Source organism: Caloenas nicobarica, chromosome 2 (assembly GCF_036013445.1).
Source record: "Caloenas nicobarica isolate bCalNic1 chromosome 2, bCalNic1.hap1, whole genome shotgun sequence".
NCBI classification, from domain to species: Eukaryota; Metazoa; Chordata; class Aves; order Columbiformes; family Columbidae; genus Caloenas; species Caloenas nicobarica.
The window spans coordinates 147372396-147444484 of record NC_088246.1 but is presented as its reverse complement, the minus strand read 5'-3'; positions in this window follow the sequence as shown (position 1 = coordinate 147444484).

The following is a 72089-nucleotide window of genomic DNA, read 5'->3' as shown; positions in this document are numbered from 1 at the left end:
ACTGACGAGGTCTGATGCTGGAGTACTCCTGTTCCTCTTTTGAGGACTGAGATTCAGTTTCACAGGGGGTATTTTTACACGTAGATGCAGCATTTCTGAAATGCATATTTTCCCATCTAATTTGAATATTGACTAAGTTGAACATAATTAATTCTGTAATATAATCTGCTTATTGCAATCAGTGGCCAAATGAGTTCAAAGTGTTGAGAAAGGTCTGAGGTCAAGACAGGATATCAAGTTTGTCAGGCAGGATCTATATTGAGGATCAGGGAGGTATACAGCCAGGCACAGGAACCCTACAGTGGAGCTCAGGCAAGTCAAAAAGCAGCTCCTGGGCAAGGGGCAGAGGAGGCCTCTGATGGATCTTGTCACAGCTCATCTCCCAGGAAAAGAGAGGCACCATATTAGAGTTGGCTTTGAGCACAGGCAGTAAAACATCTCAAATTATGAGGTAAAGAGCTTGCAAAGTCTGATGTCTGCAGAAAGTATCACAACTGTCAAAAGTCCATTAAGTCCTTATAAGAAGCAAGATAAATTTATTGAAAACCATCCTTCTCACTGGTGAGCCAAGAGTCTCATTCTCTGTCACACTAAGCCACAAGGAAGAAGGATTTGATGCTGTCTCTTCTAGCCTGTCTTGTCTCTGTGGAATGAGCATTTGCTAGCAGCAAAGTGGTCAAGCAGGAAGGCTTTTGGAAATTCTCACCATATACTTCAACTCTCATAGAAGGGTGTCTGGATGAGTATCCCACTACTGGGAAACAATTTTGAAAAAAATGCAATATGGTGGAATGTAAAAGAAATGGCTCATAGGTAGCTACCCTGGAATAACAGTTAATTACTGGATAAATAACAATGTTTTAAAATAGAACCATCACTAATAATTCTGACATGTATGTTAATAAATAAAGGACCTACAGTTTAAAAAAAAAGGTCTTTTTGTGCTAATAATATTAAAAAAAAGACTATTGTCAGTCCTCAATATGCATAGTATTTTTGAAAGAATGTCAAACAGAGATATTTCCCCAAGATGCTGTGGAAGAAGGGCATTAGTAACTTAAAAAAAAAAAAAATAGTGATTTTGCCATTATTTAAATGTGTCACAAAACAATCTAATTTGTTTTCGTAAAGTCATGAAGAATACTTCCTTTAAAGAAAAATACTCAATCCTCTTTTTTAGTTTGTTTAAAACATATTTAACAGTAACATTTTATTCATGCATTATGATTTGCAAGTTTCTGCTCAGGCACTCTATCAGTGTGGCTGCTATATTTAAATATCTAATATGAACCGATGACTCTTCTGTGACTTCATTAGCTGGTTATAATTCACATTTCTTATTGTCCTGATTCTCATTATCTCAATGTTTTCAATGATTTATTCTTAGACAAGCAAATTGCTAGTGTATATTTTGGTAGCATTGACTTCTATTTAATAAATTACTGTTATTGTCATTGCATAAAAAAGTATTCAATTGTTATATCATAAAATATAAGGAATTATAATAAGTGAAGATACAATATTTCCCTTTGTACAGCTTTGATAAGCTTTCTGCTATTATTATGGAAAATTTCCTTCTCCAGTTCCAAAATAAAGGGCACACTCCCATCCATATGTAGAGAAACATTTTTCTTTCGCCATTCGTCTTTTGCCTTTGACAGAAAGGGAAGGATGAAACAGGCTCTACCATAAGAGAAACATAGTATCCTTTTACAAGATAATTGAGGAAATAAATTGTATATGATAAGACACTATGAATTAATAGTGTTCCAAACAAAATATGTGCATATTGTGAAAGCTCAGATTCTTTTTAATATGTGGCTTCATAAAGAAATATATAAAGAAAAACATCCAGTACAAGTTGCACTTTCCCTTTCACTGTACTTTCATGAACTATATCTTTTGTCAGAATGCCATTTTTAAAAAAATTCTAGTGCACAAGAATGGAATCAAAATGCATCTGCTGAAACAGTAGGTCAATCAGCTCCCATCCAGGAGTTGGCAGTGCTATATACAAAGGTGTTTTTGCACCAAAAGTCCAGGCCAGAATTCACTGCACCTCTTACATAGATACATTTAATCTTTTCTGTGTTTTCATTGTAAACATGCGAGGAATTTTCTTCAAGAATCAGTAGCTCCCAGCCACAGAAAAGGGAATAATCTAAAATGGCAGCCAAGGGGTATATAGTACAATTTATTCATAGCTATAATTTTATAAAATATTGATCTGAACTCCTTCTAGCATTAGACTACTACAGTTCTCCTTAGTTCAAAAGCTGTGTCTCTGAAGGATACAGAGGGGAACTCAGTAAAAGTTCATCCTGCCTACACAGTTGGGAAAACAGATCAACATGAAAATTTACTGAGTATGAAGCTGCTGGGTATAGTCTGTCTACTTGGATGACTCCTGCAACTGGAGTGCTGCGTTGGATGGCTATAAACTCTTCAGAAGGGTCAGGCGAGGAAGGAGAGGAGGTGGGGTAGCCCTGTACATTTGGGAGTGTTTTGATTGTCTTGAATTTGATGAGAGTGATTAAAAGGTTGAGTGTTTATGGGTAAGAATTAAGGGGAAGGCCAGCAAGGCAGATATTCTGGTGGAAGTCTGTTACAGACCACCCAACCAGGATGAAGAGGCAGATGAAATATTCTGCAGGCATCTGGGAGAAGTCTCTTGATTGCTAGCCCTTGTTCTCACAGAGGAATTCAACTTACCAAATGTCTGCTGGAAATACAACACAGCAGAGAGGAAGCAGTCTAGGAGGCTCCTGGAGTGCATAGAAGACAACTTCCTGACACAACTGGTCAGTGAGCCTACTAGTGAAGGTGCCACACTGGACCTGTTGTTTGTGAGCAGAGAAGGACTCATGGGTAATGTGTAAAATAAATATATAACTGAAACTATCAAGGGGGAAAATGGCAGTGATCCAGACATGTCAGGACACAAGGGTAGAGAAAAACTTCAGATCGGTCTCTGTAATAGATATGGACAAAACACTCAGTGGGGGAATGAAATTGGAAATGTTATCCTCTGAGGTGTGACATTGAGGCTAAAAGCTTTGGAAGAGAAGCAGAGGTAGGAAGACAAGTTTAAAGTCTGTAGCTCTGGTTGTGCAAAAACTATTTACTAGTCTGAATTACAGACTACAAATTACATTTTACTAAAGCAGAACATTCAGTAAATACGCAATTCAATAAAGGATGAAAATTCAGAAGCAAGAAATTTTTACCATGTTTTTGGTCACAAGTAAATGATAGAATTACACTTAATTCTAAAGAAATTGTTCTAATTTCTAATAGGCGAATATATTTTGATTTTTCAGGGCTTTAGAACAGCTCTAGAACTTACAAATATATTAAATAGAAGAGGGTTTTGGAAATACTTAAGCAGTTGATACCAGTAATTTCATCCCATTGTTCTGTAGCTGAGTATGTATCGAGTAACAGGTCAGAGAAGAATGATCAACAAGTCCAATCCTATGAGGTCCTCCTGCTGCTTGAAGCACTTCCACAAGGGAATCCTAACTGAAATACATTATTCTTTTAGAAGATCTGTAGTCTTTTCCAGTTTGTTGCCAGTCTGTAAATATAAACCACACATTTATATATATATGTATTCTCTCCTATGCAGTTCCATAGATTTTGTATGATTCTGAGAGAAGCAGAAAAAATTGAGACTGAGTTCATATTGAGATCTTGTTTGAGGATCAAAGCAATTATACTGCACATTAGGGAAAGCGAATTTCAGGAATATGTATAGTTAAAACCTCACTGGAATGACAAGGCATTAATTCTCTTTTATCTTCTTAGAAGTTTGTATTCTGGTTTATACATAGCTTCATTTTAAACCTTACATGTGTATAGAAACCAGGAAACTCATCAAGACTGGCAGAAATTTTAACTTCACCTTGCCCCTCAATATAAATTCAATACTTCTTCTTCTAAGAAAATCAAATTTATATTTGTCTCTTTTTAAAATAATTATTATTTTAATTTTACCACTACTTAGTGCAATGTATTTATTAAGTTATGTGACTTATGTGAATTGCCATCCTGTCATCCTGGATTACAATGACCTTGGATACAAAAGTATTTATTACACAAATCTCTGCATAGTCAAATCTTTTGTTATTCACCTACTATTTCTTTGGTGTACCTACAAGTATCTAGTAATGCTTTTGAGAATCAGAGGTGTATCACAGAAATGATATTTCAAGAGGTGGACCATCCTTACAGAAATCTGGAATAGATGAAAAATAATTTCTCCCACTAAAGCCTGCAGTCACAATATCCATACTTTTCTTCCTCATACTCACAGATCTATCACCTATCATTACACTGCCTCATAGACAATAAATTCTTTCAAGAATGACCTAAGTTAGCTGTTGAGATATCTATTAAAAAAAGTACTATGGCGTTTTAAGTATACCATTTCTGTGAAATTTCCTGCTCAGGTGAACTTATTCTAATACTTGTCAACTGATATTTACTGCTGAAGAGCCATGCCTCATTTGTACTCTCTTATCATGTGAATTAAAACTCTATAAAAACACTATATTGGGAGTGCTGGAATGTGTTACTTATACCATAACAAAGCAATAGTGAACGGCACTACAGTAAAAGGTTTTTGATGTAGGAATGTACCTATTTCTTCACTTACATAGGTTTCTATAAGTAGTTCGCAATCAAAACAATTGCAGTGCACTATTTGTTGTTTGAAAGTTGTCATACTGACATAAGAACATAGACACTTGTTTTATTATAAAGTATCCAGTATTAGAGTAAATAGGAAAAATTGTTCTTCATAGAATGTTCAGTGAAAATAAGATTGCATCATAAGCTGCTTTGACCATTATATTTACACCTATAGAGGTAATTTTATAGACTTTTTAAAGATGACATTCATTGATGTCACATTATTGTACATAAATGTTGAAATTAAAGCAGTATTAACATGCAATTAATGTAAATATATTTGCTTCTGTTATAGAAAACAAATAACACACTCCACTTTAAAGTGTACATTTAGCGATCAGCCACGTTTATGACAAAATTCTTAACACAGTCATAAAATAACATAGTCTGTGAAACAGTAAAACAGTCCAATCTACAGTATAGTTAAATAATATTGACAGAAACAGCAGTGCATCACAGATGTCAAAAATCACTGTTGTAAGTAGATGGATTAGTGATTTAGCAGGTATGGAATATGTTCCAAATAGAAACACCAATTTATCAGATTCTGACAACACTGAGTCTGCAGAAAACGCTACGAAGGTGGGCAGCCAAGGCCCAAAATGAGAAGGAATAAGCAGGAGAGGAAAGCACTGAGAGGGAGGAAAAAACAGAGAAAAAATTGTTTATACTATAGTCCGGTTAAGTACTAGTCAGTTCAGAAAAGCATTAGGAAATAACCATTACCACAGATAAATATGAGAAATTGAAAATAATTTTTTGTCACCAAGAAGACATCTCCCTTCCATGATAATACATGTTAATAAAGCAAATTATTTTACCGTTCAAGATTTGTTTTTTTTATAAATCAATTCCATATGACTGCTAGCATAAATTTAGCACGTTTAACTGGGAATTTTATCTCTGAAAAACAACTGGATATTCAGGAGTTTATAAGAAATATGTTAAGTTTTGACAGTTGATATGCAAGGAGATCTATCTGGCAGGAATTTGACATCCCCTCTTACTAAAGGTTATATTATCATTAGTTATTATGAAGACATCCTATAAAAAGGGAATCAGTGTTACAGCACCTTGAAAGTCCTCCACTGAACTGGCTCTGTCTTAGTTTTGAATGGAATTTTATTTACTAGAATTAATTATATGTGCATATTTTTAAGGTGAACTATTGTATGGAGACTTTTTTTTCAACAAATTTGACTTTAAAAAAAAAATCAAGTTCTTTGATCAGGACTATAAGAAACCATTGTCTGACAGGTATATGCTAATATGTAAAAGATCGAGGTTAACGATATTGCATTATTTGAAGCAGAGTGTTCTGAAATGGGAAACCTTCTTGAATCAGGCAAAGTAGTTCCAGCATTCCTCTCTAGTGAATCAGGATACTTTTCAGAACTAAACAGAATTTTCACAACTTTCGACAGTAAAATCTTTAGCAATTTTCTGTATCTTTTAAAATATGCACATTTAAAAAAAAAAGTATTTATTTGTGTTTGGAAGAAATTCACGGAAAAGATTTTGCTGTCTTTTTCTTATATTTTGATTTTGAAGACAAAATAGTATAATGCCTGGGGTCAACATGGAGATGGATGGAAGCCTTTTCTGTTTGTGAATTTAAAGTATTACCCTTACCTGAGAGACATCTCTAGAATGTGAGTGGCCTCGTATTATTGTGAAGTAACAATTAAACGCTATAACCAGCATAATCTGAAGTAATAAGAACACAGCAAAGACTATCCTTGTTCCTTCAGGCCTTAGCTATGGTGACCCTGAAGAAGGGACAGCTCTTTACCACTCCAAGCCTAGAATTGAACAGATGTTATCTAAAATGGAAGAAATCTTGAAGAAAAAGCCAGAGATCACACATGTAGGCAGTAGATAGATTAAAAAACACTTCTCTGAGTATTACTGAAGAATGAGCAATCACTGCATCGGATTGAACAAACTGAAAGAGTGGTCCAAGGACTGATGAAAGATCCAATTAAACCAGGCTACAGCAAATGACTCTGCACAAGAAGTCTTTCTAGTCTTGTACTTGATGGATGAAAAAGAGAAGAAGGAAAAAAAGCTGTTATGGAAAAAAGGGTTACTAATGAGCATCTGCACATATATGATCGATGGTACTGCGGGTGTTTCTGAAAGGCAGATGCCCACTCATTTCCTGTGTTTGTGAAACACATAGCCCTAAATTATGCCGCACTCACTTCAAATCCATTAATGGTGGAATAAGGCTTCAAGTCATATCAATAATCCAAGTCAATGTTTGCATAATTTTACATCAATCGTTAGCATTCTATACTTAAAAGGCAAAATGAGAATCTAAAATTACAGTAAAATGGGTAAGGAAATAATCACAATCTAGCCAATCAAATCTATAAGGCAAGTTAGAAAAAGCAGATCTAAAGTAGTTGTCTTTCTGGCCGATGACAGGGATTTAACTGGAAGTTGAAAGCAAAGCGTTCATCATACTAAAGAACAAGGCCCAAAATAGGTTTGTTGGTTTTTTTTTTTTCCACGGTGACACTCCATTGGCCAACATGTTGTAGGTGGATTTTTGAACTCTTGTATAAAACCAACACAGGCAAATGATAGAAGAGATTTGAAGGAAGAAGCAAGACATGAGATGGTATGTCATGAAAACTGTCAGCCAGAAGCATGGGGTTGAAAAGGGAAGGGAAGAAAACAAAGCATGAGATCCTCATAGAACACAAGTGGGTACCTGCATCCCCTGCAAATCAGACTTGAAACAGTGATTGTGGCTGGTGGTTCAGTACTAAAGTGGAAGAGATTAAAAATGCAGAGGATAACTCAATTAGAATATCAGCATAGTCCGAGTGATCTTACATTTTACATTAGAAAAATCATGTATATTAAACCTTATTATAGAACATAAAAACTGAAGTCATTGCTGCTGATTCCTGCTGGTTTGCACTTTGTACAGTTTTCTACAAGTGTTCTAGTTTACTGTGTAAAGGGTATGTCTGATGCTTACATCTCTTTTTCTTTCTTTGCCCACTCCTTTCACAAGACTGAAGAGCTAAGAGCCAGCTGACCAGGCTAATGAAATCAACTTCAGTGTTAGGAGCTCTGTGTTAGGCAGCTTCTCATTTCTGAAGAATGCAATAAGGATTCTGACAGTGTGACAATCAGTTCACCAACTCTTTTTGCTACTCTGAAACTTTCCTCTGAAAGTTCTGAAGCAAAAGAACTTTTAAAAATCTTGTCTGCTCTAGTCTCTGAAATATTAGGCTAGGCTGATACTTCATGTAAGTAAATACCTGTAGGATTTTATTCCTAAATTGCATCCTTTCAGTTAAAAAGAAGTTGTTTTTTTTTTCTAATAACCACCTCTTACTTCTCATAAGAAAGGGCTATATAAATAAAAGATGATCTAGGACTGGGACACCTTCTTCATCTACCAGCACCTAGAAACTGGAAAGCCCCAAGGAACGTATTCTGCATGAAAATAGAGAATTTAACTGAAAAAGCTGCTTTCTTTCTGCCCCTCCCCCCGCCTCCAAAAAAATATTCAGCTTTCTGCATTGTCAGATAAAGTACCTTCATGAATTTCATGTGACTTTGGACACTTCATAAATAAACAGCAGATAACAAAACAAAAGAAATAACTGAAATGAAATTCCAATAGACAAAAGCATGAGAAAATCTTAAAAGAATTTGTGCATTTAGTCCAGAAGACGTGCTTTTGAGATTCGGGAGATTTTTTATTTCTTAGAGCAAAAGAGGAATTAAACTTTTGCTAGCAAAGCACACTTTACATGTTGAAAAAACCCTGCATGTGAATATCTTTCCTTCTTCCTCATCACTTGCAGAACAGTAATATATTTCAACAATTAAGAATACAGACCAACTAAAGCAAAATTAGGTGTATTTCATATCTGCAAACATGCGAAAGAATCAAAGCTTGTGGAAAAGGACTTTTTTAGAAGTTTGGCACAAGCACAGAAAATATCCATTTGTGAAGTGACAGATGATAAATTGCCTAAGGTTTTTACAGTTCAATAGATATTTTATTGTGCATCTGTTCTTTTCCTCTGATGTGCTTTGTTCTTTCTGAAGATGCAACAATGAAAAAGGAGCTTTTGTTATTAGTTATTGAGTTGAATGCCAGCAGCTCTTACAATTTAACCTCAAGGTTAGTGAGGAACTAATCTATCACTTATTTTGGCTGGCTTCTTTGTATCATCTTCTGTTAATAGGACACAAGAGATAACCAAATAGGCATAATCATATTAACAAAATGTGCTGCATACTGCAGAAACCTTGCTACAAACTGATCACCCTTATGAACATATCCAGAGGGGCTTCATAGCCTTGGCAGCATTTATCAGAGATACTCATGAAAATGTGTTACGGAGGAAGGTAACACTCCCTAAGACAGTGTGTCTCCTGCTGTCCTCATACACAAATGCTTTACAATCCAGAACTTCAATTGGTTTTGAGTTTTGTGGAAAGCTGCAGCAGTTTTAAGGGAAGGTATTAGAAAGTAAAGATCTCTCTTTGAATAGGATCACATGGCAACTAACTACTTGACTTCATTTCAATCTCTGTTTAGTTATTCTACAAAAGGTCACCTGTGACCTTACAATAAGACTTGCTCTTGGAATTCAGAAGGATAAATTCTATAAAAAGTATAAGGCAATCAAATATACTATACGAAAATTTCAGGGCATAGAGGCATGTTATGACGTTGATGGGCTCCTCTCCAGGTTCTGGTAGGTCATCTTAAGGTGCCACCAGTGAAAGTTTAAAAGCGCGTTATAGTTTGTGGTGATGAGAGATAAGATGACAAGATGAGTTTTATGAGAGGAAAAATAAAAGAATTAAAACAAAGGAACTTCAGCATATTGCAGCACTACTAACTCTTCCTCGTGGGGAAAAAAAGAATAATCTTGCTTCAGGTAAATGACCTTGAATTCTAAAGTAAAGCATCTCATTAGATTTATCTTTTGCTATGTTTCTTTTCTCCCCTTAATAGACAATAGCGAATCATCTTTGGACAGCTGGTGGAGTTACAGGCTTCAGACAAACACTTCCCAGGCTGCAACTTGGCTACAACAGAGGAACATGACATGAAAAATAAATGAATATAGGAAAACGCATAACACTACTTCTTTGAAGTCCAGCATACTTTTTTCTTCAGAGCTTCTTGTTCTTGAAAATAAAATGGGAGCTTGAAACATAGTTTTACAGAATATGATCTAAAAGTGTATTTGGTAAACTTTTTTTTTTAATTAAGAAATGGGAATATTTATGCTTTTGGTAGTGCTACTTGCATATTGATAATCAGTAGGAATTTATTGGTGTTGTACCATTATACAAACCCATGGTCTTCAGTTTTCATGAATTTAGGTTGATTGTTCACTGATCGAAGTGGATGTGTCCCATTAGAACTAAGTGAAAAACAGTGAAATTAAATATATTGCTAAATTAGTGTGAGAGTTCTTTGTTCTCTGTTCCTACTTAACTGTCAAGTATCTCTTCTCTCAATTTCTTTTGTGAGGACCTCACAGCAGAGACACTCGAGATATCACTTAGAATTACTAGTTAAGCTAGAGCTTTGAGAAAAGAAAGGATAAGTTTAAATATAAAAATAAAACATGTTATTCCTGAATCAGTATTATACATGCTGCCTCAAAGATATCTGGATGCAAAAAGGAACGGGCGGTGGTTAATACCAGAAGTACAAATCAAAGGAAGCTCAGTCACTGAAAAATTATTTTACTGTCTGTTTTATATCCCAGACTTCAGAATGAAATGAACGCAAATGTATATAACATTTATTTAATATGTAGCTATGGTTTTTTATTGCATGTTTTAAAATAGGAAGTTTATTCGGATAATGCAGCAATGAATTTAGCATGACAACTTACGCAGAACAGAACAACGTAATTTCTTAATTATCAGCTATTACATTGATTTGGTAACATTCTGAAAAATCCTTAGAGGATATTTCTTGTATGTGTGTGTACATATTTAGACAAAGACTGTGTCCCATTTATTTATGAGTAATTTATTCACTTCTGGCCACCAAAATATTGAAGCCACTCAATATTATGTAAAAAAAATATTTGAGATAACTTTTCATTCTATTTTAAACATTTAAATTAATTCAGAATCTAAGGAAATCATTTCAGTTTTAGATAAAACAAGATGTTTTGCTCTAAGCAATTTATTTTATTTTCTGTTTCACTCCAAGTTTAGAGGAAAAAAAATCCTTTTAAGTATTTCTGGAAACATTTTCTTGTTGATTTGAGACCCTCCTGTGAACTGAAAAATCCATTATTTGCTCAGCACTTCTCTTCAGCTTTGTTTTTTTTTTGACAGATATTTGTATCTGCTGCTAACTAGAGACCACAGGAGTGCAGGAAGTTAGGATTCTTTTCGGCTTGGTCTTACAGTAGTTTAAAATCAACTACCACTGCTTTAGGATCAGATTCTTGAAATGGAGTTGTGTCTGATGTGTTGGAGAATTAAAGCTGACAATCCTCCCTGCTAATTGCAGTAGTTAAGACTCTCCCACATATTTTTATACTGTTAGTCTCTAACCAGAAGTTTCTTATTCTCCCAGAAGTTAGCATTTCTTTGGAGATTTTGAGTAGTGACAGATACTATTGACAAGAAACCAAAAGCTGTATCCCATAATAACATTTAAAACAAATTGCGTGCCTCGCTGTCTTGTGGAACTTCTGACATGATAAAAAAGCAGTTGCACATGTGCAGGAATAATTGTGTATAGATGATTTTTCTCTCTGTCAGTACAGTTCATTTAAATTTTGAAGGCAGACTATACTAGCAGCCTATACAGTTTCACTAAACTTGAGTAAAATACTCTATTTGCTAGGTAATTCTATATTTTATTTCAAAGGTTTTTAAAAAAATGTAAGCAAAGTGATTCCAATGTCACTCATTTAAAAATTCTTCTGACTCTACCCAGGAAACTATAAACATGACCCACTTTTTATAGACCAGTAATAATTTTGTATTACTGATAACTCCATTAGTGACAGTGATTACTTCGTACTGAACACCTGGATTCTTGGAGATTCTGTCCAAAAGATGCAAGCATAAAAAGATGCTGCCGCATATAACAGCTGCTAATCAGAAGAAAGCCAAACATATGTAAAATAGAAATCTATATTTTAAAACCTGTGAATTATTCAAAGTCTTAAAAGAGATAGTGACTTACCAGCCAAAAATGAATTTATAGTGTGATGCAGTGGCTGAAAAGAAAGTCCATGAAACTGTAGGCTCATGTAGGACAGTACAACTGAGACAACATACCCATTTGTGGCACGAGTCTCTAAAACAGTGATGAAGCAACTGAGAAGTATGCTAAGAATAATGCACTACCTGTACAATCTGTCTCATAATATTAATAAAAGTCTAAGGAAGCTGAAGTGAAGCTTATGTTTTACTACTCTGCAGTGACAGCACTAAATAGATTACTTTCTTGTTAATTCAGCACTCCAGCACAATTTTGTCATTAGACTGAACTGCTTTTGGCAAGAAGCTTCAAATTCCACCTGGGGTATTTCACATGCGCATCACAAATTACACATCTTTTCTTTTATCATACTGCTCACTGTGTCTTTTTTTTACCATTAATCAGTATGATCAACAAAAATGAGAAGGCCAAATTGGTGATAAAAAAGTTTATATCATTGTAACCAATTTTATGTGCAAATCTTCAGCCTTGCACTCAGTAGGAAGCTAAGGAGATACCAGGAATGTGGTCAATAAGTTTGGTAAAACTATGGTTTATGCATTCCTAATACCTGAGAACTTTTTTTTTTTTAAGCAAATGTACATTTTAACCCCGAAAGTAGGTCAAACACAACCAGGTTAAAACAAGGCAACAATACACCGTCGCAGATGCTCTCTGTTACCCCTCACCTTCCCTCCACCCTATCCTTTAGATCAGAAAGATGATAAGGAAGATAATAGGGAAGGAAGAGAGACTTAGACTTCAAGTTGGAAGGTTTTAAAGGGTTTTACTAATGCTACTAATAGGGAATATATATACAAAATATACAAAACCAATCTTGACTTCTGGATATGGAGTTGGTGTCAGTCCAGCAGCTGTAGGGCAGGTACTCGGAAGTCATGGGCGGGACTTCACAGCAAACTGGACGCAGGGATTGCAGGGCCTCGCGCCTGGTACCACAGGCACGCAGAGAGGGTCCTCTTTAGATGCCAGCCATGGTCTAAGAGGACTAGACCCTTGTGATCACCCTCTTATATATGGGGTGTGATGATTATGGGATGGAATACTCAGTTGGTCAGTTTTAGTCACCTGTTCTGTCCACCTCTCCTCAAACACGCCCCTCTCAATTATGGGATGTGTGGAATTCTTGGCTGTCATAGCAATAAATCTAAACATGAGGCTTCTTCAGCATTCCGTTGGTCTTGACCTTGGTGGTATTAGCACCACGCACAGTGTCCGAGAAAAACATGCAGGCAAAAAATTCAGAAAAGTGCAGTTACCTAGAAGGCACTTAGCTGAAAGGAAAATCCACTGAAAGAGAAACTGGTCTTGTTTTTAACAAAACGAGGACACAAATAAAATACAAAACTTTAAAAAATTTCTTCTGAGGGTTATTAATCACCAGATCACATTACCCAGGACATGCTGCAGAATTTACACTGGTAAATATTTAAAACACAGATCAGATATTGTATAAAAAGTAAGGGAATGATGCTGTAATTAATTGGTGCACATCTATGACTGGCTTGTGTTATGCAATAGATATGCAGCATTTTCTTTTTTGGCCTTAAAATTTGTGAATCTATCAAAATATGATTAGGAAGACTGTTGTAGAGTAAGAATTTTCAGCTATTTGACCAGAGAATTACAAGCTCCCAGAGAAATCAATGTGCGTTGTGATTTACACAGAACAATGTAAAAACGTTATCATAGAAGAAAAGATCTGGTATAAAAGAGGGAGGCTGTGAGTATAGTACAAAGAGTATGAATGATAACAAAAACTGTAGGAAGTGAATCTGAGTGGTGATTAATCAAGGTCAGCCACCAGGGTACTTCACACATTATAATCTTGTTTTCTTCCATTTATGGAAGATAGTGAAAGCACATATCAGCTCATGCTACTCACCATGGTATTAGCTATGAAACTACGCAAGTGAACTTAAGGAAAAGAGGAACATTAAGAAAAAAAAATAATACATCTAATGCCTGTACATTTCCCTTCACTTAGTGTATGCCTATATAGCAGGCTGCCATGAAATTACTCCGATGTAGTGTTAAACAAGGCAACACGGGTTCCACAGAAAGCTACTTCTGGTTTGGTCTTGAGTTAGTTTACCCTTGTCAACAGAAAGCAGTATACGTTTCCCTTAAACATATTTCTGTTTGCCAGCTGCCTTTCGAAACTGGGGAAGGGAGGCACAGGGAAGCTATTAAAAGACCGAACTGATACACTGAACACTTGAACTTTTAATATTGAGAATACAGATAGTGAAATCATCAATCCACCTTAATAAAGCTAATTTTCTAAACCTTTCTTTGCCAGTTGGGCTCCAGGATAGATATTTATGTAGTTTTGTTTGATAGACTTAATTTTCAGAAATTCTGAGTCTGTCAAATACCACTAAAGCTAATGACAGTTTTAAAACCAGTACCTGATTAGAAATTTTTCAAGAACTTTTGTTTCCACCTGCTCCGTGGAAACTCACTCCTTTACAGGAAATATCCACTTCAAAAGACCAGCATTAAGAAATGGCTGAGAATATATTTTAAAATTCCCTAGAAACCTCAGGGTTTGCAGCCTTTGTGCACAACTTTTTCAATTTTATTGAGCAGTAGATGCATACAAACAAATATATGTTGTTTATTCCTATTCTAATCTCAAAAGTAAATCGATAGTTTCTAATGAAGTTATAGAGCCTCTTCTACATAAAAATAAAATTCCTGTCAGTGCATCATAAATTGTACTGTCTCACCTGTTGGATAACTAATCTGGTCTTTTTAGTTCCTTTTAGTCCTGTTATAAAGCATAAAATATGACATGCTAAATTGAGTTTAAAAGCCTAATTGTTAGTCCTAAACTCAGAAACACACAATGCAGAAAGATGATTCAAAGATTTTCTAACATAAAATAAGTTTCTTCAATGGAAATATAAAATTTGAAGAATTTAGACATCTTTAAATATTAGTAAACCAGGTATATTGTTATTGTAATATATCAAATATATAGAGCGATATATATTCAGACCCACAAAGATGATTAAGGGAGTGGAGCATTTCCCGTATGAGGAAAGGCTGAGGGAGCTGAGTCTCTTGAGCTTGGAGAAGAGGAGACTGAGGGGTGACCTCATTAATGTTTATAAATATATAAAGGGTGAGTGTCACGAGGATGGAGCCAGGCTCTTCTCGGTGACAACCAATGATAGGACAAGGGGAAATGGGTACAAACAGGAATACAAGAGGTTCCACTTAAATATGAGAAGAAACTTCTCAGTGAGGGTGACAGACACTGGAACAGGCTGCCCAGGGAGGTTGTGGAGTCTCCTTCTCTGGAGACATGCAAAACCCACCTGGACGCCTTCCTGTGTAACCTCATCTGGGTGTTCCTGCTCCAGCGGGGGGATTGGAGCAGATGATTTTTTGGGGTCCCTTCCAATCCCAAGCATTCTGTGATTCTGTGATATAAACCAAATATTGCTATTATTCTAGCATAATTAGAATATTATTTAATACACAACAGTGTTTGGTGGTGGTAGAAAAAGTGAGTGCATGTCTGCCCTATTTTTGTTTTATTCTGTAGAGCTCTGCTTTTCCAAAAAAACAATTCACTCTTTACCTGAGTGTTTTTCCTTATTATAGTTTTATATTTGCAGTTCCTGTGGGAGGAAAAACAAACCTTGATTACAGGAAAAATCTGCAGGTCAAAATAAAGCATAAACAACATGGTTAGCATGTGAATCTCAGCATTTCAGGAAGAGCTTTGTTAATTCTGGCAGCCAGTCATTAGAAGCAGAGCTGCACAATGCTCAAGATAACCATATGCCTTATTTCCTATAAAAGGAACATAATGTCATAGGTTTCTTCTTTCCAATTGTGTGTGGATTTTTGTTCCTCTTTTGTGGAAATAAGTGTATTTATGACATCACATTGGGCATCTTCTAGTGCCAGATCTCATTCATAAAAACATCCCAGGAGATCTGTCTCTTCCTTTGTTCTTTCTCTCCATAACCATTTTGTTAAATACCACTTTTGTGAACTTTCCATTTCTAGCAACATCTAGGCTTTCTCCAGATCCTCTGGACACTCTCCCATTTGTTTCTCTCCCAGCTGGAACTAGACTCATAAGTACTAAAGCACATGTAATTCTTACATCCAAAATATATCTCATTATGCATTTGCATCTGTTTCTTTCCTCCCTCATTTCCCTGTCCCAAAGTAAAAAAAAAAATAATTGTTAGCTACACTGAAAAATTCAAGTGCTTGTTCTTCCACTTTGCTTTTTAAAAAATATATATTCAAATAGGTAGAGATATTTAAATAATAATACATTTAATATATATATACATCTCTCGAGGAATCAACTGTGTTAAGCTGTGTAAAGCTGTAGATAGCTTGGGCTGAATATCTTATTGATTTTCACCTTACGTAGCAAATTACATCTGTATGCAGTGACTGCGAAGTGGTGAAGATGAATACTTTTCTGATTTGATGAGGTTTTAAATCTTCTTTGCTGTGGTGTAAATAAATAAATCAGATCACAGAATCATAGAATGTCCTGAGTGGGAAGGGACTCACAAGGGTCATTGAGTCCAACTCCTGTCCCTGCATATGACAACCCCACAGTTCACACCGTGTGTCTGAGGGTGTTGTCCAGTCTCTTCTTGAACACTGTCAGGCTTGGGGCAGTGACACCTCCCTGGGGAGCCTGTTCCAGTGCTCCACCACCCTCTGGGTGAAGAACCTTTTCCTAATGTCCAACCTGAACCTCCCCTGGCACATCTTCCTGCCATTCCCTTGGGTTCTGTCATTGTTCACTAAAGAGAAGAGTTCAGTGCCTGCCCCTCCTCCTCCCCTTGTGAGGAAGCTGGAGCCATGATGAGGCCTCCCCTCAGCCTCCTCTTTTCGGGGCTGAACAGACCAAGTGACTTTAGCCACTCCTCATATGGCTTCCTCTCCAAACCCTTCAAAAATGATCACAATGAAAAAGAAGACATCTGATGTGGAACCTAACATACCAGTTATCAATGGAAGAAAGTGACAGGAAAAACTGAGACATAGAAAGTGGGAGGAAGCCATATCCTGGTGTAGTATGAGAAGTTATAGCACAGCAACTGTCATGAAAATCTCTTAGAACTATTTCTGAATGAAGGCATTTTTTGATCCATCATTTTATAGTATTCTGTTCTTAAAATGTCACATTTTATTACTCTCTAAGTTGCTTATTCATTTAGACTGGTGTGGATTGCCCATGGGGCTCACCTGTGGCCTGAATAACAACAGATGTTAAGACAGAAATGTGAATATACAGTGTGTGTCAATGGGACTTCCAAAGCTCTTTGGGAAGGTGCTGTTTGGGAGGGTGTTTGCCCAAAACTCATCATGTTAAAAAAAGATGATGACTATCAATCAGATTAAACAGTAGCCAGAGAATCATAAAGAGACATTTGAAACAAATGGTTTATCTTGGAAAGAGATATAAAAGAGATATAAAAGAGGCATGAATATTTTTTAACAGTGGGTAGAGACCTTGGAGTGGAAGCAGCAGCACTTGCTTCTCCCCACCAGCATTGCAACCTGTCAATTGGTGTGAAGTGCCTGCCCCAGGGTGCTGCAGCACACAGAGACCCACACTTAAGAGTGTGTGAATCCAAACTCATGTGGTGCTTTCTCACTGGCATGGGGATCAATAAGGTGTTGGGAGATGCACAGTTTTGCCCAAAGCTGGAACACCCACAGAAGGAGTGTGCAAGTGAAGGAGAGTGCACCCAAGAGAGTGAGTGCACTTGTAATTCTGTCTGTATGAGTGTATGTGACTAAAACACTTCAGGATTAGTAATAAAAGGATGTTGAGAAATTTGTGGGTAAATGTTAACATTTTAGAAGAGCCCAGTAAGTGATTTTTCCATTGAATTGCAGCTATTGATCTTGAATCTATACTTCACTGATTGCTGATTAATTATGTATCATTATTAACTCAATAAGCCATGTAGTCTCGGTTTAGTTTAAACTATCTGAACAAAGCAATACTGAGAAAACAATAGACACTGTCAAGTCCAGATAACTTAGACTAGCAAAACATACCACAGGAAAATTCCAGCCTGTTACACACTCACAACCCTGTTATGGGTAAAAAGGGAAACATGCTGTACATGTGGAGAAAAAAAAAAATCTGCTGTTAAAGCAACTACTGCTTTTGTACCCTAATAAAGATGTAAAAAATATCTTTAGCTCAGTTATACTACTAATGCTCATTGTTTATTTTAATATAGAAATGCCTCAGTAGTACACTCAAAATTACCATAATGCAAAACTTCAGAATATCTATCCTTGTTCTGTGGTGTTATTTTCATCCTTCCAATGCCCCACTGTACCATCAGGTGAACAGCATCAGTCTGTCTCAAGAAGAACGGAGCTGATGGAGGTTGTGATGTACCGTAAGTATCCTGACATCTCCCCAAGAAGCAGTACAATGGTTGGGGTGGTGGAGATCCCTTCCTCTTCACACTTGAGCCTTTTTTTGAACCTATTTTATGTGGGTTTTTTACCCTGGCCTGTTTCCTTCACACTGGTTTCTGTTCCCTGCCTAGAAGGTGCACCACAGCGCTACCCTCTCTCTTCTCTGGAGACTTTCAAAACCCACCTGGACGCATTCCTGTGCGATCTGCTTTACGTGAACCTGCTTTAGCAGGTGGGTTGGCCTAAATGATTTCCAGAGGTCCCTTCCAACCCCAACCATTCTGTGATTCTGTGTGATTCTGTGAAAAAAAATCAAACATGGGCTTAACAGCCAGAAGAGCATGTGGAAAGTATAGTGCTGGTACTATCATGTTTGATTCTCAAAAGGGAATGTGCAAACCTACAGTAGGATATATATTCCTTTTGCATTAACAAATGGTACAGGCAACATAGACTGCATTCCTTTACTATATCTCCACAGTGTCTGACAAACTCAGTGCAGAGAGCCATTGAGTCCTGCCTTATCTAGGACTGAAAGTAGATTTTCTGTGTTTACTCCACATAAAATAATGAATCCTACTAGCTTGAGCATAATTTTTTTGGCTTTGGCTACTTTCCCTGCATAGTCCAATGTTGTGCTGTGGGACACAGAGTACACTCAGGATTAACTCAGGATACCTACTTCTGAAACCTTCACATTTGTTAAATAGGCATGAGGTCTATCTGCATTTTAGCATCCACTCAAGTTAAAAAAAAAAAAAAAGAAAAGAAAAAAGTCTGCCTGTCTGCTTGCTAAGACCTTCCAGAAAAGACTAATTAGAAGGCTAAACAGTGTGTCTGATATGATGTCTCAATCACACCAGTAAAACTGTGACTGAAAAACCTCCTTGTCAAAATCAAGATGTTTCCATGTTTCACGTACCAGCTCTACCCTCCAAAAAGCAAACCAAAAGATTTTTGTGAAAAAGTTCTTAGGCATCCTGAATATAATTCTGCATAAAAATGTTAAGCTAGTGCTGACAGCCATGGAATCCAATTATCTCCATGCACAGTAATAGTGGCTGGGACACTCTCAGTGTTAAAAAAAAGTTTGAACTGAGATCTTCCAGGAAATATCTTGGAAGTTTCATTCAAGTTAAGAGAATATGCTGAGGCAAATATATTCCACTATCTTGTGGCTTAAAATAATGGTAAAACTCGTTCTTCAGAAGAAACTATGCATAGAATATCTACTTACACTCTTTCCACATCATGAAAGAAACTTCACTTGCTTAAAATCCCAGCATGTAAAGTCTTCGCTAATTATGTTTTTTGGTAAATTTGATTATTTGCTGATAAATATCTTAGTGATTACAGATTCTTCTGTGTGTCAGCTGTATGAGTCCTACTGAGGAGGAAAAGTGGGATTAAAAAGTAATATCAAAAATATGTAAAAATACATAGGGTCTCTTCAAACTCAAGCTGCCATCTAAAGTAACCATCCGGGTAAAAATGAAAGACTCTTCGTTAATATCACAGAGCTTGCTTAGAAAGAAATCCTAGTGGCTCTGATATTTAATGGATGCCATTTTTCAAATGCATCCATCTGCAAAATTCCTCATATTCATGCTAATACAATTCTGTTATTCTGTTTTTCTACTCAACATACTGTAAGGAAGGAGTATAACACAATTCTCCATTGATAAAGTAAGAAGAATAAATGTGAGCCAGTATCCTGAATAAAAAATGTGTCTTTCAAGCTTAGAAAAGTCAAATTAGCATCTTGACAGTAATGGTAATCACATGTTTTCTACTGAACATGAGTTTATCACCTTTTCCAGAATGTATAATGCAGTCAAACACAAAGTTTGCTTATTTGAATGGTTCTTGGAAAGAAAATATGTTCCAAAATTCCATTATCAAGAAAACACTGTAGGTTCAGTGATAATTACTCATAAAGCTAGCAGAGCATTTCTTCAAGGGAATGGCACAGCTGAAACTACAATAGAGTAAAATTCCAGTCATTGCAAATCTATTTGACTAAATAGGTTTAGTTTATCTTGTAGTTAGAACAAAATTCTTGATCCATACACAGTTTTTATCTTTCCTTCCCTTTCTATGATGAAATCAGAGGAAGGGGAGTATCTAAAATAATTTTAGGTACAAGACAGTTACATTTCAAAATGATAGCTATTTGCAGGAGGGTACACAACTGTGTGCCAGGTGGAATCTGCATTTACCTGGTGGTGGTGGGCATATCTCTTTCTGAACTAGATTCTTAATAGAAAAGGAGATCTTTGGATTGAGTTTGGGGGGAAGGTGGTGGGGGCAGGTTTTCCATTTTATTTCATTTTTCCTGCTTCCAATGAAATGCAAAGATTTCCTTAATTATTTTACATTTTATCTGAAGTCTGATATAGCAAAGACCTAAAAAGTCATTAAGAAATTAACACAATATCTTTAGCTTTTTTAATTTTTCCTTGTCACAACAGATCTCAAATGTATGATAAATTATGTATAAAATTACAATCACATCAGGTACCACATATCTGCCTTAACCTAACTAAAATAACTAAAATAGTTATATTGCATAGAGTTCCTGATATTTTTAAGCACATGAAGGACAATGTTAAAATAATGTACATCTAGAAGTAAGCTGGATGACCCATTTTATTTTATACCAACGTTTTGGTCCAGAATTTGTAATTTATTTATATTTTTAATGTTGATCAATCAGTATAAAACAATAGAACAACTGGTCATGTTCAAGGTCTCACTACTTCTTTTCATGGCCCACTGAACCTGGGCTCAGAACATAAGAAGGATATCTCAAGATCAGAAGTATTTGATAAAATATTTGATACTGTATAGATGTATTTGATAGGTAAAGAGTGTATTTCATAACATCTCTTTATACACCTCACATAATTTCAGAGTAAAATTTGCTTGTGTACAGAAAAAAAAGTTGCACGAGGGACAGTCTGAGAATTTGGAAAAAGGGTTCCTGAAGGATTTGAAGACGAACAGAGGTCCCATTATCTTGTACTTCAATAAAGGTGAATAAATGGCAGTTTCAGAGAAGTACCCATTTAAGATGCTTTCTACATATCATAATGGTGAAGGACTTCTGAAAAGGAGACCTGCCGCATTAAGGGAAGGTCCAGCATGACATGGAAATGAATCTGGCCAGCGGGTGAGCAGGAAGATGTGTAGGAAGCATCACAGCACTACCCCTCTCCAACAGCCCCCACCGTTTTGAGAAACACTGGGTTTTCCTAATGGGTTGGAGAAAGGGAGAATGCAGTGCAGGGCAAATCTTCATCCTAATCCCTCTCACATTCATACATAGTGCAAACGAGGACAGAGAACTTACCTGACTGTAGATCATGTGCTGCATGCTGGTTCACTTCAGGATGACAAAGTGCACTTCCTTCAACCATCCTATAAGATAAGCATACATCTATATGTATTGTCCCAAATAGCTTACCATAATAAAAAAACTATACTGCACAGACATCTGTTTCATTTCTGAGCATGAGAAGAATTGCTAATAGCACATGCCAAATGTAATGTTTGACAGTTGCAACACTGGAAATGGGAAAAAGGAAGCACTCATAGTTATATAGTAAAGATAAATCCCAGAAATGTTGCGGAGCCTCCTTCTCTGGAAACATTCAAAATCCACCTGGATGCATTCCTGTATAACCTACTCTAGGTGAACCTGCTTTAGCAGGTGGTCTAGACAAGATGATCTCCAGAGGTTCCTTCCAACCCCAGCTTTTCTGTCATTCTGTGATTTTGTGCTCTGATCTGTACCTGTGAGGTATAAAGGAGGTGTAAAGATCGTTTAGATTGCTCCAGCATTGCTCTAACATTGGAATACACAAGCTGACAAAGCAAGTGCAGAGTTGTTTGTGTCCAGTCCAGTGTGCCTTAACAGCAGATGGGAAAGTAATTTGTAAAATCAGATTTAGATTGTTGGTTGCCTCCAAATGTCCAATTCTTCTGTCATAAATCTTTAACCATGAAGTTTGTATATTGGAATGTCCAAGCAGCAAACTTCCAATTCCATAAGGCAAAACAAAATACTCATAAGATGCAAGTACTCTTATTACTATCACCATCATAATAATGCCTGAAGAATGGGCTAATGCCCAAAAAATAGCTGAAATGAAGTGGCTTTAAACAAGTTTTCTCAGTGTATGATTTTTCTGTCAGCCCAGTGATGGTGAAGAAATATCACTGTAAACAGAGCGTTCAAAGTCTGAGCACCTGAGGGGAAATGTTGATTAATACTGCTGTTTAAACTGAAGTTAATTAATTGTGATAAAGATTAATTGGTCTCTCCCCTTGTTTCTCTTTCAAAATTATTTTTGTGATGAGATCATGACACCTATTAATTCATATCAAAGACTTATAAATGTAGAAATAGTGAAAGGGGGGAGGCAGAGGAGGATTTCAAGAATATAATTCTGAGAAAAAAATGAACTGAACTAAAATAAAGGCAAATTCTACTTCACAATGATCTGTTGATTTATCTGGCACTTTTAGAAGGAAGCAGGGATGGAAACATGACTAACGATCATAATAGTATATGGTCCAGTGTGGAAGACTCTGTTTAAAAAAGTCTTTTTGCTATCAATAGTGGGTCACTTTAAAAGATGTTGAAAGTACTGCACATTTAAGAAAATGTGTGTATTTAGTTGGAGGTCACTTGCCTTGATTAAGAGAGGGTTTTCTACACACCCTGGCCCCCACCCAGCCCACATAACACAGAAGCTCTTTGAAACCTACAGATCCTGGCAGACCTGTTAATAACACGGTTAATAATAGTTAAGAACTGCAGCGGTAGCAATGTAAATACATAGTCTTGAAATAATGTACTTGATGGTAACTAGACAGATAGAATTGTCTAAAACAGATTATATAAAGGGGAAAACATAAAATCAAAGCCAGAATGAAAGAAAAAAACACAAAAACCAAAAATAAAACATATAAAAATGCTCTCCACCATCCCTTGAATGGAGTTGTTTTCATACATACACTTGAAACTTGACATCCTGTGCTATGTCTTATCACTAGAATACAGTGATGTTTAGAAAAAGTAGTGTATTTCAATATTTAGACCAGTGAAAAATGGCTTTTTTCAATTCATAGCAGTTATGGTTATATATTTTCATATCTGCTTGCACAACACTTTGGGAATCTTCCCCACTCAAAAGCAGTAGTGAAAAAGAAACAAAAAAAGGCAAGAAACCCCCCAGCCTTTTGGAAAGAAAATACAAACATTAATGTCAAGTAGTTATTATTTTACATTTTTTAAATTTTAAGCCATTATTTAATGTCATAAATAACGGTCAAGAATCATTTGAATATGATTAACAATATACTGTGTAATTACGTAGATTAAACAATTTCTTATTTCTCAAGCTCTAATACTTGGTACTACTTAGAAATATTTGTATCTGGCAAAGAAACAGTTTGACACTTCAGGCTTGAGAAGAGAGTGAACACTTCCATTAACAAAAATTTACAAATATTTATCTTAGTGAAAAATACATTGTGCTGTTTAGTGCATGGTACACATTCTTGAGCATACCCGTCCTAGACAGTGTTGGTATCACTTTAATGTCAAATAAACAACAGTGCAAATTCTGTAAAAAAATGAACATCCAGACACAAAATTTTAGGCATTAATATTAAAAAACCCCACATTTCAAAATGAATTATTTTTTAAAAAACTATTCTGTTAACTTGACTAAAGAAATAGTATCATTAGAATCTATTGTTGTAATTTAAAGTTTCCAAGCAGCTCAGTAATACGTTTGGAATTTTATTGTCATGTCCTCTGCACAGCCGAACAGCGGAGCGCAATGGTGGCTCCCCAGGGAGCAGGTACTGGGGCTGGGTTGACAGACCCCATCCATTGCCCCAGACAGGAGCAGGGGGGCACCAGGGCAGCCTCAGCCCCGGCTTCAGGCACCTCCCTGGAGACAGTGATGTGCTGAGGCCAGGCCGGGATGTGGGCTCAGTGGGGCCCATGGCCAAGCAGGGCAGGGCTCCAGGGAGCTGGGGCCTGGCCCTGCTGCGGCGCCGCTGGGCTGACGGCCTCAGGGGTCTGACATGGCGTCCTGGGCCTTGGCAGCGTGCGGGGAGTCCCTGGGCTGGGCAGGGACAGGCAGGCCAGGCAGCACTCTCAGGGCCCTGACAGGGAGTTCACAAAGCCATCAGGCAGCAAATGATTTCTCTAAATAAATAAATGCATAAATAAACAAATAAATAAAAAGGAACGTTATTGCAAACTATTATAACGCAGTAGAACTTTGTATCTTTCTTTAAGACCAACGATATGCATGCTAAGAGATGACAGATACTCTAGGCAGATGTGTGCCCAAAGACACGAAGAAAATGTATGAAAGTGGGACACAGATGTGCTGCCTGAGGCTGTGAGGCCCTTTTGTTTGTTCAAAATAAGAATATTTCCATGTTCAGTATGCTCACATTTTATGCATAGTCAGCAGATGAAAAAGAGCAAAATGTCAGGAACTCTTAGAAATCTTCCTAATTTACATGCACAGGGTCTAATTAATGAGAAATGTATAGCATGACATTTATTTTTATATATACATATATATATATATACCAAGTCTTATTTCTAGATGTTCTAAAGAGAAGAATGACCAGTATTGCTCACCAAGGGTTAACATCTCGCATAGCAGAATGGGTTTCAACTATACTGAGTAGGTGGCGCTTCTCAAAAGATATGTAAGAGTAATGTTTAAAAACATTATTTTTGTACACATGCCTGTGATAAGTAGACTGCACTCCCGTGGTATCTGCTCTTTTAATTGCATCAGCAGTTAGACCAAAAAGTTCATGCTGTGAATCCAATCCAGAGCCTGTGATCTTTCCCCAGCATCACATTACTATTATTATCAACTATTATTAGAAGAATTGGACAGATTTGTTGGGTACTTTGCAAACATTCAAGTTGTATTACTGGAGAACTTTAAATAAACATTTCTCAACTGTTCATATAATTTTAACGTACCTCCTTGGTGGAAAGCCTAATTACTAATCTTTTCATGATGGATTCCACTTCTGGTTGCTGAAGCAGTGTTTTTGACTACATGCTCAATTACTGAACTTCCTGGTAAAAATGTCTCATTATTAAATCTTCTGTCATGTACACTGCAACATAATGATATTTCCTTTACTATAGGTCACAGAAATGCATTTATTGTTTTTGGTACTTGTTTGTGCACAAAGCAAGATGTATGTAGTGTATTCAAAAAAATATAACATTCTGCTATTGCATAACAAAACATCTATTTTTTATAAGAGTTTTAAAACAGAAATAGCTTGTAAGCCCAGTTAAAATAATTTCAACTAATGTAATTATATTCCCATGCACTTCTTTTAAATTTTAGTGCTTCTGCACTACAAAACATTAGCATTTGACTCTGTGAAGGATGACATTTAAAATTAACTTTTTATTCTTTTAATCGGCTTCATTTTCCTTTTGGTAAGATGAATTCCTGTCACTTAATTACTTCAAGCGCACCAGCTGCAAATACACTCGACTTTTCCAGAGAGCCCAGAAAAGTAATCCAGACAGATATGCTATTGGGAGAAAATAAGAAAAAACCTCTTTACATGGTGATTTTTTTCAATAGCAAGTGATTCAAAAAAGAAAACAGTTTTTTCTTTAAAGCACTACAATGTAATTAAGTTCCCAAATTCAATACACACAGAATATTACTTCCATCTAATAGAACCCAGTTTTTAGCTTTTAAATAATAATCTATTGCCCATTAACTGGAGAAATTAACATAAATCCACTCCTTTTCTGCTCCCAAATACTCGATTTCAGAGTGGATAACAATCTAAATAGTCTACAAACAGCCTTGTTTACTTCAACCACACAGTTCCAATGGTGTAAATTGTTCTCTAAAGTTCTCTTCTCTGGCTACTTTTCGCTAATTTTGAACACAATGTCTCTGCACTGTTTCCCTCTTCAGTTGCTTTGTCGAGTGCTCTGCTAAAAACTGTGTCTGTCTGAATTTGGTACAGCACCCAAAAAGAGGATAGAAATCTGTAGCCAAGATCATGTGAAACAAGCACTCTCTGTTCTATGAAAAGACACAGCATTTTCCATCATTAGAAATGATTAAATCAATTGTTAGGAATATAAGGTTATTAAAAATGCATATGTAAAGTCAAAGGCAAGAACTCTTTTCTTCTCATAGTTTTCATGCCATATAGGAAATTTTAACTATCTGACAAGAACATAATTTACCTGACTCTGTGACTAATCACAGCTAAATTACAAGACAGAAGAATATTCTACAGCTCTGCATTTAGAATGGGCACTTGGACTACAGCCCAACTGCAGAGGAAGTATACTCTCCATGTATCTTAATGTCCTGGTATCTTGATTATCCCTACTGAGGTGTGAATTTGAGTACACCATGGCTCCTACTCTGAGCATGTAGTTTATTTCCTTAGAAAATTAATCCGGATATGCAGATGAGGTGGGAATAATTCTGTCTACTCCTAACCTGCATTCATATGAAATCACTTCAAAGATAAACAGATCCATTACATACTAAAGTATTAGTCCATAATGTAGGTACTTACTTTCTTCACCCTCTCATGCTTAAAGCAACATAAAGAGTTTAATGATACTTTTCTCTTTTTCTTTCTAGCATTGATAAATGAAAAATTCAAGTGTATAATTTAATGGCTTTCAGATAAACTATATTAAATGAGGGGGGAAAAAACATATTTAGGAATGAGGTAATTTGTAGACACATCTCTCTGGATTAATCTTTTATATAGTCTATTGGATAGGCAACAGTTATATTTTGTTTCCAAACTGGTGTGGGAGATGTGCAAAAAAATACCACAGTCCCAAAAAAGTTGCATGCATGGCATGAGAAGGTAGAGTGCTGCTGGTAGTATCTTATTTCAAACAAATCATGCAAACATCCAAACGACACAATTATCTGATTTGTGTTTAGGACAAAGCATCAAGGTGAGCAATGATACTATGCCTACTTATATGGGCACAAGCGCTATAATAAATTCTATCCCATCAGTGAAAGTGTGTATACCTATGGTAAATCCTCCTGAAGTAAGTACTATAGGGTATTCTACATCCCTTATTCTAAACAGTCTGTTTTACCTCTGAGTGCTGTATGTGGATGCTGAGGTTAAGTGATTCCTGTATGATATTGAAGTGTTAGTATTCTATTTGCTTGTAAAGCACATTGTGATCACTGGAATAAAATGTAAGATGCTATCAGATGTCTAGACAGCTTATTTTCTGGTAAGTTTAATACCACTGAAGTGGCTGAAAAATCCCAGTCTAAAGTAAACTGAGAAAATAAAAGACTCCTGAGGAAGTCTCTGAAGATGGACTCAACTGAAGAACCTGACTCCAGAATTCATTCACACATAATCTGCAAGATTATGTATCATATACTTCACTTTTAAAAGTGCCTGTAAAACAGAAATTGAGTCACTGGATAATGTTAAAAAAGCAAAACCAGCCTTCCTCTCATCACACTTCATCTGATACACAGTTCACAGAATGAATGGCTATAGTGGGAAGTCAGCTCTGAGAGTGAAGAAAACCAGGGTAAGAGACTCACCAGTACAGGGTCCACCTCTTATTCACTGACCAGATTTTCTGTTACAGAAGTTAAAGGTCTTGCTATTAATACTCTCCAAGGTTACATCCATACTCCTTAATGCAACCAATCCAGCAGGTAGAGTCTGTCCCCAGTCTAGGAGAGGCTGAGCAGTCATGTCCACATTGACTGGGACCACCACCCTTTATAGAAAATTGATACATTCACGCTTCACTGAAGAAACCCCCATATGGTAACTCTGAGGTCTTAAGACATCAGTGTTATCTTCTGTGCTTTTTATTTCCAAATAATAATACTGTGGGGTTGTGTTGTTGCTGACCAGAGTGATGTTTCTTATGAAATGAAAAATAAGTGCATGAATTACATGTTATGCTACTCCTGTCAGCTTATGGGAAAGCTTTAGGATAAAAAGCTTTCTGAGACAGTGGTAGATGCTTATATATAGGGTACGACAATAATACTCTGTGTATGCTGTCTAACAGAAGGGTTCCCCTAAGTGAAATATCTCCAGGAAAAAAAAAAAAAAAAGGTTTTCTTTTGGAAGGAAAAAATTACCTGAAAAAAGACCCCAAGAGTAAATTAACATTTACCCAAAGGCGGCTATCAGAAGTCTGGCAGGCAAGAAGCTGAATTATTTGTCAGGGGAGGAATACTTTCAGATACTTTAGATACTTTTAGATACTTTTCCTAAACTGGAAAAACAAAGACACTGTCCAAACATGCAAAAAAAAAGTAGCAAAGAAATAAGAAAGTTAAGAACTGACATAACTCTGTTCTGAGTTAAGGATTCTGTGCTAGAGGCAGTACTGCATGCTCCTCTGCTCAATTAGACCCACTAGTGACACAGCTGTGGGAGTCATAGACACACATTATTTAGTTTCTCTGGCAATCAGCTGTTGCAAGGAAATTCAGTTCTGTCCTTATAAAGTCAATGAAAGAATTACCACTGACTACCATTATAACAGGATCAGGAGTACGGATATGCAGCTGATCCTGCTACAACTCCTAAAATACAACTGGCAGTTAATGAAGTGGCTTCAACAGAATTTGAATATGATTTTTAATGGTCCATTACCCTTTTGCTAATGTCTTATCTTACTGCTTCCCAATGGGAAAATAAAACTAGGTTGTGCAGTGAGTCTTAATCTTGGTAGAAGTTTCTAAGGTACAATTCCTTGCTTTCTTAATATACAACTAGTTCTAAAACACTCAAGCATAACTAAACCCAAGTGAGGTGCTTTCATAGAAAGGTACTTCAACATGTTCTAAATACAAAGTAATTTACATTACAATAAACAATCCAAGATTGTGTACACTAAAAATAATTATAAAATCACAAATTTGTTCATTTGTTTGCTTATGACTCTAGGTATATAATCTTATAAATACACAGATAAATTTTTGGGTACAAATATGTACATATATATTTAATTTTGAGCCATGACCACTCCTTTTCACCTCAGTACTAAGATTGCTCAAGGCCCATTGACATGATCTCTGTGAAAACTGTTGTTTGGTTGTTTAAACACTTTTGGTTTTCTCCCACATGCTGAGATAATCTCTTATGAATCTACAATGTGTCCTCCTGACTCCCCTTGATGTTCTTCTCATCTTCATGCTTAAGAGAAAATTCTCTAAGAACAGCTGCACCCATAGTATTATCAGTAACAGGATTCTGAAACAAACTACTGTTCTTGTGCTCTGAGTGGTGTCAGGCAGAAAGGCTAAAAAGAGGGGGGAAAAAAACCAATAATTCTGAAATTGCCTTTAAGGCATTTTGTGGATATCTTGATATAAACAGTGGTGCATGCAAAATGGAACAGACTTAGGAAGGAAACCTTGTAATTTAAAAAGCAATCTTTAAAGACTAGTATCACCATCCTATCGAACTTTTAGAAGATGTATGCAGTATAACTCTTTGCCTTTGGCACTGTCTACCTGTGAAGGAGACATTTAACATGCAGGTTGTGATTCTCTACAGTATTGCTGAGAATGAATGAAAAGTGAATGTCTAAGCAAACTGACATCCAGTACATACTCTACATACAGCTGCAGCTGATAGGAAATGACATGGAATCTGAAGCCTGTTCATATAGCTCTCTTGCTTTACTGAATAGTGTTTCAGACAAAAAGAATGCTGTATCAATGTCCGAAATTGTAACTGTTTGTATTATAATGTAAAACCAGAAAAATTTAAACAATTAACTATCGCTGATTTCACTTCACATATTCTGAAAACCCCCACCCTTTGATGTTGACAGCTACCCTAATCCTAACCTTATTTTGAAGAAAGTTAGCTGTAGTGGTGTTTTCACCACAAATGGTTCTCAGGTCTCTGTTTCACTTTTGTCTTTGACATTTTGATCAATTCATATTTTCTACTTTTGACTTCCAAAATAAGGAAAAGCAATGCACCTTCTCTATGATGCTCCAACACAAAACAGCAAGGCGGATATTGAGAAAACAGAATACATACTTTTTTTTTAATAAATATTTTTAAGTTTCTCATGCCATTCTAAAGAATCCTATGTTAGCAACAGAAACAGTACTATACAAACATCATAATATAATTTAGGTTCCTCCTTAATGCTTATGGAAATTACTTAATTGTGCTATGCAATCTCCTTTTACCTTATACTTTACAAAACTGGAATATAACATAGTATAATGGAATATACTTTTAATCAACCGATACACTTGCATCCAAGTCATTGCACAGACAATTTCTGCTATTCAATATCCAAGTTAATTTAGTGATGGATTAATGAAAAATGTCTTCTGTAATTTTTCTGCCTGAAAATACATAGATATAGAAAATACTGATATTTAGTAGTCTAGTTTGAAACTGGGAAATTCATAGTATTTTTATGTAACATCGGAGGTTGAGCTGAAAGGTATTTTAAAATAGCATGATTTTCTTTCTAGGTCATAACCTGAAATCAAGAAAAGAAGTCATATCATAGTAAGCAAACATCGAGAAAGAGCATCTGCCAGAGGATAAATTAGACTTCAAGACCATTTCTTAGGCCCATGTCATGCAACATAGATGCAGAAAGACGGCTCATCAAAAGCAAAGAGATTGAAACAGAAAATCGTTTGACCATAAGTTATTTGTAAAAGGCTTTATATAATAAAGCTGAAAGACTAACCAGGGTGGCTGAGGTATCATTCTTAACTGCACAAAGTCAAGGTTATCTTTTACTTTTTTCCTCTACTTCCTCATATCACTAGTACCTCACAGAAGTAATAATTTCTTTTAAACATGTTTACATTCCTCAAGGAAACAAAGTTATTTTTCTCCAAAGAATTTCAAAAGTCCTGGTTTAAAGACCTAGATATTCTATTGATTTAAAATTTGTTCTTTTGATGTCATTATAATACTTTTTCAACTAGCTCTTACTTTTTCCATAAACTCTTAGCACTAGCCTTTTTAGATCATATTTTGATTACTATATACATGTTAGATGGCTGAGGTTCAGTCATGACAGTAAAAAGGTTAGTGCTTCAGTCACCAAAGAAGAAAATATTTGGACAGTCTTAAGACATTATAGAGTTTCTTAAGTCTAATGAAGGATTGTGCCTCTAACACTTTTTTCCATTTTTCCTTTTCTGTATTTTTTTCCTTTTGTTTTTTTTCCCCGCAATCCTTGGCAGAAACAGGAATATCCAAAAACAAAGAATCAGTTCACAGTTATTTTGGGAGATAAGATGAAGAAATGTAACGGATTTATGTCAAAGGATTGAACTAGAATTCAGAAAGTATGGAGTATAAACCTAGCTTTACAAAGCCATCTGTAAACTTCCTGCATGAGAGAACAAGGCACTTCTCTGTGCTCCTATTCCAGCCGTCATCCTTTGCCAATTTTAGATCATTCAGGAAAGACTGTCTTGCAGACAAAATGGCACTTTCCCAATCAGTATTGTAAAACCAGTACAAATTATTCTGCTTCTGAGATCAGAAACCAACAACCGAGTGATAGAGTATCGTGGTTTAACCTCAGCTGGCAACAAGGACCACGCAGCTGCTCGGTCCCCTTCTCCACTCCCCTGCAAGTACTGATGGATAAGAGAATCAAAAGTGAAAGGAGAAACTCATGGGTTGGTATAAGAACTGTTTAATAAGACGGTAAAAGAAGAGGAAAAAAAAAAGATACAAAATGCAATTGCTCACAAACTCCAGTCCCAAACAGCTGATCCCAGAAGACCAAAGAGCCGGACAGCAGTTCGCACTCAACCATGATCAGGCAAAACAGCCAGCCCCAGGAAAAAGAACAATCAATCCCACAACGAAATAAAAAAAAGGAAAAAGGCCAAAAAAGGCAAAAAGGCAGAGCCAGAAAACCAGCTCCAGTTTTTAACAGAGCATACTGTCAATGGTAGGGGATATCTCATTGGCCAACCTCAATGCCAATCTAGATGTTGTCTTGTTTTATCCTTTCCAGCTTCTCTGTGCACATGCAGCTGAAAAGTTGAAAAAGTCCTTGGTCTTTTTGGCAACAGAAAAAACATCCGTGAGTTCTCACATTTATTTTGAACAAATTCCAAAATATAGCCTGGCTACTGGAAATAAAAAAATTAACTCTGTCCCAGGGAAGATTAACTCTTTCCCATGGGAAGTTCAGTGTGTTATCACATTGTTTTAATACTAAATAAAAAAAAAAAAAAAAGACACAAAACCCCCAAAATCAAACCCTGTTAGCTACTAAAAAGGAAAGATTCCAACTACTCTGAAAAAAAAAAAAAAACAAACAACTCCCAGCAAAGCTAGCACACAGGGGAAGTTTCAGTGCCAAGAGTGAGATGGAGAGAAGAGAAACAAATTGAGCACCACCTAATGTTGCAGTATTCTTGTCCCAATCAGTGGAAATTGATAAATCATTCATTCGCAGTTTAATTCCTTTAAAACGAAACAGCTTCAGCCTGATCTTTATTTATTTATAGAAAGAAATATAAATCTTACAGGCAGAGAAGAAAACTCTTGTATGCATCCTGCTTTGAGAATGCTACCCTCAAAATCTTTTTATGTGTAAATAGGGGAACACACATTTCATGAGTTGATAAAAATTTATTATTAGCCTATTTAAAGTTTTACATGTATGACTAATATACAGTAGTCTGTATGGTTAGTCCAGTTATAGTAATACTATCATTTATAGTCCAAATTATCTAAATCACTCAGAAAAAATCTCATTAATAATGTAGTTAAAATTTGTTATACAGAAAATTCCTAGTGCTGCCTTTGTCTGCTGTTGCATTCATCCTCACACTGTTCCCCTGGAAGCCACCACTGATGCACCCAACTGCCTCTGCAAGTTGTCCTTATCCGAAGTTCATCTCCTGGAGGACGGTGATGTCAACGATGGCATTTCTTTTGCTTTGCCAGGAGGGAAATGTTATTGATTCTGATGGCTTCTTCTTTCTCATTGTGGGGTCCACTTCAAACTATTTTTCCATCCTTTATATATTTAATGTAATGAAATATAAATAAAATATTTGTATATTTTAGATACTTGCTCTTTTTTCTTTTAGCTACGTAAACCCAGTTTAGACCAACTCCCAAATCTGCACTACTTTAACTGCCCATTTTCGAATTCCTTATAGCTCCGGTCTTGTGTCCTTTTTTTTTTTTCATTTCATACTTCTCCACAGCGTGAAGGCCTCTGCTTCACTTTCACTTTCAAGGCCTCTGCTATCATACCAGGCCTGCGTTTTTCTGCATTATGGTTTTACATTATAGTCACAAATATTTCATTCTACACAGAATAATTACTCTTTATTATTTACTATATAAAAATTATGGTTATATGAAGCAAAGAGAAGCAAAACCAAATTAAAAAAAAATCAGGTCAAAATATGCTGTTGCAAGTAAAGAAACAAACAAACAAAAAGAATAAAAAAAGTCAGTACAAAAATCTGTTACTAGTCTGTTACAAGCAATGGTAATGCTGTATGCATTGGGCTGCAGGCTATAAGTCTGAGTACTAAAATAAGTCAGGACTTACATCAAAAAAGAAAGATTTTTCTTTCTGCTTTTAAAAGAAAGCAGGATTGTCACTGTATTTTGCAGAGGGTCTGGTTCTGATGATGTGCTTTGACATTATTCTAGAAAACCCTGTACACTGAAATCTATCAGGGGAGTTATGTAGAGAATATCCTGACTGGACTTAATGTAATACATGTTCTGAGCCATCCAGCTCTGTCGAAACACAGTGTCAGTTGTCAAAAATCTTCGCAGTAGAAAGGAAGGCTACGGACTGCAGGTTCCCCTTAAGGGGAGAAAAAATCCTTGGAGTAGGCAGCAACTAAGTACAGATTTTTTAAAAATTTCATTTGTGAACACAGTTCAAAATATTGCACAATCTCTACTGTAGGTCTATCCGAACTGACATAAGAAAAGTATAAGAAAGCAATGAAGAAGAGAAATAGAAATGAGTAAAACCTAAAATAAAAAATGAAAAACTACAGACACTACGTATTGTACACTTTCTTTAAAACAGAAGTCAAAGCCATTTAAATCACCAAGTCACAGTACCTACATAGTTCTAACATAAATCTACTAAATAATCTTGTAAATTTAAAGACTGCCATGTTTATAATTGCAATTTCCAGCTTGAACTCTTGACTACCTTTTTTCAGGGGCTATTCTTGTGCATATAGAAATGCTATACAGTGCAGTATGTTCAGTGAGGTCTATGTCTGCAGTCTGTACCACACCTATTCTTTGATCCTCAAATTTCTCAGTTCTCTGGAGATAAATATTTCTTTTATTGTAATTCAACATTAATAAATTAAAAAGCAAAATAGGACAGAAAATAATAATAATGACAAAAAAGTTACAGAATTCTTTTGAGACCTCTGATTATCAAGCTAGTATGACTGCTTAAAACATGTACATAAGATAACTTTACTGGTTCTCTGTACTGGAAAGTTCACCAGCAATATTCCTAAAAAGTCCATCTGGATGATAGGAAGAATAGCAAAACAAATTCAGTGATGAAGACACTGAAAAAAAAGGCTCTCCTTGAGACATATTTTGAGAAATAATGAAGACTTACATCTTCCATTGATTTTCATACCATAAAAGAAACAAAATTTAAAATAAGATAATAATAGAACCTAGTATTTTGCCAACAGCTGATGCATGAAATATTCCAGATTTTTAATTTATGTAAACTCAGACATATGACAATTTACACACCTCAAGAACATTCAAAGAACTTTGAATTTAGAAATTACTAAAAAAAAAATCAGTGTATTACCTGTAAAACAATCTTATTCTTTCCCAATTAAGAAGAAAGAAGTTCTAAAGTGACTACAGCCTTTAAATTTATCCCCTTTTGAGATTTTCACCAAATATTTAATGTGTGTGAAAAGAGTCAACCACATAGATTTTCAAATCCAAATCCCCATGAAATGTAGTTGGAAAAAAAGTCCAGTAAAACTGAAGCTTCCCCCAGTATACTTTTTTTCTGCTTGCAATTTCTTAAATTATCCACAGACATCCTTGTGAATATTTACATCAGCATTATCATTCAGCCTCCAAAAACAGCTCTACACTGGGGAAATTAATGGCTGTCATTCAAATTATTTTGACCAAAGCCAAATATGATATTTTAGTACCCACAAGGGCATGTTATGCCATCCTTTTCCCACCTGTCCACCATGCACACTGGGGTAAAATGTAATCCATAAAACAAAAATAAAGAAGTAGTATAAGACATATTAGAAAGCACATCTTTCCTGATGTGAACAGCACAAATTACTTAAAAACAGAGTTTTCACAGGACTAGTACTATTTGTATGAATGCGCTACAAATAGAAGTTTTCCTAGGTTACAGTTCTTGTCCTGTTCTTACTATAGCCCTACATTTGACTTCACTCTTTTGAGAGCAAAATTTTTGACACCTAAAACTAAGAAAGTTGTGGTTGACCTTATAAATTGAGGAGATCAGGAAAGCTAACAGGCTAAAAGGTGTAGAAAAGAGTTCAGCTGGGGAAGATGTATCCAAAAATGTATGCATAAAGATTTTTGCATTCTGAAATGGGATTAAAAAAATAGATTAGGAATAACTGAAAAAGAAATGTGAAATACAATGCTTGCTACTCAAATATGATGTCAAGAAGGAAGCCAAAACAGTGGTTTCTGTACCAATACCAAATTTCTAAAGAAATAAGAAACAAATAAAGAAACAGGAATATCTTGCCCTAGACAAAGTCACTAATAAACCAGATATATCAAAAATGTTTTGGCTGTCACTGGGACAGTAAATGTAAAAAAAACCAAAAAACCATGTGGCACTCCAATATGACAAGGAAATCTGAATATGACAACAGAATCTGAATGGACCAAAATCCCAAGCTTAAATAAGAATATAGATTTGGGTAAATATTAAGGAGTGTCTGACCAGGATAAAGGTACTGATTACTGAATGCTCAGAGAATACAAACAGAATAAACAATACAGTTTTTCTGTGTAGCATCAGTATCCTCGCATAGATCAGGCAAATGTCACTCTAGGAAATGAAATAGATGACATTTTAAGAGACTAACCATAGAGCCCATAAAAAATAAAAGTTACCATTGATTTGGTGCAAAATAATGTACAGGATCTTATTCAAAATCTTACAAAAAGAATGTCATTTTAGAATTGTGTTGATGTAATTAGTTTCAACTGCTGTAAAAAGGAAGGACAGAAGAAAGCTTGTAAAGAAAGTAAAAAATAGGAGTAAATTTGAATAAGTATTTGGCTAAGAGGCAGGAAAAGAAGTTAGGAATGAATGTTCAGTTGTCCAACCAGCACTGGAAGTAATCAGAAATGTTCAACATAGTGTCGCATCATTTAATCAGTGTATTTGCATTAGGTTGAGTGAACACAAAAACAAATTATGAAGAACTTGAACAAAACCTGTGGCACTGAGTCATGGGTCAATGTTATAGCAGGTGAAATTCAAAGTACATGGGGGAAAAATAAACATTGTCTGCACACATGTGAAAACACCATGACCTGACTACTACCACTCAAGAGTAAGATTCTCAGCTGATAGGTAAATCCATGAAAATATAAGCACAATCTGCAGTACAAGTCAAAAATATTAAATCAATTGTTAGGATTCATTAGGAAAGAAACTAGGAGAGAAAACAGAAAATATAATTATGCCACTATTTAAATCCATGGCTTACCCTCAGCTAGTAGCATTCCTCAGGGCTTGGTATTATGTCTGACACTGTTTAACTGCACTGCTGACCTCCATTGAGGAGAAATGCAGATGCTCATGTTCATAGATGTTACTAAACTGGAAGAGTGGTTTATATTCTGGAGTCTGCTATTCAGAGGCATATTAACAGGCTGGGGAAATGGGATAACATCTCCTGAAGTCCAAAAACAGAAAATGCAGAGCCTGCAACTAGCACAGATTAATCCCATAGACCAGTAAAGGCTGGGATCTGACTGATTGGTCACCAGCTTTACAGAAAGGGACATAGGGTTCTTCAGCAAGTTGAGCATGAGGCAGCGGAACACCTTTGCAGTTATAACAGTGAAGTATAGGGGAGAAAAAGATGCAGTGATGTTCCTTTAAAGGCTGTAATTAAACCTATTCAGTGTAAGGTGACATTGTTATGAAAGGAATCTGATAGTTTTCATTTTGCGTTTGTTTTTTTCACAAGCTATTTGGAAAGTTAAAATTAGTGAACACACCAATCTGCAGCTGAAAGAAAAAAAAAGAAATAGTGATAGTGCCTCAGGAAGGAGTCAAAATAATTCGTTTAGGACTCTGGGCTGCACTAAAGGAACAGTAAAAAACAGCCATGGATCATCTCCCATCAAGCATTTTTTAAAGAAATAGGAAAATGAGAGTTGATTTTTCTCCAACTTTACTAAAAGGTGTGTGTAGGCCAATATCCTCATCACTATTGCAATTGCCTAGAGAATTTATGTCTGACTTGCAATATTTTTTACAAAATATAAATTAGAACAACTATTCCATTTATTGTGCATAAATGAATAACGAGTGCTCAGCAACATCATCAGGATACTTAAACCTGGAAGATTTACTATGCACTTTTCAGTTTGTGTGTCACCGTTGAAAGTTTTCTTAAACATAAGTTGTACTTATCGGAAGAATACATCTACATGTTTTCGACTAAGATTAAATCTTCATCTCAGCTCTTCCTTCCACAGAAATGGTTCTTTAACAGATCAGAAAAACATAGAAGAGAAAATTTTCCTGAAATATGAATGGATAAGGAAATCGTGTTGTCACCTAGTTTTAAAATGAGGTTAGATAAATTAAAAAAAGAAAGTAATTTGAAAGAAATAGAAAATGTTTAGACTAAGAAAATTGACAGGATGTAATCTCTGTTTAAACACAAATACACACAGAGGCCAATAATCTGTGTATTAAGAATATAATAATCTACGTGCATATCTTCGTAACTGTGAAATCACTTAAATTTCAGACATATTGCAAATATGATTGTAGTGTAATCATAATAGTTTTAGTGAGTGAAGAAAGATAAAACCAAACTTATATACATTAAAAATATAAGGACCTGAGATATATAAGTAAAAGCAGTATAAAGGAAATAAAAATCACATGGATTATATCATTGTCATATCACAAATCCAAAGTATTTGTAGAGGTTTACAACACTTTTACATTTTTCAGAAAAGAAAGTGCAGGCAAAAGTTCAGAGCCGTGCATATTTCAGTATCGGAAATGTGAAAAAGTAAATCAGTGATGTGGCCTAAAGTAAGGTGAAAATTGTTTTTCAAGATGCAGGCTATTTCTATGCACAACACTAAGTGAAAGGATACACATATGTGAGTCTTATTAAATAATAAGAAATCAGATTATTTTTAAAGTTTTATAGAGAAGAGATTAAAAGTAATACAAACTTTGAGGAAAAACTAGTCAGAACCATGTATTCTTGTGGGTAAAGTTACCATAAGAGTGTAAATAACATATTTGTATTCAAGATCACTGAAGAAGAAATTGAAGTTACAGAGGACATTTCAGTAAGTTAATTATTCTTATACTAGGTACTGCATAGATATGTGAAGTTAAAAGCACTATACATATGAGAAATCACTTGATCAAAACTAAATTGAGGTCAAGAAAGACTGCTGACTATTACACAAATAATTACTGACATTCTCATTACTTGAGAACTAGGCAATGTGAAGAGGTCATGAGCAGAAACTGAAATTAACTTGAAAAAAATTTCAAATGGAATCCGGTTAACCTGAAATTGCATTGAATCTGGCTTAGTAAGAGAAAGTGCCATATGTCAGACTTTTGTGACAAAAGGACTAAACTATGATCTGAAAAAAAATCATAAAGGTGCTCAGTCCCATAAATATGTGCTAGTCAAAGAACCTTAAGGATAGTGTTGGACTTTCTTAATACTCACTTGTCAAAAACCTGAGTCTCTGAGCCAAGTAACTTAAAGCCATCACATGGGAATAGACAGAAATACAAGAAAAAGCTTTCTAAGAAGTAAAGAGGTTAATTTTGAATTCTCTATTAATGAAATATTATAAGTCAAAGGAAAGTCTAGTCTTATAAAGTGACACATTGGAGAACAGAGAGCCACATTAACGCAGAGAGACTGTCTAAAAGCACTTATGAGCTGTGATTCGTTAAAGAATGAGAAAGAACTAACACTGGACTTTACAAAACTGTAAAATCTTTTACAAGGTCTGTCAGGGACAAAAAATTAGTAGAGTGTTATGTCTTCCCAACTTTGCTAATGGCTTAAACTTCCAAAAGTATTTTTATAAATACTTCTGCCGTGCACAAGAGACAAGATGTGACACACTCAGGATCTCCTGCAATGTTTTACCAAACCCCACCACAATGCAAGAATTGTTCAGCACATTTTCAGACCTGTTCCTCTCACATAGTGTCCCTCAAAATCCAAAATTAAGCATTAAATGCCCTACTGCATTTTCCCCATCAGTATAATGCCACTTTTCCTCTTGAGGACCTTTTCAGTCTCCTTTCAAAGCTATGACACACAGCCTTTTCTACTCAACACACTCTGGTGTCCAAAAAACATTGTCAAGCAACCGAGATTTGAGCGTCTGTCACTTTCATTAAGACTGCATTTCCAGAGCGAGGTGGAACTGGCTTTAATACATCTGATCTTAAAATTCTCAGTGTCTGGGCCAGCTGCTCCCTTGGGTCTGGGAGCAGCAGGGGCTGCCCAGGGTGGCAGGTCAGGGTCTGGTTGAGAAGACTCATCCCACCACCCTAGCCAAGAGTAGGGCAGCCAGGGGGGTGCCGAGGATCCCCAGTGCTTGGCATCTGGCACCAGCCGGGGGATGGGCTGAAGCCAGGCAGGGACATCAGCCCATATGTAGGGATCAGGATCAGGCCCAATGAGGGGGACCAGTGTCAGACATGGTCCTGGGATTACCAGGAAGTGTTTTTACAGGAGAGCTACATTTGGTTATGCTCACTCAGCAGCTAGTCACAGACACATACACCGTTTTGTACATAGACATTTCTGAACAAAAGGTTTTCCACACACCTGAAAACTGTTTCTCTGGGTATTCACAAGGAATCTCTCATCTCTGACAGATCAGAGATAACAGCTGAGCACCAAACTACTGCTTCTACAGGGATCCAGATGTTCAGCATGATTCTGCTGAAATCCTCAAATATAGCAGATGCTCTCAGAATCCAATTAATAAACGAACTTCTATTTAACAAACCGGACCCGGTTAGTATCCATGTTGAAGATTGCGACCACTGCTTCTCTGTAACACAGTCATAGAGCAGCAGAGAAGTTCCCATTGCATGACAACTTAAAGGCAGAGATATAAGTATGGGCAAACTGGTTTGTTGGTGATGACTCAGTCAAAGACACATAGAGTTTTAGTATTTTTATGAGATGTAGAATATCCTAGTTGTAGCATCTTCTGTTAAAGCATGAGTATATATAAGATACAGTTTTAGATTTTTTTTTTTAAGATTTTATTTTAGCCCTCTATGGTCGACATGAGTGTAATTTGTGACACTACTTTCCTTTATTAAATGCAGAAAAGTGGAATTTCCAGTAGTTAAGAGTTTTAGCAAGACACATGTCCTGAACCACAAAACTTTATTTTCTTAGAAAAATTGTCAAACAGTGCAAACAGAAAAATGCGCCATAAAGGCTAGCCAAAAACTGCTGATGAAAGGAACTGAGCCTTGTTGCCATCTGGCAATACAACACCAGACCAAGCAGCAGGGTTTAAAAGCAGTCCAACATGGAGACTAAGGAGAAGAATGCATACATTGTCACCAATTAAAAACTGACAGGCCTAAATTTCTGTTCAAAGATCTCTGGAGAAAAATAAAACAGGTAAGCATCGTGTAGTAGCATAACACAATTATAGTAAGAGGCAAACATTAAATTTTACAAGTGATAAAATGAGATATAAATGAAAAAGAAAGAGAATAAAGGGGAAATGGTGACATTTAAGTAGTAACATACAGTATCCCCAAATACCAGGCATAGTCAGTAGGCTGGAAGATGCAGAAACAGGGAAGTCAGAGAGCATGGTAAACAGAGTGGATGTTGAGCTGCCACCCCTTCACCACAGCAAAGTATCTCAAGGACTTGGAGTATTTTATCTCATAGATCCCTGGCGAGCCAGAAGCAAATAAGCTACAAAGACTAGGTCATGTCAAATAGTAATAAAGATGTAAAGTGTGGTTTGAGACACCTCATAATGCACAGTATGTTGGAGTGAAAAATTCACACTTTAAAAGTAAAAGTGGCACTGGGGCAGCACAAATAGAAAGCAGGAGGGAACAGATAAAAACTGGTCCCCGTCTCTCTGGACCTTAGCTGCTCATGGTGGTTGACAGAGCCTGAATCCCAGTTACTCTGAGAGCCTTTTTGCTTGTTTCATATCTCAAAAGAATCCTGTTTCACAGTTCAGATCTTCATGATTACCTGTAGTTTTGTTTCATATTCTTTTACAAATGTGGTGAAGTTATGCTTTGCGATTTCTTGCAACCTCTGTTCATTAGAAATCAGGAAAAAAAGTTATTCAGACTAACTCACAGACATCTGTCATGTATTTATGTTGACTGAATAATACAGACCTCTATGCTATATCCTCATAGATTTTTCTTCTTTTCTCTTCAAAGATACAGCACTGAGAGTGAATCCCAGCAGGCAGGGTTGGAGGGGACAGCATGAAGAAAAGTTAATAGTTTTTGGAATTGGGTCATCTATCTTGATTGTCATGGCACAGGGATTGTTTAGCTGCCCATATACTTATTATTTCATAATAAGGAAGAAAACAAACTCCTTTCCCAGGTTTATTGAGTAATTACAAAATTATCAACTCATTTATCAGTCATTATGTTGTTCTTCAGGCATTCTGAAGCAGTATTCATGTACCTTCAAGGAAATGTTGATTCTTACTGCAGTTGACAGAATTAGCTGACATTACTAAGGTTATCCTTTATTTACTATTCAGAGTAGGTTGGATTATGGAAGAAGTCAGAAATGTAATAACACAGAAATAAATTTCAACAGAAGCAGACCTGAAGCAGAAGCAGAACAAAAGCAGAACTGAAGCTACCTATGCCCTTAAATATGTAAAAAATAGATATTATACATCTGAGCAAGGAGTGGGTTTTGTAGTAGGTAAAATGATTTTGGGTGGGAATTTTAGCTCACTCGTCATTCACAACATCCAAATGTAAAGGAAATAAACACATTATTAGAAAGTAATTAATTCACAAGCTTTATTTGAATAATATGGCTGAATGTTCCCAGACTCGATGTTTAAATGAGATTTCCTTTGTTCTGTAATACAGAGCATGATAATACAGAGAGATCAGTTCAGTTCCTACTCTCTGCCCATGTTACCTGGGTGTATTATGCTATATTGTATGGAATACTATAAACTCACAAAGTTCATAAGAAAAATGACTTACCAATGACAACAGGAGAAGAATTAATTTAATGTCTTCAAAAGTGTAGGTAAAATCATGCCTCCACTTGCTATTGTTCAGGAAAATCATTCAGACCATAAGGGCTTTAAATCCTGAGACAACGCCATGATTGTCCATTCAAAATGGATTCAGGTTGTCGGTAATCCTATTTGACTTTGTGCCTGGAATTGTCACCCTTAAAGATTGCCCCAATGGTCCCTTCAGGAATAATTCTGAGTCATCTTCTCAGCCTAGAGATGGTCAACTAGTATTGTTATAAGCAAATAAACAAAGAAACAAACAAACTAAATAAATGGGGCAGCCTGGTATACAATGCCAGGAGACGTCCACATTTCACAGTAGTGGTTCCCTGCAGTCTTAAAAAAATCCAAGTTTGCCTTTATCTGTATCTGAGTTTGCCTTGTTATCTGAGGTTTCCCTTCACACCCAAAGCACTTCAGCTAGCTTGTACCAGAGCTAAACACAGCTTGTACCAGACTTAAATAAGGAATGAGGAAAGCCGTCAAGTCTGGCTTTGAGCTTGACCTCAAGTCCACTCCTGCATTGTGTTCCTAACTAGGTTCACTCAAAATTTAATTTAGCAAATAATGTTCCAGCCTCTAAACACTTAGTACCAGTTGACAATATTTAACAAGAATTTCCCTGTTAATTTATTATTCAGTATTTGGTTAATCTGAAAGCAAGCAAGGCATATACAAGGCCAAAGGTTAGGTTAAAATGCTGAAACAGTTCCTTTCTTCATGAATATTCATGCAATAAATTTGGAAAAACAGTGCTTTCTTTGGCATAGTCTACCTTACCACTAAACACATTACAAAATATATCTCTTCAAACAGATAAAGACAGAAAAAGTAATTTCTAAGAATGCTTCCCAATCATCCACATTGAAGTACTGAGAATTTTAAGCTGGAAAACAAAGCATAAGAGCTGAATAGAATGGAAAGATTTGCTAGCTGTTTAAAATTAGATGTCTTCTCTCTAGTCCAAATCAAGAGACTTTAAGCATTGAAAACTGCTAATTTTAAGTGCAGTTAGTAACTTTTAGTACAGAAGTACATTGATGTGGCAGAAGTATATAAGCTACAATTAAACTATCTCATTTACCTACTCACAGACTGTAGCCAAAATCAGCAGAAGCTGCTAAATCAATTTGAGCAGCTAGTACATACTGTGCCTATTGCATACTATTGCTATAGATACAATAACGAAAGCACCATCCATACACAAGTCCTTTTGACTTCAGGGTAAACACATTATTAGTTATAACCCACATACAAACTCTCATCAGCTTATTAGTGACAACTCAGTTATAATTATGCTATGTATCTAAACTAAAGACAAAAAGTGCAGGCATTGATTAGATAAAAGAATAGTTCATCTTTCAGAAGAACTTTGTGAAGAATAATATGTTTTAAATGTACCTAAGACATATTTTTGCATATTCCGAAAGATAGGAAATTCCGCATGACAAGATTTATGGTTAATAAGTTCTTGAGTCTGCCTGCAAGCATTTACATTATCATCTTTCAGCATGGTTGGAGCCATTGAAAAATTAGCAGTGCTGCCCAAAGTTCACTGAGGAAATTACACTGGAGAAAAGAGACAGTGGTTGCCTTTTAATATCCTAGCAACTTTTAACCAAAAGCCCTAGAATGGAAATGAAAAAACCTCAACCCCAAACATTCAATGACGGTATCCAAACATTTAAAAAGAATCTGATATAAGAATCTACTCTTTAATACTAGTATTATTTCAAAATATTTTTACAGTAGTCTACACTTGGCAGAAACTCTGCATAATTTTCTTATTTTACTTGCATATAACTTCAAATTTTGGCACCAAATCAAATTTTGGGAGACCATCATTTCTTTTCCAGTGAATCTGATGGCTTAGTGATATTCTATTAGACAGCAATATAAAATCAAAGCAACAGTTGGGAAATTAGAGAGACACTTGTCAAAGGCTGTTAGCATAGGGAAAATTATTGTAGCCAATAGCTTCAAGAACTGCTGTTTATAATTACAGTCTTCACTTTGCACTTAGCATTATATATCAAAGACCTCACTGAACACCTACCTGACTTATTGAGCACAGGGAGGACATCTGAGCACCTGAAAACTTAGGCTGAAGTCAGTAGGATGGGCATATAATGATCAGTTCTCAAAATCCTGAATAGACTTTTTGTTGGGTACCTAAATGTGAACATAAGTATCTAGTTTTAAGCCTCGGGGTCTGAAGAACAGTTAAATACATTTCTGATTGAAAATGAGACTTTCTATACCAATAAGAATCCACAAAATTTAGATTTGCACAAGCAAAAAAAAAAAAAGAACTGATCATTTTGAACATGTGAATATCTCAGGATTTGCTTTAGGACTAGAACCCTCATATGAAGTGATGCCTTGCCAACAGACACCAGATGGTTCTTAAATGACATATGAGGGTCTACATTTGATAGAGTCAACAAACCAGGCTGTAGCATATTTAAAACTAGTAATCCATATGCATGTTTCAGAGATTAAGAACTCACTGATGATTACAAAAAGTTCAAAACCATTCAGCTTTCAAGGTTTACTTTATCTCAACATTTTCCTGGATGAAACGGTGTATTTGTCACTTATCTTCAAGTGGTAAATGCTAATAGCCTCACCTGTGATGAGAGAGAAAACTGAGTGAAAGGCACATTCTTTATAGTTAATATTATTCTCTCAGTAAATGAGGAAAAACAGAACCTATTGACACACATAAGAATTCTGTTTGATATTAAAAGAGATGACAACTGATCAGCATTTTCATGTGACTGGTAATATAGTAAGGCCTGACACAAAAGGACAATCTTAGAGCCCTTCGTCTCTGTGTTTTTCTGCTGTCCCTGCAAGCTGAGGTCTCGTGGCTGTCCCTGCAAGTTGAGGCCTCGTGAAAAACTGAATCTAGTTCTGGTTGGCTGAAGGATCCGGAGCAGCTGCTGGGAATTGCAAGACTGGTTCTATAATATTTGTTCTGCTTTATTTTTCTCTATGTTTATTTAGTAGCGTTAGTAAAACATTTTCAAATTTTCCAGCTTTCTTCTCTCTGTTCTTCTTTTCCTTTCCTCTCAAAATCGCCTGTCCTTAATGAAAAAAGGGGGAGGAGAGTGGGGGCGGAAAACGAGAGGGAAGAAGAGGGTTAAGGAAAATACATCTGCCACGGTTTTTGATTGTCTTCCCGCGATCAAACCACGACAAGCCCCTAAACCTACAACACAGTGTTACCATCATCTGATGCTTCATGAATTGTCAGTAAAAGAGAAATCAGAAACAATGTTTTCATTGTAAAGTAGATATTGCTTTCAGGTGTTCTTGGAGAGAAAAGAAAAATCAGTCTTCATTTTTATTGTGAAGCAACATTTTGTCGAATGATGCTACTTTAGTAGCAGGAGATACTATCTTGGAAGATCTATCTTTATTTATGCAAAGTATACATTCTGGTATTTGTTAAAAGTTCTTTTACAGAAATAAGGACCCAATAAAGAATTGATAAAAGTTAAGGAAGGATTTTTGCAGCATGGGAAAATATTTGGGTTTGGATTATTTTTTCCTCTTTCTCATCTATTAAGGACTATAAAAGCCCTTCTTTTTCTCAGGATTCTGGACATCATTTTGTGGTCTATCTACTGCTGAAATATTTCTTCCTCTGGAAATGAGGTTGCATAGTTTCTTATTTTCTGGTTATATCCTTCAGCTTTGCACCAGGATTTAAAATGTTAAGTGGGGCTACCAAGCACAAGTTGAAAATCTGTGCATACAGGCCAGTTTCTGATATTCCACAGATTAGTATCTGTGTCCCACTTCTATTGAATATCAAAAGGACTCTTAAAGATAATGTTGACCATAAAAAGCATATGAGTAATTAATAGTTTCTGCCAGAATCCTGGTAAGGTAACACTGCAATGACTAACAAGATTGCAGAGAATATAAAAACCACACACTGGTTTTGACAGTAGAATTCTCCAGATCTCTTCTGTTTTATCTCCGTATAGACTTAAAAGTCCATTTTGCTCTGACTATATAGTGTAGTTTAGAAACTAGAGTGTGCAAGATTGTTTTATGTGTACATAGTAATATTGGCGCTTTTTTAATACAAATATGGATATACATATGTGATGGTGGATTACAGTCTAAGAGTGTTGCTCTTTTCATCTTTGTACCAAAGTTAAACTCTTCTGTAGCCTCTATGAGTACTCATGCATGAATGCATAATTTCTCACAGTTCTTTCATTTGTCCATGATAGTGTTTCTTACCCATCCTGAGCCCAAAGAGCTTGGTAAGCTCCTTCCGGGGGGCGTGGGGGATGGGGTGCGGAATAAAGACCTCAATTAATAACAGATAAGAAAGAAATAATAAAGAACAGGACCAGAATGTGACAACATCCTTAGTCCTTGGAGTGCAGGATGCACAAGTGAAGACACCAAAACAGCCCAAGCCTGTAGACTGTGTGTTGCTTGTTCTGCACTGTGTCAGTAATCTGGAACAGAACAAATTAGGGTCTCAAGGAGAACTGGAAGAGGCTGAGAGCTTAGATCTGTACTGTACAGGTTTCTAGGTAATTTTCTCTGTCCTTTGTCAGTCACAGTTGTCATCAAACAATGGGGACCAGGTAGGGTCACTGGTACATACAAGAAATTCAGGGACAGCAGGTATGTAAGAGGATGGCCTAAATTCTCATGCACCGTTGCAAGTGTAAAGCTGAGTCTTATATGGCAAGGCCCAAGAGCAGACCCTAGTTGATATGAATACCAGCTGTAGATAAGGACTAGAATGATTCTTGCAGGCATCATAAACACACATCTGCTGGGACTGATGCTACCCATTTTCCATTTGGCTATATGATACAAAGCTTGTGTGATAGGTATAAATGCACAGGGAACATTACTTTTTTTATGTGTCTGTAAACACACATGTACCAGATCTAACTTTCAGTATGGGAGAAAATGTGGAATAAGGAAGAAATTAAAACAAGCAACCTCTATCTAGAAAAATGCTAGGAGAGTTCTGGGAGGCATGAAAAAAGAGATTTGGGGGCTAAATCTCTACTGCACTTTGATAACAATTGGGAAACCCTGGATCTTAATAGTCTTCAGGATGAATATCAAAATCATGGAGAGAACCCTCAAGAATATCTTACCACAGCACTGTGGACAATACTCCAGTACAGGTTGAAATGCATGCTCAGTATCACCCTGGTCAAGGAAGCCACAGATCTATATATTTTCTTCGGAAGGTCGACTTTATAACCCATAAGTGCCAGGTACCTGCCTTAGTAAATGATCTGAAAATAGGCTTTCTCTCATTAAGGCAACACAAATGTTGGTTTGTTTAAAAGATGCTGTTTCTAAAATCAGTGGAGTTTATAAGGATGTCTCATTCTTTGTTAAGCATTGCCGAAGTATCTAAATATATATTTAATTTCAATTTTTTAAAAGTATGCTCTTATGTTGTGAACATAAGCTTCCTAATTTCTTGCTTTTAAATGTAAAGTTTGGGGGAAAGGCAAAACTACCTTTTCATTAACCTTTAACTTGACATCTAAAAAGCTTTGTTGTGACTTTGAAAATCTGCCTATTTAGAAATCCATCAGTCATAGATATCGGCTGAGATCCTGAGAAGTGACACCACCACATTTAAGGGACATGAAGGTTTCACAGTCCTGCACTTAGAAGTGTGAAAAGGCCTTCAACTGACCTTAAAACTGAGTACACATAATCATCATCTTTATCCCTTCGTACTCCACTTGAACATACTCTCTACCTCCAGCTACATGACCTGAGCAAGGCAGGGCGCGGGACTCAGATGCACTCTCTCTGCTCCCAGTTTATGTGTTATGGTGCACACCAGGCAGAAGCAGCAGTTCAGAAGAAAGCTGATCGGCTATTTGCTGCAGCAAGAATAGAGCACCCCAAGGATAAACAAGCTCCCTATAAATATTTGGATAAATGAGCTACATAACTGAAATTTTTAGATGGCCATAACCTGTTCGAAGATCATTGGATTTTGCACCAGCAAATATATTTTTCCTCTACTAAACACTATTCCTCTGAAACACATCCATACGTGCATGCAGTGATTTCAAAAATATTTGAATGTTTCTTTTATATGGAAATAAATGTCCCAAACTCAATATGAACGAACAGCTTTTGTTGCAATTATGAAAATAAAACTAAATTTATGTTCAGGAAAATGCATATTTCATAGACATTCTGGTCTGAAATGCAGCAGAGTTCCAATCAGCTGAAGCAATGTCTTAGGATAGAAGATGTCAGCAATTTCTACCTGCTCTGCTTATCATAAATATAATTAAGTAATGTTGCAGCTCTTGAAATGTTAGTGTTTGCAAAGTACGAGAGAGCATGTTGCAAGTACAAACCCTGATACTCATCTGCCAACTAACACTCCTATCAGGTAGTCACAGCATGAAATTGTAGAGGGATCATTACACTGATAGCACCCAAAGTCTGGTTGTCACAACATAGATAACACAGGAATAGAAGCATTTCTGATTTTGACAACATTTTTTTCAAGATGCATCTTGTAATTTTCACATGCTGTTCTGTATGAGCATTAACTTGAGGAGAACATAAAAAGGTGCTGCTACAATAAAAGGTTTATTTTTTCATGGTTGATATTAGTTCATTCCTGATGATCTGGAGGAAACTTGCAGAGAGCAAACTCAAGCTGAATATTACACCTTGCAAGACATGGTGGTCTAACTGGTAAATGTGACAAATACGTAGTTTCTGGAAACGGAGACAGGGAGTCAACTGCTCAGTATTTTGCATTTTGGACACATGAGAAAGTGCTGTTTTTAGTATTTTTCTGAGCTCAGGTCATGTGTTTCGAGATGTTAAGGCTTTTTTTTTTTCCTTCATACAGTTTACTCTTAACTAAAACTCCAGTTCCTGGACATGGAAAGGCTGCATTTCCTTCCTTTTGTAATATGTAATTGATATCAAAACTGATTCTTGTAAAGACTTTTTTTTTCTCTCCAAAAAACCCACTTGTATACAATTTTTGAGGTCTCACCCATTAAAATAGTTACTAATATAAACAGAAGTTTAATAAACTGCTATCTCTTTTGGAGCTTTAGATTTTCAGTCTACCTTTCCAATTTGATCCAACAAAAAACTCTTGTTTGAAAAAACAGATGGTTTATTTTTGGTGTGGGTTTTTGTTTGTTTGTTCAGAACCCTCAATTTCTTCAGCTAGTTGGAGATTGCTTCATCAGTTGCCCGATGATAACAGTTAGTCCTGTGATGGCAGCTCACATGTTTATACCTCAGAGTCAACAGCTGGCACAGGTACAGCAGCACAAATCTTACCTGCAGAGCTCTAGCAGCTCACACACTACATATGCTACCTTGCATACCTCTACACAAGGGTAACCGCAGTAAATGCGCTCCCATTCAAAGAGCTTCCAGAAAATAGCATGGCCCAACTCCGAGCACACAGGCAAACACACAGCAAATGGTGATTACACTGTGTGGTGTTGCTGAAATGGACAAATAGTAGTTACTTATTGATAAATGTCTTTGATATGTGAGCATTTGCTTTCAGTTAAATTCAAAGGCAAACTTGTACCTTTATGTGCTTCACAGACCTTATCAGGGACACTTCATCTCAGCCTGTGTGTAAAGGTTCTCAGATGTTGCCATTGTCTTTGAGCAACATTGTCATGGTTTAACACCAGCCAGCAACTAAGCGCCACGCAGTTACTCGCTCACTCCCGTACTGTGGGATAGGGAAGTGAATCGAAGGGTAAAAGTGAGAAAACTTACAGGTTGAGGTAAAGACTAATTAATAAGTAAAGCAAAAGCTGTGCATACGTGCAAAGCAAAACAAGGAATTCATTCACTACTTCCCATCAACATCTCCAGGAGAGCAGGGCTCCATCATGTGTAATGGCTACTCAGAATCATTTAGGTTGGAAGAGACACTTAAGATCATCAAGTCCGACCATAACCTAAGTCTTGCGCTAAACCATGTACCTAAACACCACATCTACATGTCTTTTAAATACCTCTGGGTTGGTGACTCAATCGCTTCCCTGGGGAGCTTGTTCCAATGTCTGACAACCCTTTCAGTGAAGAGGTATTTCCTAATATCCAATCTAAACGTCACCTGGCACAACTTAAGGCCATTTCCTCTCATCCTATTGCTTCTTACTTGGGAGAAGAGACTGACGCCCTCCTTGCTGCAACCTCCTTTTGGATAGTTGTAGAGAGCAAGAAGGTCTCCCCTCAGCCTCCTTTTCTCCAGGCTAAATCACTCCAGATCTCTCAGCTGCTCCTCATAAAGCTTGTGCTCCAGACCTTTCACCAGCTTTGTTGCCCTTCTCTGCACTCTCTACAGTACCTCAATGTCTTTCTTCTAGTGAGCAGCCCAAAACTGAACACAGCATTCAAGTTGCAGCTTTACCAGCACCAAGTATAGGGGGATGGTCGCTTCCCCCGTCCTGCTGACCACACTATTTCTGATACAAGCCAGGATGCTGTTGGACTTTCCAAAACTCCAAATGTCTCCTGCTTCTTCTTCCCCCAGCTTCTATACTGTGCATGACACCATATGGTGCAGAATATCCTTTTGGTCAGTTTGGGACAGCTGTCTCTGCTGTGCCCCTCCCAGCTTCTTGTGCACCTGGTACAGTGTAGAGACACTGAAATGTCCTTGGCCACTGCTTAGCAACAGCTAGACTTTAGTGTATTATCAACATTCTTCTCATACTAAATCCAAAACACAGCACGGTACCAGCTAATAGGAAGAAAATCAACTCTATCTCATGGAAACCAGGACAAATATATAACCAGCTTCAGCTGACTGTCTTGACCTTGAAACAGAACTGTCTGTAAAATGCAGTAAATGACATCTGTACTCACTCTGGCTAACTTGTATGACAAAAAGCAAAAAACTAGTGCTGCAGGTAAGCATTTGTGGGATTTACTTCACATGCATTTAATGGATTTCTCATGAGCTGATTAATGTACAATATTCTAAACCTTTTCTTTTAAACATGAAGAAAGTATTACAAAAAATATTAAATTCTAGTTTTGAAGTAAATAAGCTAAATTACAGAAAAGACAAGGAAAGGAGAATGTTAATGCAACCCCACAGAAAGAAGATATTCAGGAAAACACAAGCCTTATAGAATAAATAGTGCTAAAATATTCAGTAGCGTTTCTTCAGAACTTTATTTAATATATGTCACTTGCATTTTGTTCATTACGGTATTGTCAAATAATTTCTCTTGACATAATCTAACTATCACAGAGCATTCTCCAAAATATTAGATGAAAATATGAAATGCCTTGAGTATCTCTTTGAATTCCATTAGCCCTGAAAAGATTTTTTTTTAAAAAAGACTGCAACACACCTCTAATAAAAACCACATATTAATAAATTAATAGACAAGCAAAACATACACATGGACTTCATTACTCTTATCAACGTCTGAAACACTAAGGTACTATAAATATTTTCTGAAGTTAGTCACCAAAGGAAGGTACTTAAAATTGCACCTGTCATAATATTAATTATCAGCTCTATCACAAGAGTTCTTAATTAGTTTTGTCTCTAATTATACTAGATAATTCTTTCAGTTGCATTTGATTTGTTCTGCTGTTAAAAAAATCTTCCAGTTGATTTGGAACAAACACGAGACACATAAATGACTTTAATAATTCTCAAAACTTTTTGAGAAAGGAATTCCCTACTAAGATTTTAAAAACTCATTTTAAAAAAAGATCTGTTTATTATTATGAAAAAATATATTATCTATGGTACCAGTAATATAACCAACAATTAATATTTTTAACCAACATAATATATAAGAATTTAATCTATTTTCTTGTCAGAAAATAATTTAATTCTTGTAGAATTTTGTTATAAAATTTTATGTGACAAAACACTTTTGTCAGAGAATAATTCAGTGCATGGCACAGAATTCTAATTCACTTTCTGGAAGAAATAAGACTTTATTGGAGTATGTACCTCCTCTTGAATCTCACATTCCACTTATATTTTTGTAAGAAAAGTTTGAACACAGAGACAATGATCTATGACTCTTTAGCTTTTCCTAGCAAGGTAATGTTTTCAATGTCATCTTTACAGCCTCTTGTGATATTTCTTGTTTTGATTGTTCTCATTTTAAGGCTGCTTTGACTCTGCTGTTTCTTAAAGTGTCTTGCAGAGAATCCTTTCTTACTAATTCAAAGAATTATTCCAAGTACCTATCTGGTAAATTCCAAACCACCTGCTAAACTTTACTATCTTACTACTCCAGCGTCAAATAGATTTTATTGACGAGTCCAGGGAATTAACAGAAGTAACATTATTTTGATGATCAGTAGAGCTAGAGGGAAAGAAACACGAGATCCAAAGAAGTATGCTGCTTTGATGGAGGTTGCAGGTGTTCAGATATCACTTCAGAACTGAGCACAAGGGACTAATTCAGCCTTTGGAAGTCTGTGAGGAAGGCCTCAGAGATCAATTACTGTAATTATCCAATCCTACTTCTGTGACAATGAGAAATTCAGAAGTACCAGTGAAACTTCTTCTGAAAAATTAAAAAAAAAAAAAGAATTACATGGGCAGTTTCTAAATATTTGACTGAGGGATCAAAAACATCACATATATAAGCTTCTAAAATATATATGAACAGGATTCAAACTGCAAGTCTCAAAACCAGGAAGTTTGTAGTAATGAGTAACCATAGGGTCAAGATACATCAACCTTTCTACTCCAAAGTCTAGACTGACAGATCTAGTCTAGCTTACACACTGAAAAATATGAGGTGATAGCACTTTGTTAGAGGTTTTAATATCTTAAGGCCATTGATTATGTTTTCATTATATATCAACCCAGGAGTTTCAGTGTTCATTTATTTTATCTTTTCAGTTATTTATGGATTTTTTCATGGGAGAGGGGGAAGAGTTCTGACCAGAGGTTTATTTTTCATTGGAGTTTCAGATTTTATTGTTTTCTGCGTATTAGAATGACTTTTAATATATTTGTCTCCTGCACAAACAAATACATGCAGGATATTGTCCTTGCAAGATACCACCTCTTCTGAGTGATTTAACAGCTTTGTCATTTTCCTTTGCTATACTAAAAGTGGTTAATGCAATGTTGTCTGACAGGAAACTGCCAAAACTGCTTGTGAATAGAAAAGAAAATAGCTTTGTTATTTGTGGAATAATATTGTAGGACATCCGTTTCTGTCTCTGTTGTCTTGCTTATCTTTTTCTCTCATTTCCTTTCTTTTTCTTAAACATTGCATTTTTCTGTATATCTTCATTGTTGTTTTCCTGCTTTCTTCGAATCATAAAATTAATTAATCAGTTCCATATCAATTAATTAATCTGTTTCCATTCTAAGTTTTTTTTCTATTTCTAAGTTTCTTTCCAGGGAAATTTTTATGTGAAGTTTGGAAGAATGGAAATGTTATTTCTTCACTTTCCTTCCACCTTGTTTCTTACTACTGATAAAATCCACACTGAAGAAAGTTAGAAAGAAAAGTTATGGAGGGAAAAGGACTGAAAAAGCAAATGGGAAACGTAACTTCTAAAATTATCTCATATGCTTTATGTGGTCAGCAGAGGCCAGTCAATCAGGATGAGACTAACGATAAATGTAAAACTGCGTTTCATTGTATCATTCTCTGTAAATGGGAATACACACACAACAACAAAAAACAAGTTTTGATGGAGTTCTATGTGAATACCTTAATTTTTTCTAGTGTATTATGGATAGATGAAATTTGAGACAAACCTTCAACATAATTTATTAATTGTAATTATATTAATGATGTCACATTGATCCTTTAATAATATTCCCCCAAGAAAATACTGAAACCCCTCATATTTCCTCTGGAATTCATAAGAATTTTAATATTGAGGCTATGTAATTTCAGACATTTTAAAAACTTCAACAACAACAAAACAGAATAAACACACAAAGGAATAACTAACACACTAGTTTTTCCTCTGCATGAAAATCACTGCAGGAAAAGGATTTGAATAGGAGCAGATAAAGAGATGGACTAGTAGGTCGAGAAGGAAAACACATTTCTTACTGTAGCAGTGGACACTGAAAGAGCCTGGACTGCCTGGTCTGGCTAAATAGATGCTGGGAATAGATGTGATTTCTTTCTCTAAATTTATCACAATAAGCAGCAAGACAGTAATAACATATATTTAGCCTGAATTAATATGTTGGAGAAATTTAAAATGCATATGCATTGGTGTGAAGATATTCAGACTAGAAATTGCAAGATTTTAATTTCTAAATAAGTAACAACCTGATCTGCAAAAGATCTGCAGCAGAATTGAAATTGTCCTCTATGAACTGGACTTGAACTTCAAGACCAAGAAGTTCTTTCCCATTCTTGTATTTCCATTCTTGTAATTAGTTATTGGAAGAACAAATAAGATTAATAGGTCAATCCAGTTAAGTGAAGCCAGCTTTCTCTCAGGTTCTCAAATAAGTTCAATGATGTTTTTCCACTACATTTAAAAGCAAAGTAATCTGATTTTTTTTTCAAACTGTGATTCATTTTTAAAATAACAACTTCACCAGCAGCGATTTTTACTATACAAGAAATCTCAAAACAAGCATTTGCTATTTTCTTTTTGTATGCTGACAATACATCTTGATTATCTCAGTGTAAAGGATCAGACCAAACTTTTCAACAACAAAACAGTGAACTAAACTACCTTCTTTTTCTCTCTCTCTTTTTTTTTCTTATTTTAAACCAGACTTCAGAAACTTAAGACAGCTCTAGATTCCTCCTGACCTTGAATTAAAAACATGCATAAGCATATACTGCTGATGGAACAAGTAGTTGAGGATGAGCTGAAGAACAGAATTTGTGAAGTTCTTGTTTGTGTCAAGCTATATTCTAGTCCTGAAAGCCAAAGAGCCATAGCAGAGCAATATTATCAACACTAACATTTCAGGACACTGGATATAATCTTTGTTGTATGAGGTCTTGGCAGGTGAAAGCCACAAAACAAGCTGCACAAAAATCAATGAATAATTCTTTATACATCTGGTCCAACAAGCATGCAGGTTTTGGATGAATCCGGTTTAGGGTCTGTTTATTTATCCTTTGGCTTCTCAATTTTAATCCTATCAGAGTTTCCAGCTATATAAAATGTTTTTTTGATCTGCTTATCTTCTCTCTACAAATTAGAAGTGTAATCGAATTGCAGGACAGCAAGGTTTTAATGTAACCTGTCAACTCCTTCATTAAGACTACTTAACCATTGTTAATCTACACAACCAGCAGACAGAAAGCTCTGGGCCCAATACAAGCCCCTGAATGCAATTCACCTTTCCAAAATTGTTACGGAAAATTTAAAAAAATCTTGAGACCCTCATGTTTAAAAGAATTACTTAGGGAGGAAAATTAAGCATCATGTATTGGATGAAGTACAAAGAATAGATTGTACTGGAGTTAAAAAATATTAAATGTTTCTGATACTATGTATTTTGCAAACATCTTTATCTCACGATAACTCTTATGTATTTACCTAGCCTATTTTTTTTTTAACAGTGAAAATAAAAGCCTTTTTTTTTCCCACAGTGGATATCATTTAAATTCTTATGGCTAGTGTAAATGGAGGTTTTTTGTAACTGTTTTGTAGATCAAAATATACAACCACGAAATATTAACTCTCAGAGCTGAGATATCAGACTCAGTGCTTTCTAACACCATATCACATAAAGGAATTTCATGTGAAACAGGTATCCACATTAAGGCAGTCAGACAATCATTCACACCCAATCTTACCTGCCCACACATGGCATGAAACATTTTTGTCTTGGGTTTCTAACAGAATCACTTATCCCTATTGCATACTTTGTCCATCCCCTTTAATATTATGGAAGGCTTCTATGCATCCCTATGTATCTCTTCCACATCCTATTTCCAAAAAATGGCTGCTTGTTGGTTTTGGAAAGAAAACACAACTCAGCGATTAAGTTAAGTATAGGGTCAGTTCTCAGACTGTGCAACAACCAGCAATTTTCGTCATCGGTCTGGAGGTCAGCACTTCAGATCAACAATAAGTAGTTCTATAGAGGCACCTCGGAAAGACTGACACCTCCGGGATGGTAAAACTCTGAGAATTCTCCAAAAGCACAGCTTCACTGAAGCCAGCCCCCTCCATGCATTCAGCCTCTTGAAAAGCAATCATTCCAATCATGCATTTAATCCCAGCAAAACATGTCTTTTCAAAACAACATTTTTGGCTTCAGAGAGAAAGCTAATGTTTTAGAAGAAGGGCTGCTGAGCAGTAATTTTTACTACAGCTGTACAGTATTTAGCAGATTAAAATATATACTGGTTTGCAGGAAGATCTACTAGTACAATCTTGCCTCTTTACCTCACAAATGGAAGTGTTAAACCATCTTGCAGTAAGTGGTGACACACGAAAACACAGATAACAACACTTTCAGTCAGCTCTGCCTCTGTGAATTCCTCGAGAATATTTCCAGGCTATTGTCAGGTTAAATTTGATCTCTCATGGTCTAACTCCTCTAAATATAAATATTCTATGTATAACTGAGATCTAGTAAAAATGTTTCCATCTGAGTAAAGGTCACAGTAGAAATTCTTTTTAGATATAGCAATGAATCATTTAGTCATTCAAAGTAAGTGCAGGGACAGGCTTTACCTTCTATCTTGCCTTCTAGTTTAGCAGTTTTCAGTGCCTCTCTTTTTTAAACTAAATTCACACAATAATCTGAAAAGTCTTCAAAAAGACATCTTGTTCCCCTATCCTCTGTATTTTGGCTTTTCTTTTTTTGACATTTACTTCCTTCTGCAATCAATTTCTTCTTTTTTTTTTTTTTTTAAATTTTATTCTTAGAAATTTTTCACTCTGGACCCATGGAGCTGACTCTCCTTGCTGCCTAGACCTGCTCTGATACTGCAGCCCTGCAGTCTACAGGACCCTTCAAGAGAGAAGTGAGCTCTGCAAAGCTTCCCATGAAATTGCAGCCAGAAGCAGAGAAAGCAAAGCACAAAGACATCATCTCTCTGCTGAAAAATTCCTGTCCTTTGCAGAAAAGTGTAGAACTTATGCTGCAAATCATGAATGAAGAAAGGTGTAATTATGCCATTATGCCATAAAGGCAAATCTTTTCCTGCCTCCCACAATCTGTTCAACATTCATAACACAAAATCTGTGAAACCTGGGAAAATTAATACTAAAATACTTCATAAAGTTGGGAAATAAATTCAATTATCAGTTGAAGACAGAAATCAGATGGTTTTGTTTGTTTACTTTATTTTTATTTTAGCCGTTGTAGGAAAAAATGCAAGATACAGAGAGAGAATTTTGTACATTCCAGCTGATGAACATGCTTTATAAAAACGTACTCCATTTAATACTGAATATTAACTGCAAAGTTAACTACTAACATCATTCATTCTTCTGTGTGTCTTTCTGTATTTGTGTGTATATATATATAAAAAAACCAGTAACCTTTTAAGGTAAAACAAATACGGTGACTATTCAGCTGTGGAAATGCTGTCCAAGTGTAGGTGTATATGTTCTTGTACTCACAGATGTATATTTTAAGTGTATGACACATATATCCCATGTTAGACTACTTAAATGCCTATACAGCAGTTAAGTACCGGAACTCCTGTATATTTAATACAGCCATGGGAATTTTAGAAGTAACTAAGCATAGAAATTTATGGACTTGTAACTGGATATTCTATAGTTTCGTAGAGCTCCATAGGTTTGAATGTTTACTTGGGTGGTTATATGTTTTAAGTACTTTTTTTAATAAATTCTAAGAAGAAAAGAGACATCCTGCCCGAAAGTCTTTGAAATGTTAGGAAAGATTTATGTTAGGCTGCTTCACAACATATTATGCTCCCACTCATTATGGAAATAAGATTCTTGTGTATAGTTCTAGTAAAAATATTTAGATAGAAAGTGATAATTCAGATAAATTATATTTGAAAAAGTTGGACTTTTATTTCTTGGACTGAACAGTAAAAGAAACAATGTGTTTATATTTTTAAATTCATGGTAATTTAAGATTATGATTTCTAGGCCTTTTTATTTCCATGCTGTGTCAGAACCTATCTCAATCTTTAAAATGAGACATGTTGCTGTATAATTCCAGTGAATTATCATATGGGTTCGTTAGAAGCTTGTATATGATTCTGAATATTTAAGAAAACTGATTATCTAAGAAAGTCCAAAGAATATCCTTTCTTATTATGACAAATATTCTTATGTATACTGTTCATTCTTAATAGCACCTGTGAATATGTCAAAAGTATTAATATATTATTTTATTGCTATAGAGCCAGTCAAAACTGAATACCAGCTATGCTAGCTGTAACTAAAAATCACACGTTCACCAAACAAGAACCTAAGAGCTTGAAATGCAGGAGCATCCTGTCAGTGGCAGCACAAAGTACTCAAGACTCTGTGGAGAAATGTCACTGACTATTGCTTTCTTTGATAACTGTGTTACGAATAAAAAAGGTTGAGTGAACTTCAATGCCCCATTGCCCTTGCCCCTAGAACTGTGTGATTAACTAGCCCTGGATCTTCTTTCTTCTTTTCCTGTTTTGTTCTTTGTTTGTTTGTTTACAGTGTGCTCTATCCACACATCATTTGTGATCTGCACATCATGCAACTCAGTTGCTAAACTTAGGTATTTGGTATATGGACTAACATAGTTGTGTTTAAGGCATTTTTATGTATGTGTTTCTTTCTGAAGATCTTTATTCCTTTTTTCTCTAGTTCCAAAAGAAAAAAAAAAGGACTAAAAAAAGGGAATATAAATAAGAGAAGCCAAGAATAAGACATTTTTCACTAAAATAAAATATTTAAATTAATTCAGGATGTGATTTCATGTGTGAGGGAGATTAAGATAATATTTTGTTCTTTGTACTCTTTGTCTTTTGTCACCTCTGATTGTCTGACTTTTTCTTTTCACCGTGCCATATCAATGATGCAGTTGGAGACAATAACTATATACAGACCTTATTCTGAAGCACTCCTTTACTCAAAATGCCCTTTGAGTTCAATGATATTCCCAAACAGCAACACAATTATTTTAAAAATATATGTATTTATATTCAATTAATAAATATAGCATCCCTGTTTTCTCAGACAAAATTAGGAATGTAATATTACAGCATTAATACCTTCTGGGGTCCCTCTGCCTTTTATCCAAACAAAGTATTTCTAAGTAGACAAAAGCAGATGTGCAAAATAAAGGGAAGGTAAAGTGCTGCCCTGAGTCTCCATAGGTTTTGGGGAATATTTTTAAACTGCCTCTTAAATTTTCGTGCTGCATCAAGGGACACTTCACCTTTTTTTTCCCCAATATAAGTTTTTTCACTTATCTCCTTTTTTCTTTTTTTTTTTTTTCTCTTCCACCCTAGTTCCTAATAGTAATTTAGGCTTTCAGGGAAGGTATCTGGTCCAAAAGAAGGTGAGAAAGGGTGTAGAAAAAACACATTATTGTGCTCTGCCCAGCTACACTAGAACTTTCAAGCATGCTTATATGCCTGAGTCATATAGAAATGAAACAAAATTAGATAATTACTTGAGAGGGTGGAAAAAAAAAAGTTTGTGTGGTAGACATCTGAGAGAATGAGTGATAATTCTTCCCTCACCATTCCACTCCATCTTGTGAGGAAATTTACAGAAATAGAGGCAACAAGTGGGTCATGAATTTTCTGAGCAGCAAGTCATGAAAAGTAGTTGCCGAAGCACAAAAATATGACAGACAAACACAGACAAACACATTGAACACTGTATAGCACTTCTCTAAATAAGTCCAAGACCAGACAATAGCTTGAGTGTGGATTTTGCTTCTGTTGTCAGCCCAGCTTACCTGCTGCAGTATTCCCCATTCCTTGCAAATATAGTCTGTCTATTCTAGTCTTTAAAATGAAAAGACAGTTTGTGAGAACTTTTCTGTTTGTTTGAAGGCAAAGGAAGGCTTGTCATCATTATCCTCCTGGCAGTTTAACTAATTAGTTTAATTAATCCTGATTCAAGTCTTTTTGACATTACCGTGCAACCTGAGATACTTTAGGTTCAAATACAGGTGTAAACAGAGGGATTTGGGTTTTTTTGCTGTTTCTGAGGAAAATATTCTCCAGTTTTCCATTGCCTTTTTGAAAATACTAGCTTGGATCAGATAATAAGTCAGCAATTTTTTTTTCAATGTAAGAAGCAGTGTGGAATTGGGAAGACAGAGTTGCAACTAGAGCTGTTATTTGCATTGTGTACTCTCTTTGGAAGGATATATAAAGATTTTTCAGAAATGCCTTCATGTATTGTTTTTCAATTAGTATTAATTCATATTAATACATATTATATTTATATGTTATATGTTTAATATTGTAAATATATAGCAAGACTTGGAGACTTTTGGTAAGATTAATAACCTCTTCAAGACCCTTTTATATCTCATTCTTTCAGAGCTGGAGGGAAAACACAGAAAATGTGAGTGCTACAGTAAAAAATAATAAGTTTAAATAATTTCTAAGGTAATCAATGACAGTTTTAAAATTCATAAATCAGCATATTATAGACTAGTTCACATTGATTGAGATTTTGTCAGTCACTCCAAAATCTTGAAATAAATTGAGGAAAAAAAAAAAAAAGAATGGATTACAACATCTAATGTAGGATGGAAGTTATCAAACCTTAATCTTTAAATGTGAAAATTTTAGTTGTGTGCAACCCACTATATGGAAACCAAAATAGAAGGAGCACTGGGAGATGAGTGTGACCAGAAGAAGAACTGTCACCACATGTGGCTTTGGTATACAAACCTTAATGATGTCCAAACCTTTCCCTAGTAAGACAGAGAATATCTAATTCCAGGAAAACAAGCCCAACTGAAATATCTCATACTTTATACTCTGGATAGCAGTGGTAATAATACTGTAATAAAAGTGACATAACATTAAGTGAGCTCTTTACTTCCTGCAGAAAAATGAGTAGGACAGAAGAGAGGAACCATAGTACCATCTGCTTTTCACCGTAAGCTTCATATTTCCAGGTGAAATGCTGTGGGTTATGTTGTGATGATGCAGGGCAGTGGTGGTGGTTGCTATGGGGTTTTATTTGGTTGTTTGTTTTGTTGTTGTTGTTGTTTTGGGGAGTGGTTGTTAGTTTAGATTTGAGTTTGGGATTAGTTTTTAACTTCTGGAAATAATAGAGCAATAGAGACACCTACTGGTATTTTCATAATATCGAAAATTAACAAGCCTCTTGGGAAAACACTAAAATAATTAGATGCATATTAAACTATTTTACTTCCTGTTGCAAGTTTTGAGAATTTAAAAGGTCATGAATCTAGGAAAAAAAAAAGTGATAATTCACTGTTCACATTAAGTTTAGAATGTTCCAGATATGCAAATTCTTCCTCAAATTCCTATATTTTGAACATGATATATTCAATATAAGAGTTCTTAATAAAGACAGACTTTATATTAAGATAATATAATAATTTTATTTTTTCATTTATAATTAAAATGACAGGAGACCAAAAATATATACTGTGGAATAAACTCATTATAATGTCTCTAGACTCTTTTGGACAGCTAATGTATTTCTCCATTGTCTCTGGTTATTGCTTTAACTTTTCACAATAGTAGCAAAATCTTGTATTTTCCTTTTACGCCTGGAAAAAATAACATTCTTAAATACTTACCATCTGCTTCTTTTTTTTTTTATGAAGTTACTGACAGTTCTTCAGAGGAAGTCCTCAGTTTTTAAAATTGCCACTTTCTGAAAGATGTGGATGGATTCCACATTGAATGAGCCTGAAAAAAAATGTTATATGTTTCCAAAGCAACTGGTGACTTTCATGTAACAGACACAAGGTCAATTTGATCACTGTTCTCCGTTTCTTGTTTTTTCAAGGCCAAGAACAAACACATTTTTCTTTGTGATACTTGGCTACCTGGCTGTTATTTAATTAAAAACACAAAGTGATTATGTACTAATTATGATTCAGAGCATTTCCCAGGGGAGTTGAGGAAAGAATCTGATGTAATATGGTGTGACATCTGGCTGCTATTCCTTTCTTATTATTGACGTCAGTTCTCAAGATGGTCTGTGCCATAGCTGGTTCTATCTGGGGAAAAAAACAGCATTGGGAAAATCTGGAGAAAAGGTAATATCCTTGAACTGATGAATATACCAGTCCTACAACAGGCATAGCTGGTTTTGACATAAATTATTGCACTACATTCTAAGAGTAACAACTAAATGGAACTTATTAACTCCTCGTATTGAGGATTATACCTGAAATTTGAAGGAAGTGGGAGGAGTCTTAGTTAAAAAAGAAAAGTTTTGTGCTAATAGGATAGTCTGCAAGTCACGTTAATCTGGTGCTATTGATGTTTCACAGCATCTCTTCATAACAAGAAACAGCAATAATTTTTTTGGCCTCAACTGATAAAGTATTTCTTCATGCATGACATATATAAGAATATTCACACATATCATTCAGTTTTCTAAGCAATTGCCTATGAGTTGCACAAGAGATTGTTCATATTTAGCAAAGAGAACCTTTTCATAGCAACAGTTCTACTCCACAAGCTTATCTTAATATCTTATATAAAACATTTTATGGTAACAACAATAAAGAAAATAGGAAAAAAAAAAAAGTAACTCTTTAATTAAAATATTTTCCTAATTTCTGAGATATTTTTCTTTAGGTGACAGCTATTTTGATTTTCTTTGGTCTGCTTCATAAATAACACGAATCTATAAATCACTGACAGTTCTAACATTCATGTACTTAAGATCAGTTTTTCCTATCTAGTCTCTGTTTCTCTGTGTGTTTTCAATTTTCCTACTGCTGTGTTCTGCACTTATTTTACATTCAAGAGCTAGGAATTTGGGAAGAAAGGTCTTCAGGGCAGTCTCCTGAATAATGAAAGCCAGTCTATTTCATTACAAATAACCAGGAAACAATAATTTTTTTAAGGAAGTTCTCCATAATATCCAGGATGGACTCTGCCACTTTTCTTGGTATACAAAAAAGTTCCTTGTAACCTGGAGACAACTTAAAGTCCTACAGTAAAGCACCAGAAGCCAAATTCACACTATGCTACAGGAAGAGAGCAGGAACTTCACGAGAATCACAAGTAGCCTAAACTCTCAGAATGGAATCTATTAATGAAAACTCCAAGGTGATCTCAGGATACGTACACATTCTGTGCTACAGAATAGGGCAAACACCCAATTGGCAATCTGAGCTGGGGATTAACTTCCCTTTCTTACCTCTAGACAGCAATCAGATGAAGATGGAAAAAGCAATCAGATCAGATCCATATGTATTGTTTCTAAGCATGACTAATGACCAGCAGTTGGGGAAAAAAGAAAATAAAAACAGACAAGAAAAAATGAACAAGCAAACAAACAAAAACCCCATAAATCAAGTAATTGGTCTCCAAGTGGGAGAAGTCCTTTTTCTCTTGGTTCATACTGGTACCCTGGTAGATTCTCTGTGATTTAGGATTACTGTACCATTGAAAAGATATACTCTGTCTTTCAAAACTTAGAGATACCAAAAACATTGGATACCTGAAAATTCAAAGGACAAACTGGTTTTCTTTGTTCTCCCGTTTATTGAAATATATCTTCAGGAATCCCTCCCATAAGTTTATATTGGGTGTTGCTATAATAATTTTGGTGACTGCCTCTTCCTGTTTGGTGTAGACTGCTTTGTTAGCTAAAAAGATCCTTTAAAATTATGCAACATACTCCTCAAAAAATAGAGTAAACTGTAACAACTACAGTTTCCAAAGCTTTGGAGAACACTGTATCGAGATCAAAGTATAAAAGCTCTTGATTTCTTATCATATTCTTTTCTCTTTTATATATCACAGAGACATAGGAACCCACTAGGAATTTGGAAAGAGATACTGTCAGCCAGTGTGTGTAGAATCTCTTCCAGAAACACTGGGCACACTGCATGTGGTTTATTTAGAGGTCAGACATTTTATTTTACTACATTTTATTTTTTGCTTCAATAAAAGGGAGGTACTGGGAAGACATATCTTCACTGCTGCAAGTTAAGAATAATGTTTTTATAGCTTTCCCTTAAGCATAAGATCAGGTGCTGAGCAATTACTGTCAACAAATGCTTCTAAATTAGCAATTTATCTCTGAGAAACTCTATTGCCCTTTAGGCATCAATGTTTAAAGTCCATGTAATAGATATTAAAAAAAAAAGCTGTGTGTAACAAAGGTCATTATTTCAAAGCCCAACATTAATAACAAGAAACTAACATTTATTTAACTTCCTTAAGCTAAATTAAATACCTATTTGTCCCTCATCTTCCTTTACATTTGGCTCTACGTCTACAAATAAAGTCAAAGAACAGCATAGAACTAAGAAGAAGCACCTGAAGCCTGGAGCATTTGCTAATGCAGGTAATGATTACTATTAAAAATAAAGACACAGCTGTAACTTGAAGAATGGTCTGACTTTTTGAGACTTCCACTATGTAGTCCATGTAGCCTCAAAAACTTAACATATGGTTACGTCTTGCGGCATGTCTACACAAATTGTTTTATTTAAAACTGAGATGCATTGAAGCAAAAGATGCAGTGTAACTATTCTGATGCAATTGCATCTGAGATAACTGTCAAAGCATCCTACTTCTCAAATTATTATTTCTACATAAGGGAAATTTATCTCAAAGCATGTGCTCAACCATGATAGGTATGTTTGCTATGCTTTTTGAACTGCTGCCTTGTCCTGTCCATTGTGGGATTGTACCTGCTACAGCCAAGGAAAAATTCACCAAGGAAGAAATCACACGAATTTTTTTTTTTATGGAAATCATATTCCTAATCTTGGTTCATAACACAGATGTCACAATTATTAATTGACAAGAAGACTTCTTTATAGAGTTCCAGGATTCAGTCCTACCAGCCAAGAAATATTGATGACAAAATTTTCAGGAGTGGTATTCTTTACAACAACAGGGAATAAAAAGGTGTAAACATTTATCTTGTTTTTATTTAGGATTCTACTACCACATGTGCTGCAACCTTGCACTTAGTATCTGGTTAACAGACAGACCAGCCTAATGAACAAGAAAGCAGCTGTGGGATGCCAGTGCAGTGCACCTTTGGGAGACTAAGGATGATTATTTAGTGGATAGCTAGGCAGTATCCAGAATTAGTGCTCAGTACAGTATCTGTGAGAAGAAAACTGAGTACTTTGCTGAAATCTAGGAGACAGAGACAGAACCATGTGACTATCCAATAAGTAGCTTGCCTGTATGTGACAGCTCCTGTGGGCATATTATCTTCTCTGCTTCTTATACCGCTCAAGAGTAAAAATTTTGACTATAGGAAGGTACCTTAGTATGCTTTACCTATCTTCATGATTTTTAAAATTTAGACTACAGTATATCAACAACTTTTTCAGGAATGCCAGTAGATCTTCAGAATTTGTCTCCTGAGCTTTCCTCAGCATCACACAATGGTATACCCAGTGATCAGAGCATACAGTCTTCAGGTCTTTGTAGGCCATTTCAGGCACAAACTATGTATGTCTCCTGTGAAAACACGTGCTCCAAATTTTATGTACTTTCAGTTTTTAAAGTCAACATGAGAAAAGCAAAATCTATAGCTCTGAAATTTAAAGGTTATAAACCTTTGTGAACGTATGATTACACAGGATTAGATAGACCTCATATCTATGGGAAGGGTCTGTTACATATTTCATATGCAACACCCTTGGATCATAGGAGAAAACAAGACTTCCTTTCAGGAAAAGAAAACAAGAACCTCTTTGTCTTTCAATGGCAAAACACAATAAGAAGCAAATGTGAATAAATAATCAAGCCTCTGATTGTTTGCAGTTGTCACAATAAGTCATTAACACAAAAGGTCAGTGCTCTAGAGATTCTGAGATAGTGATTAACTCTTTTCCTAGGTGGCAGGTAGACTATTTCCATATGAGAGGATCCAGAAGCACTTCCAGTTTTGTATTAAGGAGAAAACACAGTGCCTTATCCATTTCCAGTTAGATTTCTGTCAGAAAAACCTGAAATGAATAAGGCAGAAACCAGAGTTTAAAAGTCACTTCCCAAAATACACTGAGGAATAAAGCAGTAGTGAAACATACAGGCAGTCTGTGTAGGCTGACATGAGCCAGAGAGGCTCAAAGGCATTTGGTTCCCTTTGGTAACTGTTTTCTTTGTCAGGCAGGACTCTGGAGACCAATGTCTGATCCTATTCTGTTTGGATCACATGAGTGATATAGGATGAACTGAAATGAGAAGAGACAGATGGTGAATAAAAACTTTGAAACATGTGTTCCAGTTATACTTACTTTTCATAATCCTTTTCAGCACCTTCGTGTTTTTATCTTCATCAATCTTGCTTCTGCCAGTTAGGACCTGTCCAGTTAAAATGAGGTCCTTTGCTATCAGGTGCAGAGTAAGATTGAATCCCAGTCTCAGTATGGGAATGTAAGTCCTCAGTCCATGAGGTGAAACAGCAAAGGTGTCTCTAGAGGGTTATTTTCACTAGTGGAACACAGACATCAGTTTAGAAGCTAGTGAAAGACAGTTTCACCTTGTAATCTAAGAAAATTTGGTAGCAATTTGTAAATCTGAAACTCCATTTTACATTCCCCATCTTCTGTATCATAGATTTTTACATGTTGTGACCGTCATTTTGCAAAGAGATAGAAACTTGTATGAAAGGTAACAATAAGATCAATATGTGGTCTGTGCTTTTGGATTTCCTGCCTGTTTATTCTATAGGTAGCATTCATGTTCAGCTAGTTGCAAACTGTAAATAACATTGATAAGGATTTATGGAAAATAACCTTGAAGATTTATTGTTTTGTTAACATTATATCTTTGTTGATCTTGAAAGAAACCATATTTTATAGGGAAATAATATCAAATTTTACCAACTTCTTGCATTAATATCTATTGCTATGAAACTTTACTATCTGCTTTGTTGAGCAGCTATGCTAAAAAGTCTCCTTTGTTACCCTGTTTCACATGCAAATAAATATTCTGTGCCCAAACTTGTATGGTTTTCCCTATGTCAGTCTTGCTTATATCCTTAGGCTGCTACAACTGAAATAATAATACTGAATGTTGAGTTTGACAAATGAAATAAGCAAGCTCACCACAAACATCAGATAAGCCCAGCAAAATGCAAGTATGATGCTAAAATCCCACAGTGACAGAAGAAGTCAATTTTAGATTGGAAAGCATCTTTTGAGAGCAGTTTACCATTATATGCAATTTATTCTAACTGCGATCTGCTGCTGAAAGAGGCAATTTACTGTCTTCCTCCTAACGCTGTTTACTAACTTTTATTGCCACCCTTACAACTATCTAAAGACCATGCCATCTGGAGAGTTAGTTTGACCTGTTTAGAAGGTAATAAATTAAAACTAGTTTTCTGTTGGATTAACAAATATAGAATCAAAGAATATCCAGAGTTGAAAGGGACCCATGAGAATCACTGAGTCCAACTCCTGACTTGTCTGGCTCACTCGTAAGTCATTCTTGTTTGATGCAATGGAAGAGATATGGGCAGGATATGCATTCTACTTGGGAATCAGGAGCAGTTTGCATCTTCTGACAAGTTATATCAGCTCTTCACAAAAGCTCCCTGGATGATATTTGGACTGATGACAAAAATGAATACAAGAATAGGATAGAATAGGATAGGATAGGATAGGATAGGATAGGATAGGATAGGATAGGATAGAATAGAATAGAATAGAATAGAATAGAATAGAATAGAATAGAATAGAATAGAATAGAATAGAATAGAATAGAATAGAATAGAATAGAATGGAATAGAATAATTTCAGTTGGAAGGGATCACCTAGTCCAACTGCCTGACCAATTCAGGGCTGACCAAAATTTAAAGCATTTTATTAAGGGCATTGTCCAAATGTCTCTTAAACACTGACAGGCATAGGGCATCGACTACCTCTCTAGGAATCCTGTTCCAGTGTTTGACCACCCTCTTGGTAAAGAAATGCAACCTAACCTCCACCTGGTGCATCTTTGAACAATTCCCATGTGTCCTACCACTGGACAGCAGGGAGATCAGCACCTTCCTTTCTACATCCCTCCTCAGGAAGCCACTCAGCCTCCTTTTGTCCAAACTAGGCAAGCCCAAAGTCCTCAGCTGCTCCTCACAGGATATTCCTTCCATCTCTGTCAACAGCTTTGTTACTCTCCTCTGGATGCATTCAAGGACCTTCACATCCTTCTTAAATTCTGGGGCCCAGAACTGCACACAGTGCTTTAGGTGAGGCTGCACCAGTGGCAAATACAGCAGGATAATAACTTCTTTTGCCCTGCTGGTTATGCTGGATTCGATGCACCCCAGGATTCAGTTTGCACTCTTAGCTGCCAGGGCACACACTGCTGACTCATGTTGAGCTTAATGTCAGCCAGCACCCTCAGATCACTTTCTGCAGGGCTGCTCTCCAGCCACTCCTCAGCCAGTTTATAATTCTGCCTGGCATTACTCTTTCCTAGATATAGCACCCAGCATTTCAGCTTGTTACCTTTCATCCCATTAATCATAGCTCAATGCTCCAATCTATCTAGATCCCTCTGCAAGGCATCTTGTCCCTCAAAAGGGTCAACAGCACTTCCCAGTTTGGTGTCATCAGCAAACTTGCTAATAGTGCATTCAACTCTTGCATCCAGACCATTGATAAATGTATTAAAAAGAACTGGCCCTAGAACTGAACCCTGAGGAACACCACTGGTGATTGCTTACCAGTCAGATGTAGCCACATTCACTACAACACTTTTAGTGCTACCATTCAGCCAGTTCTTCACCTAGCGCACCATAAACCTGCTCATCCCACAGCTGGACAACTTGTCCACAAGGATGCTGTGAGGGACAGTATCAAAAGCCTTACTAAAATCCAGAAAATCTGTCTCCACCGCTTCCTCTTCATCCACTGGGTGGGTGACAGTATCAGAGAAGGACATCAAATTAGTTAAGCAGAACTTTCCTTTTTTGAACCCATGTTGACTGTGCCTGACGACTGCATTATTCATTAAATGCTGTTCCATAGTATTCAGTATAATTTTCACAATTTTTCCAGGAACCTGAGTTAGACTAACTGGTCTGTAGCTCCCTGCACCTTCCCTCATGCCCTTTTTGTAGATTGAAATAACATTGTCTAGCTTCCAGTCAACAAAGACCTCCCTAGACACCCAAGACGTTTTGAGGAGTCCTGCCTTGGCATCTGTTAGCTCCTTCAGAACTCAGGATGTATCTTATCAGGCCCTGTGGACTTGTGAATGTTCATCTAACACAGCTGGTACCTTCACAGAATCACAGAATGGTTAGGGTTGGAAGGGACCTCTGGAGATCATCTAGTCCAACCCACCTGCTAAAGCAGGTACACAGGAATGTGTCCAGACGGGTCTTGAATGTCTCCAGAGAAGGAGACTCCACAACATCTCTGGGCAGCCTGTTACAGTGCTCTGGCACCCTCAAAGTAAAGAAGTGTCTCCTCATATTCAGATGGAACCTCCTATGCTTCAGTCTGTGCCCGTTGCCCTTCATCCTATCATTGGGCACCACTGAAAGGAGTCTGGTCTCATCCTCTTGACATCTACCCTTGAGATATTTATAAACATTGATGAGATCTCCTTTCAGCCATCTCTTCTTCAGGCTGAACAGACTTTGCAACTTCAGTGTCCCCCAATGGAAAGTCTCTGTTCCCACACTTGTGGGTCTCCGACTCAGGGGACTGGGCAGTCCAAGGTCTATCAGTGTTATTAAAGACTGAGGCAAAAACCACACTGGATGCCTCTACTTTTTCTTCATCTCTTTTAGATGACCATCTTCAACAATTATTGGTCCAACGTTTTCTTTAGACCACCTCTTGCTATTAACATACTTAAAAAACCCTTGTTGTCTGAAGAAACATTGGCCAGTTTCAACTCTAATTCAGCTTCAGTCTTTGTTGTTTTCTCTCTTCATAAATGAACCACCTCTCTGTACTCTTCCTGCAAAGCCTTGCAGAGATCATACAGTTTCATTTTCTTCTTGAGCTCCACAAGGAGATCCCTGTTCAGCCAAGCTGGTCTTCCGACTCTCTTGCTTGACTTAGGACACAGAGGAATTGCCTGCTCCTGTGTTTCTAAAAGGTGATTCTTAAAGGCTGAGTAGCACTCACGAACTCCAAAGCTCTCAAAAGCAGATTCCCAGGGTACTCTGCTAAATAGCTCCCTGAATAGCTTAAAGTTCACTCTCCTGAAGTCCAGGGTAGTAATTCTGCTGCCCTGGAAGTGAATGGAAATTTCCTATTTTAGCAGATGGAATGAATCTTCTACCTAAAATTTACCACACAGAATTTAGCGAAGAGAAATACCCATGTCCAGTAGATAGAGAAGAACCGATTATCTGTCACCCCTTTCACCAAACGAACTTATCTGAAACATATTTGGTACCTGCAAATAACAGCAAAGATTATTTTCAACTAATTAAAATCTATATTAGCATACCATCATAAATAATAATTTGAATGACAGAAGCATTTATTCCTTCATGAGGTATTTTCGGGTTATTGCAGTTGCTTACAATGAAGTATCAACAGTGATCAAATTTAAAATAGTTGGTAGTCTCCTAATACAGAGGAAACCTGACTGACTGGTTTTATTCAGTAATTCACCTTTTCTGTACTTTCTGAAGCTTTTCAGAACACTTTGTAGCAAATAGATTTCATGTGTAGAAAAGGGGGATATCTACATGAAATCACCACCTGAATTAAGTTGTTGATGATGGTGGAACAAGGGCTAAAGACAAACCTATGCTCCTCGGTGCTTTTGAGCCACCCAGAATAAAACATGTAGCCTGGAAACTGCAGAGCCACAGTAGCACATGGATCCGGTGCTGGGCTCGTGCTAGTAGAACTGCAACAACTCTGAGCTGGGCACAGCTTGGATCTGGTCAGTTTGGAGCAGGGGTAGAGCAGCTTGGATCTGTTTGTGTACACAAGTCCAAAACCTCTGTGCCTGTGTTTTGCATTCTGTTCAACAGGGTTGTGATTACTGAAATC